The sequence below is a fragment of the Lolium perenne genome, chromosome 6 (assembly GCF_019359855.2).
Source record: "Lolium perenne isolate Kyuss_39 chromosome 6, Kyuss_2.0, whole genome shotgun sequence".
NCBI lineage: Eukaryota > Viridiplantae > Streptophyta > Magnoliopsida > Poales > Poaceae > Lolium > Lolium perenne.
The window spans coordinates 262,543,284-262,615,372 of record NC_067249.2 but is presented as its reverse complement, the minus strand read 5'-3'; the positions used below and the strand labels follow the sequence as shown (position 1 = coordinate 262,615,372).

Sequence of the window (72,089 nt, the reverse complement as noted above, 5' to 3'; positions counted from 1 at the left end):
CTACATCTGAGATCCAATTCGAATCACTATATCCTTCAAGCACAGCTGGGTGGCAAGACTAGTGAATCCCATAACTCATTGTACCACATAGGTAGCGCATGACCCTATCAAGTGCATGCCAATGATCAGTACCCGGGTTTGACATGAACCTACTCAACTTGCTAACAGCAAAAGAGATGTCGGGTCTAGTCGCGCTCGCTAAGTACATGAGTGAGCCAACGATCTGAGAATATCTCAATTGATCTATGGCAATCCTCCGGTTCTTGCGTAGTGTCACACTGGGATCATAAGGTGTTGAAGAAGGCTTGCTATCAATATAGCCGAACCGGCTCAAGATCTTCTCAACATAATGGGATTGCGTTAGAGTAATCCCACTCTCGTTCTTAATCAGCTTGATGTTCAGAATCACATCAGCTTCTCCCAGATCTTTCATATCAAAGCTCTTTGACAAGAAAGACTTGACCTCGTGTATTACTTTCATGTTTGTACCAAAGATCAGAATATCATCCACATACAAACATAGTATAACACCTTCGCCCCCACCATGGCGATAGTAAACGCACTTGTCAGCCTCATTGACAACAAAGCCTACAGAAGTTAAAGTTCTGTCAAACTTCTCATGCCATTGCTTAGGTGCTTGTTTCAGGCCATATAAAGATTTCAGCAACTTGCACACCTTTCTTTCTTCACCTTTTACTACAAACCCATCAGGCTGATCCATATAGATTTCCTCTTCCAACTCTCCATTAAGGAAAGCTGTCTTTACGTCCATTTGATGAACGATAAGACCATAGGAGGCAGCCATGGATAGTAGTACTCGAATGGTGGTAAGTCTAGCGACAGGTGAATAGGTGTCGAAGTAATCTTCGCCTTCTCTCTGTGTGTAGCCTTTCGCTACAAGCCGCGCCTTGTACTTTTCAATAGTACCATCAGGTCTTAGCTTCTTCTTGAACACCCATTTGCAGCCCACAGGCTTGCATCCATGGGGTCGTTCTGATAGCTCCCAAGTTCCATTAGAAAGAATCGAGTCCATCTCGTTATGGACAGCTTCTTTCCAGTCATCTGCATCTGGAGATGCATATGCCTCTGCAATGGATGTGGGAGTATCATCCACAAGGTACACAATGAAATCATCACCAAAGGATTTTTCAATCCTTCGTCTCTTGCTCCGTTTAGGAGCTTCATTGTCATCCTTCTCAGTAACATTCTCATGTGATTGTTCAAAATACTCATTAGATGTCTTGGACTCAGGGAATTATCTCGGTAGAAATTCGAGCAATGCTATGCATATCTTTCATAGGAAACATATTCTCAAAAAATGTTGCATCACGAGATTCCATAATAGTATCAACATGCATATCAGGTACCTCGGATTGAACTACTAAAAATCTATATCCTACACTCCGAGGAGCATAACCTAGAAAGTTACAATCCACTGTCTTTGGTCCAAGTTTGCGCTTCTTAGTAATTGGAATATTGACTTTCGCCAAACATCCCCATGTGCACAAATACGAAAGTGTTGGTTTTCTCCCAGTCCACTCCTCGTAAGGGGTTTTATCTTTATTCTTGTTAGGAACTCTATTCAGGACATGACATGAAGTCAACAAAGCCTCCCCCCACCATGCCTTTGATAAACCAGCAGTGGCTAACATGGAATTCACCAAGTCAGTCAGCGTGCGGTTTTTCCTCTCGGCAACCCCGTTTGATTGGGGTGAATAGGGAGGCGTCCTCTCATGAATAATACCATGTTCCTCACAGAATTCATCAAAGATTTTAGGAAAATATTCGCCACCACGATCCGACCTAAGACGCTTGATCTTTCTCTCTAGTTGATTTTCAACTTCAGCCTTATAAATTTTAAAGTAGTCTAAAGCTTCATCTTTAGTTCGCAACAAAGAAACATAGCAAAATCTAGTCGCATCATTAATCAATGTCATGAAATATCTCTTTCCACCTTTTGTCAACACACCATTCATCTCGCATAGATCAGAATGTATGAGTTCTAGAGTTGCCAGGTTTCTCTCCTCGGCCGCCTTGTGAGGCTTCCGAGGTTGCTTTGATTGCACACAACTATGGCACTTAGAACCTTTGGCAATGGTGAAATTCGGAATTAAACTTAAACTGGATAGCCGAGACATTAAACCAAAATTAATGTGACATAAACGAGAATGCCAAACACTGGTATCATCACTAACATTGCCACATATATGGTTCACAGACTTATTACTGAAATCGAGAAGCGAAAAGCGGAACAAGCCTCCGCACTCATAGCCTTTACCAATAAATTGTCCAAACTTGGAAACAACTACTTTATTCGACTCTAAAACAACCTTAAACCCATCTCTGCATAGAAGGGAGCCGCTAACGAGATTCTTGTTCATAGTAGGGACATGCTGCACGTTCCTCAGCTGCACGATCTTCCCCGAAGTGAACTTCAGATCTACCGTGCCAACACCACGAACAGAAGCATGTGACCCATTCCCCATCAAGACGGAAGAATCCCGGGCGACCTGGTAAGAAGTGAACATGGATATGTCAGCACACACATGAACATTAGCACCTGTATCAATCCACCAACATGGAGATTGAAATACCGAAATAACAGTAAAGAGATTACCGTACCCATCAGCATTGCTAGCGGTCACCGTGTTGACTTGCCTCGCCTTTTTCTTGCGGTCTGCCCTCTCTGGACAGTCCTTAGAAAAGTGGCCAGTCTCTCCACATGTAAAGCAGCTCAGATCTGCTTTGTTTATCATCTTCTTCTTCTTCTTGAAGGTTGTAGTCTTCATAGGCTTATTGAAGGAGGGCTTGTTATTCCCTTTGTTCTTGCTGTAGGGTCTCTTCTGCACCATGTTGGCGCTAGACTGACCCTCTCCTTTCTCAGTATTATCCTTAGCCCGAGCTTTCTCCTCAACATCAAGAGATGCTATCAGATTTTCAACTGATATCTCCTGTCTCTTGTGTTTGAGAGTTGTGGCAAAGTTCCTCCATGAAGGGGGCAACTTAGCGATGATGCATCCAGCCACAAACTTGTCAGGTAAGGCACACTTAAGGAGTTCAAGCTCTTTCGCAATGCACTGTATCTCATGAGCTTGTTCGACTACAGAACGGTTGTTAACCATCCTGATGTCATGGAAGTTCTCCATGATGTACAGTTCACTGCCTGCATCGGTTGCACCGAACTTAGCATTCAGTGCCTCCCAGAGCTCTTTACCGTCTGTTATGTGCATGTACACATCACACAGACGATCAGCAAGAATACTCAGAACGCATCCGACGAAGAGAGTATTGTTTTCCTTGAACTTGTTCTGATCTTGGTCAGATATAGTTCCTTCAGGTAAACCATCAGTAACTTCGAACACTTTCAGATGAGTAAGCCAGAGCATGGCCTTATACTGCCACCTCTTAAAGTGCACACCGGTAAACTTATCCGGCCTCAGTGCATCGGAAAAACCAGCCATTGTTAACTCAGGAAATTGCCTACAATTAGGTTTTTGGATTGTTGGATAATTAGGCATAATTTCCATGATTAATTCCAGAATATTAAGCATGACGACAGTAACTACTAACATGTGAAACTCGAACATACTAGATGTAGTGATCAACATGAACAGTAGCATAGCAAACAGTACAACATCCATCGCTAAACAGATCGAGATATGTCGCACGTACCGATCTGGTGGAGGTGGCGGTGGAGGTGTAGCAGATGATGTCGCAGCAGTAACATTGTTGATGACAACGTTGTTGACGACAGGGACGACGGGTCGAAGTAGATGGCGTTGAAGACGATGGTAGGCAGCACCGCCCGACTTGGACGGAAGGCGACCCGTGATGAAGAGCTTGAGCAGTCGCGCAGAGCGCTTCCCAAAAACCTAATTCGCCCTCTCCCGTACAGGATCGCAAGGACGAGCGGTTCCGGAGACCTGCTCTCCCGTTCGCCGATGCACGTCGGCGCGCGGGATGGAGTAGGCTACGATGGCGGCGCAAGCAGAGAGAGGTGGAAACCCTAACTCGTGTATTGGATGTGTTTCTGCGGTAGCCGGGCAGGAGATTATATAGGCTCGGGAAACCCTAGGCAACGTGAGCCACGCCCACGTCGCACGAACGTTTCGAGTCGGTTACAGATAGCCCACGATCCGGGAGCGACCCAAACCAACTAACTGCGACGCGTCCGTCTAGGACTCTGTTCGTTTTCCTGAGCTGCAAAAAGTAAGGAAAGTCTCGGCTCGAGGCTCAATCCACTCACCACGAGCGCGGCGCGTGTCGTGTCGTGTCGTGTCGAGACGAGCGAGCGAGGAGGAGGAGGAGTGCGCGTGTAGCACTCCTATTCTCACTCACTTACTAGTGGTGGAACAACCCACCTTATAAGGTGGTCTAACTTCCTCCCAACTTTCCATGTGGGACTAAACTTCCCACCTCTTGCCACTCCCTAGTGAGCTGCCACCAACTTGGGCTCAAACTCACAAGGCTGCCACTAAGTGGGCTTTGAGATTTATAGGGAAAATCTGAAATCTAGTATGGGCCACCAAATGTGGGCCCAATATTTCAACAGGTTCTTCTTCTTAGAAGCCGTTTGGTTCTTCCGTGTTGGTACCCTAGAGATCCGGGCCAATATATAGAGAAACATGATGTCACAGGATGCAACCTACGCAGTGTACACGGTGTTCAAGCTAAACGTTCCATTTTACCCTCATGGGTTTCCAATCTAGGAGGTGTCGATTGGCGTTGCCGGGAGGGAGGTCCACCAGCCGTGTGTGCCTCCAAGGCTGCGTTGAAGATGCTCAGAAACATATCCTACGGGGAGATCATAGTCTTAATAGTCATGTGAATTCTCCTCTTGGAGGAAACTATCGTTTCCCTCGTAAAAGGGCTGACGGTTGGATGGAGGTAGAGTTGGGTGAGTTTCACAACACCGGAGGTGACGGTGATGATAATGTATTCATTAACTTAACCGAGGAACCGCAAAACACCATGGTTATTGTTTGGCTCGTTGAGCTTAGAAATAAGACACCACCAACAAGATTGGAGGATTAAATAACACCTCGGATGCACTAGCGGATCTAGCCCAATTTTTTAGGGTGGGATCCGCGCCTAATACTGGCAGGTTTTTCCTAGTTTTTTATTCTTATTTTTGATACTCCGTATGATATATAGGCTGGGCCCTACCCTTACATCCTATTGCCTAGGCAGCTCGGGTGTATGTATTAATAGTATTTATTGTGAATGTTTTTTTTACATTCAAGAATGGAAGTGGCTTTGTTTAGGTATCCACTTCTTTTGGCTCATGTGATTCTCGATACGTGCCTTTTCATGGTTAGCTTATGGATATTCTGTCTTTAAGATTAAAATGAAACCATAATAAAATCATGTCTTTTTTGCATACTAAGATTAATAGTAAGTTGGCTGAATTATAACTGAAATCATCCAAATAAGCGTGGAACCTATGGAGAATATATTTGAAATGACAAAATTTAATTTTGATTCCAAATATGTGACATATCACTATGAAACACAATCAAATATGGCGATTGACGAGAGAATCCAGCATAAATCATGAAGAAACAATAACAATCGGTCGTTGACTAACTTGAGAATGCTGTAAGTACTAGCTAGTCAACGATTACCATTCCCTCTATGTGTAACTATAATCCTTGTTCACTGAAAAAAAATCATTGACCAAAGAGTAAATTCCAGTTTTTTACCCCTTACTTTAATTTTTTTACAATAATTACCTCATTTAGATTTTTTCATCCGAATTACCCACTTTGGTAAACAATTGCCAGTTTTGACTATCTGTTTTCTACTGTGCTCTAAGCTGGGCATGCCTGGTCTTGTGTCTTTTCATCCTTGGCAATCTTGTAATTAACCAATTTTCTTCATTAACATACCATGTAAGAGCATCTCCAGTCGCGTCGTTTGGGGGATGGCGGATAAGAAATGGAGAAAAACGCTTTCCGGTTGCGCCCCCTAAAACTAAATAGCATTTCATTTTGTGTCCGACGTCCCTGGTAGGTTCTCTAGTATAGAGTCCATCAGGGACGCCGGACACAAAAACAGCGTCCGGACGTATGCATGCAGCTCCTAATTCCCACATATAATTCTCTTTCCCACACTTTCTCTTACATATTTTTTCCGCATGGGATGGTCTCCTCTATTAAAATGCATGTATCCGGACGCTGTTTGAGAGACACGGCCGGAAAGAGCCTCTTTTTTATACAGATTTTTAGTCTCCTTTTATCCGGCGCTGTCTCCAAACATGGCTCAAATCGTTGCGCTGGACGTTTTTTTGAGAGACGCAAGTGGAGATACTCTAAGTGCTAGAGGCTTGAGCTTGTAATAATCACCACCTCTCGTGGTTCGATTTACATAGCCTGCACGGTTCCTATCCTAGCAGGATCCAAACTGCATCCGACTCGAAGGATATCACATCTTGTCCCTCTAAATATTCACTTAATTTCTTCCGAAGAGGATGCTTCTTTTCCTCGTCACAAGACAGGCGGTTGGATGGAGGTCGAGCTAGGCTAGGTGAGTTCCGCGACGACGGTGATGGGTTCGGACGCCCGACGGAAACGGTTATTCGACTCCTACTGTTCTTCCAGTTTTGGCTCCTGGTTGTTTCTAATCCGGGCACGCGCAATTCAAAACTTCACGTTGGTGTTGGTGATATACCCAAAGTTCTTCCTTACCTCCGATCTAACCAACAGATACCGACGAAACCGACGACGACGTAGAGAGGTATCCATCCATGGAGTCAGCGAGCTGCGACATCATGCGCCTGCCGCGGGAGCTCCTCGCGGTGATCGTCTCCCTCACGTCGCCGCCGGACGCCTGCCGTGCCGCCGCCGTCTCTCGCGCCTTCTGCGCCGCGGCCGACTCAGACGCCGTCTGGTCGTGCTTCCTGCCGAGCGACCTCCCACGGTTCGCCGAAGGTGAGCCCCTCCCCCCTATACCGCCTTCTGCGCCGCGGCCGACTCAGACGCCGTCTGGACGTTCCTACGCCTGTACCGTCTGTCGGTCCTCCTCCCATGCAGGCTCAGGGTACGTGCGTGCATATATACGGCTGCTTCTTCTTGTTTCTAGACTAGCTCAGAACCGATCAGAAATGCCTTATCCTTTTTTATAGCTATATATAATTAAGCTAGCTTTCTGAAAATTCTTATGTTTAAGAGAGGAGGTAGTAGTTACTAATCCCTACCCTCCACATCTATGGCAGGCCCTTCGAAGCGGCTGAACTCCTAGGGGTTGTAAGGTTGAAAATACGTGGCACGATACACAGCACCATGCTCTCCCGGAACACCACCTACGGCGTATACTTGGTGTTCAAGCTAGCATCTACCGGATTCTACGGCCTAGATTTCCCGTTTCAGCATGCATCCGTCACTGCTGGAGGGCGTGCATCAACACGGCAAGTATGCGTCCAAGGCTACGACATAACGGGTCGGGATAACGGGATGCCTCCAAGACACATCTTCGGTTCTAGGGTGGGAAACAAGGTGTATCACTACGAACTTCCTCTCACCGACGACATTATTCTCCCTCGCTATAGGAATGGCGGATGGATGGAGTTGGAGCTGGGTGAGTTCTACAACAAAGAAGGCTATGATGGGAAGGTGTCCGTCGGTCTAACAGAGACAAAAGGGGTCTTTAAGAGTGGACTTATTGTTGCTGGCATTCAGATTAGAAGTAAACGTTGATGTTGATAAGCTTTTAGGATCAGGAGCTTCGTACATTGTTTTTTTTGTAGAAGAACATGCATTGTTTGGAATAAAGATCATTGCACCCAATTTCATTTGACATGAAACCCGGTAAAACAGAATTGAGTACTACATCTGGTTTATTGCATTAATCGGTGCCTTTTTCTACCAGCGGTGGCCAGAATTACCGATTGCCGGGAAACACCGGAAAAACCGATAATGTACTGATTGAGATGGTTCAAACAAATTTTAAAATTCAAAACTATTTTTTCAAAATCTGCTGAAATTTCTGAGAAATTCTGAAACTTTGGTATACTATTATGCAATTCTTGGAAAACATGCAAAAACACTCCAGGAAATTTGAAAATAGGAATAATGCAAAACTAAACACAAAAGCAGGTTTCAAATAGGCAACTTTTACAGTACCTTTTACCACTCAGGATTAGGGAGAGGTAGTGGACGGTTCGGATTAATTGAAGAACATTAGGCCCAGCAGGTGCAGCAAGATGTAATTATTGAAAAAAAAAACTAATAGTATCAGGCCAAGGCCCATGAATTGCCGAACCATTGCCCCCCCCCCCCCCCCCACCCCAGGTAATCCCCACGATGCCTCCTGCGAGCACGCCGCCGCCTCCGCATCAACCAGCCACCACACCGCCGCCTCCAGCGAGTACGCTGTCACCTCCATCTACCGCACGGCTGCTGCCCATTCGGACGATCATGACGCCGCCGCCTCCATCTACCCCACGGGCCACGACCGCTGCCCACGCGGACGATCATGATGCCGCCTGCACGTCGCACGTGGCCACCCGCCCACACACCAGAGCACTCCGCCACCAGCTCGACAACTTGTTGGGGACTAGAGGGAAGGAGGAATAGAGCATGTTGTTGCAACCGAGGATAATTGTTGCGGGTGTGGCAGCGAGGAGGAGATGAATTCGACAGCGAGGATGCGGCACCCACAATGGTGAGCCGTTGACCAACGCCAACGGGCGGGTTAGCATAGGAAGGGAGTGGACGAGGAAGCCCGGTGTCGTGGTGGGCGAGCCCGGCGCACCCACGCTGGACTGATGGCGGGGACGTTGACGTAGACGGGAGGTGGTGGAACACGATAGGGGAGTGGAGGCGATGTAGTTGTTCTATACTATATAGAGTAAAGTTTAAAATAAACCCTGTATTCGTAGAGGGTGTTGAAATCAAACCCTATACTCTTAATCCCGGAAATCGGCACCCTCAACTTCCTTTTCCCGGTCTTTATGTCCGTGAAGCTTATTTCCAATGGGATTTGCTGACGTGCAAGAAGTCAACACATGGATTGCTCACTCAAAACTTCCGACTCGCGACTCGCGAGCCCTTTCCCTTCGTTGTCCTTGCACGCCGTAGCCTAACATCTGCTGCACTGTGGTGATCGTCGTGGTACTCGCCGTCTCCGCGGCCGAAGGCGAATCTGACCCGCGCGGTTCAAGTCACGCTGACGGCTGCGAACCTGTCAAAGCGAGGTGGAGTAAAACGGAGCGTGCTGCTGGCCACGCGTCGTCGAGCTGTAGGTCATGCGCCATGGTACAGGCCCCGCTGTCGAGCTGCAGGTCCAACGTCGGGCTGCAGGCCACGGTGCCGAGTTCCAGTTCGCGCGTCGGGCTGCAGGCCCCGGCGCCGAGAGCTCCAGGTCACGCGCCGTGATGCATGTCGCGCTGTCGAGCTCCCGGTCGAGCGTCGTGCTGCAGGTCACGTCGTCGAGCTCCCGGTCGTGCGCCGTGCTATAGGCCGCGCCGTCGAGCGCCCGGTCGCGCGTCATATACTGGAGGTCGCGCCGTCGAGATCTTGGTCGAGCGCCCGGTCGCGCGCCGTACTGGAGGCCCCACTGTTGAGCTCCACGCCTCGCACGATTTTGAGGGGCCAGGCGGGCACCGTGGTGGAGGGAACGCCGGCCGGAGAGAGGAGAGAGATCGAGATTTCAGGAAGTGATAGAAAGGCTGATAAAGACGATGCTTATTACAATTTACACATGTATGTGGGGCCTTGATGTCAACTAGAGAGGCATGAGAGAGACTGCCTGGCCGCGTCACAGCATTCCTGTTTGGAAACTAAGTAAAAGCAAAAGTAGACCGGGAACAATGAGTTCAGGGTGCTGATTACCGAGATTACAAGTATAGGGTGATGCTAGTCCAAGAGCGTGATGGCCGCTTCAAGATGATTTTAGCTTAATTTCGTACTTTCTTGCACCGTGTATTTTAGTGTGCAACTGTGCATGCACACAATGCACGTTCTGTTGAATGAGAGAGTGTACGAGTATGTATGTGTTTGGTGTTGAGTACTCCCTCCGTTCTCAAATAAGTGCACATCTAGCCCTAAACTTTTTTTTTTTTGAGAATTCGGCAGGTGAGCTGCTCGATATATTAATAGAAGAAGGGTTGGCTCAGTTAATCAGGGAAACCGGGCCCAAAAACCATACAGAGTGGCCAAGTTTATGAGGGAAACCGGCCGGAAAAACCGCACAAAAGTCGGGGCCTCATCGCCCACACGAAAGCAGACCGCCGACGACCAAACACACACCACCAAACCCGGAGCCGCCGCTCCGACGTCCCCAGCTCGGAGGCGAGCCGCAACGCCGCACGGCATGGACGTCTTGTAGCCCAAGCTACCAAGGCGACCACCCGCAGACCACGAACGCCACGCCAAAAGATCCGGGGCCGCCGCCCCGACTTGCCAGCCACACCGACCACCCCGTCGCGTAGGCCGGGCCGACGAGCTCGCTACCCACGTAGCACGAACACGCCACCCAAGCCTTGCTAGACCATGACCACACCCCATGGAGTCATCGCTGCAAGACCATCCGAGGCCGCCGCCTCGGCGCACGTCAACCGTCCGGGGCCGCCGCCCCGGCTTCCACCACCCTCGACAACAAGGCAACCGAGCACAACTACCACGCATCTACCACACCACGAGGAACACGGACTCCAAAAGCGGAGCCTTCAAGAAGGTAACGGCACAGAGTGTCGCCGCCGCCCGCTCCGAGGAGCAGAGGTTTTCACCCGGAGAACGCAAGAACTCGCGACAACGGGAGACCAAACTCCCCGATGAAGCCCTCAACAGGGAGAACGGTACCCAAGGGCACCGCCAACATCGGCACCGAGTGGTGCGAAGCTTTCGCCTGGAGTGTCAATGTTGTCGACAGGCCATCGTAGGCCCTGGCAGGAGAGGGGCCCCGCTGAGCAGGGTACCTTGATGCCGTCCACCAAACATCCACCACACGCCGGAGAAACGCAAACCGACCAGTCCGCTGCAGGAGGCATCGGATCCGGCCGCCAAACCGCCGACAGCCCAGGCCGCGACGACGTCGCCCCGGACACCGCGGGAGGCCCCGGCAAAGGCAGAAGAAAACACGGCGCACACCGGGAGAGCTGGGAGCGGCACAGCCCTCCAGGCCCAGATCGAGCCCGGGCGGGCCTAGATCGGGCCCTCCCCAGCCAGACCGCGCCAAAGTCGGGCGCCGCCGGACGGCGAGCTGCAGGAGGCTGCAGCGAAGGCCGAGACGCGCGGAGCCACGACGAGGGGCGCAGGAGGGGCGGAGGACGGCGACGACCTCCGGGGTCCGGCATGGCGTCCTCCCTCCGAGACGGGCCGTGCGGGATCCCGAGAGGCCTAGATCCTCGCCGCCCCCTTCATCGGCGGCGGACGGCTTAGCCGCCGGCGGCCTCGGGAGGCGACGAGGGAGCGGGCGGGGAGGCTAGGTGGTGGCGGCTGGGGGCTAGGGTTCGGCTCCCCCGTCGCCTGGAGGAGGCGACCGAGGGAGCGGTAGCAGAAGAAGTGCCTTAGTATATGACGGTACACCTGCTCCTAGCCCTAAACTTTGTTCATAAAAGAGTGTACTCCTATCTTTTTAATGCATTTTAATTGCTTCTTTCTTATTGCACGAAAATCAAACCCAATAATATTAATTATATATTCTTCTTGTTTTCTACATGCACTTAGCCCAAGGAAAAAAGGGTTCAAATAAAAGGAAAATTATCCGGATGATGGTATTCACAATATGACTTGATTTGCTTAGTGTAGACAAAACTTAGTTTCGAAAATTATGATACAATAAGAGCTTGTTGCCTGTGTGTTGTTCATATTTATTGATTTTTGGAAGAAAAGATAGTTGTTGTCGGCTATATTTATTATGAAAACTAGTTATATCTTCCACCAGATTTTTCGATAGAAATGTATGGATTCGTCAACCAAACTACATAAATCCTAAGGACGAGTCTATTCACAGAACATTCGATGGTGGGATTAACTTTAGAACGTTCGGACAACTTCATGGTGTATGTTGTCTCAGTATAGTCTCACATCGCCCAACGACCCTGTCTCTCAGACCTTACATGTGGTCACCGAATTCGACGTCACCTAGCCCCCCTTCCTGCCTCACGAATCCCACAACTAAATGAAGCCGCTGAGCTCTCTCTGATAAGGACCATGCCGTCGAAGAAGTTCTAATTCCAAACATCTTTCTAACGAGTTTGTTTTCGTGTATATATAGACCGAAAAAATGTTTAATATTGGCATGGAAAGAAAGAGAACATGTTTTATTGAGTTGGTGCCCGATGAAAACCTGGTTAAAAGAAAGTTACACATTGCAAGATATTCTGCAATTCATGTGTGTCGACAATAGTCTGGCGTGCTTGCAAATATATCGTCATGATATCATTGTGCTGCCTTGGATGATATCAGAGATGAAATTGTTATTGGCTCAAAATGAAGGACCATTGAAAAACACGGGACACAAATTGTTGGGCATATATAAGTACATCAAGCAAATCAAAATGGATCAAATCAAGGAACATATTTTTTTAAACTTAGAAACATATATTGGCACCAACAAATAATAGTACATATGTGTAATCACATATTGTATTATAAAAGCATGTTTCTCTCACTAAAAGGACTCTCTGTCCTCCTCTCCAAACCCTACAGGTGCGAGTTTTGGGCACACCACGCCGTGATTTTTTACATATAAATGGTGTTTGTGGCTGTAATTTTGCTTGAAAATTAGGGCCAGGTGAAAAAGTATGGTCTCATTGTATGGATCATTGAGATTAGAATTAAGTAACAACGACAAGCATCCCCCCAAAACGGATTAAAGAAATTAGGACCCGTACAACACTTCCCCCATTCACAATTATTTCGCGTTCTGGGTTTGATTAGAGGCAAAACTTGAATAAGATCAAAGAATAAACTTTCATTTGTTTAAACTTAAGGACTATACAATATTTCAGGAAAAAAAATGTTTGGTATATTAAAGTACAACAAACAATTGCGGCAGCGATTCGAACAGATAGCGATGACGATGCATTGGCTTCCTCCATCGACGCGCGCATCCATGATCTTCGATCGATCGGCTCACCTCAGCCACCGCGCGTCGTGCGGTTGTCCCGCCGACAGAACACCTCTCCCCTCCTACCTCCGGTGAGTTATCTTCCCATTGTGTGATGACTCTTTCCCATTCTCTGCCCCTCGGCCCTCTTTTCCTGACCTCCATGGCAGGGAAGAACGGCGGTCAGCGCCGTATCCATACTCCGGCAGTCCGGCAAGAATAGTGGCGCCGGCGCTATGACATGTACCATAGCAGAAGCAGTGCAGCACCATATTCCCACTCCCGCTGGCCATATCGGATTTCAAAAGTCACATAATTATATTTCAGAGTTCTAACTCTGACCGTAACCAGGGGCGCTTCTATCGCTTTTTCTTCTTATGATTTCTCCCAATTGATATTATAGGATGATGATGCTTATCAGTTAACTTATTGATTTGTAGGTCTGAAATTTGAAGAATAAGTAGGAGAAGTGTACTGCTTGAAATCGTATGTGGGATAGAGCTTCAAAGACACCGAAGATTACTTCAACCTCAACACCGACACCGATTCTTCTTGCAGGTAAAGGATGGTGACATATGTTTTCTCTTTTTTTGCATTGTAAATGAGAGGTTCTCGATACAGTGAATAATCTATAGTTTCGCTCTTGTTATTGTGAACTTATATACCTTACTCGCTCCATGTCTACACATTGATTTCCGCGAAAGTCAAACTTCACTTACTTACTGAGTTTGTTGAGAATTAACGATATCTATAATATCGAATATATATCATATTAAAATATACTTCCTGATGAATCAAATTGTGTTGATTTGATATTCTGAAGGTTAATATTTTTCTGTACAAACTTAATCAAAGTAGTTCTAGCAAAAAAAAAGTAGTAGCTCCATTTTTTTCATGGAACTTTTTTTTGAAACAAAATATATTAAGCTAGCAAGTCACCTCATTAAAAACTTTCAAGTCCCCTTAGGTACCCGGTAAGGAAAAGAGTGCGTCTGGAACTTGCTGCTACCAAATCATAATATCGTTACATCGTTTAAGAGAGGTTGAAGAATGAAGCTAGGGGGTTCATCGACCCAGTTACAATCTAACTGAATTTTAAAACACTCATGAGCTAAACTATGAGCTACCATATTAGCTTCTCTTAAACAGTGCCGAAACGAGACTTCGCCTATTGAGACAGCCAAATCAACACAGTCTGCATAAACCGCCGATGCCTCGGAGCTCCATTGGTGAACCCATGTACATGATTCGATCGTCTCCATAGAATCTGATTCCGCCACAATGACATTGCATCCCCTCTCGCGAGCCAGCCTTAGTCCTTCCTTCATAGCATAGGCCTCCGCCATCGACGCCGAGCCAATATGTGGTAAATAATACGAGCTCGCTGCAATAAAATCTCCTCTGTAATCTCGCAGAACGGCACCAACATCACCTGCATGTAAATCTTGAAAGAAAGAGGCATCTACATTTAATTTCACTTCTCTAGGTTTCGGCTTCTCCCACTTTACATCTGAGACCCTGCTCTTCTTCGTAATTACCGCGGCATTAGCCGTGATCGCCAATATAGACATTTTACATCTGTTTAGGGGAGGCATTTCTTCATCACTTACTCGCCTTCTCCGCAACCACCACATGTACCAGCATGCTACCATCACAAGCTCCTTGAGGTTTATTAAATCGAGACCCAGCACCTCATTCATATCTTGACGCAGAATATGCTCAAGGATTGCCGATCCCGATCTATCCACTATAATAGCATCATCAATAATATGTTGGATATTCAAACTATGCCAAACTTCTTTGGCCGCTGGGCATTCAAAAAGGAGGTGCTTGACATCCTCTGCATGTATAGTACAGATAGGACATGCTGATGTATCTTCGATGTGTCTGTTTGCCAAGATACATTTCAACGGTATAATACCATGTAAAGCCCGCCAAACAAAAAAATTCACTTTGCTTGGGACTTGCAATTTCCAAAGAATGCTCCAGACTGGGTTTTGAGCTGAACTGCCTAGGAGAGATAATTGACCCGCTCTCGGTCCAAATTGGTGCTTCCACTGAATATAATAACCCGATTTCACTGTATATCTTCCATGCCTTGTTCCTCTCCAAGCAATAAAATCATCAAACCCGTGATTATTGATAGGTATTTGGAGGATCCTCTCAACATCCACTGGATTGGATTAAATATATCCCGTAGCAGTTCTTCATCCCATGTGGCTGTAACTGGGCTTATAAGTTCATGTACCTTTGTGTATATCACGCCACCTCTCAACGTTGTAATTTTCCCATTTGCACTAGATGGTAACCACGGATCCTTCCAAATGTCAATCTTTTCGCCGTTTCCCACCCTCCATATGTACCCATGTTTAAAGGTGGTAAGGCCAGCCAGAAGACTTCTCCAAGTAAATGAGCAGCCGGCTTTAGGCCCTGCCATCATGATGTTCCCCTTTGGATAGTATTTGGCCCTCAGAACTTGAGCACACAAGGAGTCTGGATCATTAATAAGTCTTGAAATTTGTTTTGCCAACATTGCCAAATTAAAAGACTGGAAGTCCCTGAAGCCCATTCCCCCCTCCTTCTTTGGATAGCATAGCTTCCACGATGCATATCAATGCATTTTGTTACTATTGTCATCATCTCCCCACCAGAACTTTGCAATGGCATCCATCATTCTCTTACATACCCCTTTAGGTATCTGATGCCACTGCTTTGAGAAGAATTTCTTTTCCCCCATTTGAAAGTTGTTTCTCTTTCCAGCCATTGATTCTCTCAATAATCCTCTCCATTAGGTGCAATAAACAGTCACTCCTATCAGCACCAATAATAGCTGGAAGACCAAGATATTTATCTGACAGTGCCTCTGTATCAATATGTATAGCCTCACACATTTCTGCCCTAACCATCACATTGGTATTAGGTGAGAAGAAGATACTTGATTCTGATAAACTCACCATTTGTCCTGAGTTTGCACAATACGTATCTAGAACTTGTTGTAATGAAGTTGCATTAGTCATATCTGCTCTCATGAGAATCAGGGAGTCGTCAGCAAATAAAAGAAGTGAAACTGACGGTGCATTTCTGCACACCCTTACCCCATCGATGCCACCAACTTCTTCCTCGTACAACAAAAGACTTGATAGGCCCTCTGCACACCAAAGAAACAAATAAGGAGATAAAGGGTCCCCCTGCCGCAGACCCCTTGTAGGAACAAACCTCTCAGTATCTTCAGAATTAAACCTTACTTGGTATCTCACAGATCTCACACAAGCCATCATAAGGGAAATCCATCTTTCCCCAAAGCCCATCCTTCTCATCATGTTCTCCAAAAAGATCCACTCAACCCGATCATAAGATTTATGCATGTCCAACTTTACAGCACAATTACCAGCCTTTCGAGCTCTCTTATTCTTAGTAGCATGCACACACTCATAAGCCACCAGAATATTATGTCTCCCAGGGACGAAGGCACTTTGTGTAGGAGATGTCACTTCAGGCAAAACTGCTTTAAGTCTTAGCGCAAGCATCTTAGAGACAATCTTATATATAACATTACACAAACTGATTGGACGAAATTGAGTAACCAATTCTGGTAACTCTACTTTCGGAATTAGAACCACTGTTGTATCATTCCAGCCCTCTGGGATCACCCCTGTAGCTAGAGCTTGTAAAACTTCTCTTGTTATTTCATCCCCACAAATATCCCAGAATTTCTTATAGAAAATCGCATGCAGGCCATCCGGGCCAGGAGCTTTTAGATCTCCAATACCGAAAACTGCATTTTTTACATCCTCAGCCGTGAATGGTGCCAGTAGCCTCTCATTCATCTCATCATCCACCTTTGGTTGGATTTTTTGTAGGACAGCAGGATCCATATTCTGTACCTCCGAGGTGAACAAATGTGTAAAGTATCCAATGATCAGCGGTTTCAGGTTTTCCGTCCCTTCCACCCAGTTTTTTAATAAAATTCCGCTTCCTTCTTGCACTTGCAAATCTGTGAAAAAAGGAAGAATTCCTATCACCAAACTGCAACCAGTTCACTCGAGAACGTTGGGGCCCAGTAGACCTCATCCTGTTCCAACAGTAGTTCAATCAGATTTGCTTGTTCTTTTGCTATAACCTCATTCTCATCAGTCATAGGTCCATCCATAGCTTTCTGTGATTCTCTTTGTGCTTTCCGTAATCTCCGTTTTGGCCTTTTCAACACTCTATTATCCCATGCGTGAAGGGATCGTGTGCATCATGCAAAGCTCCTTGTATTTTTCAGGAGGTCCGATTTTTCAGAACGAAACTGGATAGCACTAGGACGCCACGATGGAGCGCGTAGTACATGAGCTGGCGGATCGGGAGAAGCAGAGATAACGGACGCCTGCATCAAATCCGCTGATTTGGCTCCGCTAATTACATGCCTACCATACATACTCAGATCAACCGCGTCCTTTTATACAGTATATATATGATCCTCCCCAAAACCCATCTCCCTCCATCTCTCTCTCTCTTCCCTCTTTGTACAAAAAATCCAATCAGAGATTGACAGAGATGCTTGGGAAGCGGCAGATGACCAGCGAGGCGCCGCTGCCGTCGGCGGCGAAGCAGGCGCGCCAGGAAAGCCCCGGCAACAAGCCACACGCGACTTCGCCGGGAGTGAAGGCGGCGGCGTTCCTGACGTCCTGCGCCTTCTGCGGCAAAGGCCTCGGCCCCGGCATGGACACCTACATATACAGGTATATATACATCAGCGCTGCTGGATCTCGCGTCGATATTTCTCTCTTCAGTACCTATCTATCTATGTTCATGTCGAGTTCTCTTAGAATCCGATCAGTCCGATCTGCTGCTTTCGTTTTCCACACCAACAGAATGAACTATTTTTCCGTGTGTTGCGACTAGCTTGCTATAAGCAGTCAATGAGTCAAGTAGTGTTGATGAGTTTTCACTGCATGAATCTTACTCTCTCCTATATATACTTTTTCCTCTGACTCCTGCAGGGGCGAGGTGGCATTCTGCAGCCACGAGTGCAGGGAGCGGCACATCCAGCTCATGGACCACGAATGCTCCCTCAGCAACATAGGAACAGCACCAGAACAATCAGCTCATATCTCCTAGCTACAGCCTTCGTCTGCCGTCTATGCAAAAAACAAAATTGTCAATCAGTGTTTAAAGCGTCCCTATGTGTATATAAATACAAGAACCGATCGATCCAACTGTTTTAACTTTGCACAACACCCTTGTGATTTTATCTCTGCCAATTTGTTTAGTTTTCCTTCGTGCTACCTCTACCTCTTGACGAAACCAAGTGCGATCCGTGATCATATATCATCAATCTTGGGGCAATCAACCAAGCTCGAGACAACGCTACACCACCGATTGATCAATTATTATTAGCTAGATTCATAACAAAGTGCCTTTAAGAAAACTAAAAATACCTCCAAAAATCTTCGAAGGACATAGCAAAAGTGCCCTATCAATTAGGGCAGGAAAAAATCAGTCAAAAAAGTTTTGAGAAATGATTTTTTGAGGTACTTAAAATTTTGTCTTAGATTGCAAGTTGTGCCACTATTGAGCAACGCTTCTAACTGTAATTTCAAAATGTCTTAAAAACAATCAAATGACCTTTTGTAGGCACTCACAAACATTGGCCGCATCGTCAATCTTAGAATGAAATACATTTGCCATGTCTTATGAAAACCTTAAGTCTGTCCCATCGACGCGCGCTCTGGCCCCAATCTGGTTGGCGGTTGGGACCTGGCCCCGTCTCCCTCGTGTGATAGGTGCCAGTTCACCCGTTGTGGCAGCGATGGACATCCAACATGGCGAAATGGTGACCGACGAGTTCCAGTAGGCCATGGCAATGACTTCACGGTCGTTAGGAAAGATCAACTTTTAGACATTTTTTTCAAAGTTATACACGATGTTGTGATTTGTTACATGTGTACATAGTTTTTGGTGTATTAGTATGGATAAAGTGGTACAATGATTTTGGGACATACTATTGCACCAATGCTACATACTTGTTTGTTGTTTCTATAATGTTGACGAATTTAGGCAAAAATGTTTGATATACAGCTAAAAAAATTGTAAAACAATGTAACATTTTCAAAAGTGTTATATACACGGAGAAAAATGATACATTCGGAATTTTTTTGTACCATTAGCAAAAAAATTGTACCATCATTACACGACTAAACAAAAAATGTTGAAGACCCATGTTATATACTTAAAAAAATTGTTACATAAGAACCATTATTATACCACGATCGAATGAGCGAAATTCGGTCGGTTAAGTTGATCTGACGGTTTAGAAGGTGGCTGATGGTGGTTTTTTTACACCCAGCCTAATAAAATCTTCAAATGCAGCGTGGCGGACGTGTCTGCCTGCCATCTGTTGCTTCGTCACACAAATTAAATCTCGGATCAAATCGGTTGAAGCTGCTTCGTCGCTAAGCCTCTGCGTCGCGCTGTCCACCCCGAATATAAAACGAACTTGGGAGGATCCATTCGAACCAATTAATCCTCGCTCCTACTGATTTCCTCCAAATCGAATCGAATCCAATAAACCAAGCAACCAGCGGAGTAAACGATGGAGCCGGCGACCTGCGAGATCGCGCGCCTGCCGGAGGAGCTCCTCTCGGCGGCGCTGGCCCGCACCTCCCCGCGCGACGCCTGCCGCGCCGCCGCGGTCTCCCCGGCCTTCCGCGACGCGGCCGACTCCGACGCCGTCTGGGCCTGCTTCCTGCCCCGCGACCTCCCGCCGCTCGCCGACGGGGAGCTGCTGCACCCCGCGACGCCGCCCAGCAAGAAGGACCTCTTCCTCCGCCTCTCCGACCATGACAACCCCCTCCTCCTCCCGGACAAACTCGTGGTACGCAATATCCGGTGGATCCCCAACCCGTACTACTCCATGTACGTTTGGTCCCTCGCTAATGAATTGGAATTGATCGGTGGTTTTGTGCGCGCAGAGTATGTGGCTGGACAGGGAGACCGGGGCCAAGTGCTACATGCTGTCCGCGAGGGATCTGACCATCATATGGGGCGACACGCCGCAGTACTGGACCTGGATCCCTCTCCCAGACTCTAGGTTCGTTCCCTCACTCTCCTAGCTATTCCGATGCAGATTGTCTGAATTATAGTACTCCTTTCTAGCTTGTGTTCATGCAGATTGTACCAATTCTAGTATAGTATAGCTTGTGTGGCTGAATGCTGCTGCGTTCTGATCTCATTGGGGCCTTGGTCACTGTTGCAATTCGTTTGATTGTGCTATTGCGCTGTGGTCAGTTATCACATTGCGGTTGAACTGAAGGCTAATAGTCAACAGGGGCTTTGGCATGGTTCCGACTAGCCTTTTTTTTTCATTCAACACATTTTTCCGAGTTACATGTGTCTGTTGGCACCACGAGGTACTAGCCAAATCTTAGGATTACAACATGCTTGCTATCAGTTCTGGTGATAGTGAAAGCGGCCAAGTTGAAGCCGATTTGGATATCGCACTACTCACTGTACATGCAAAGTCCCGTGTTGCTTGCCACATATGCAGAACTAGGTGCTACTTTTCTTTTCCTTCCTTTCAAGAGAAAAGTGCATTCCCTTTACAACTCTAAACTGTAGGCATCAGTTCAATTACACTGACACTATGATATACCTTGTTCGCTGTAGATTTTTGGAGTATTTTGTTCACTTGTTCCAGCCAACTACAGGGGGCTATGCTAGATGGTTTTCAGCAACTCATGCTAGTGATTTTCGTCTCCGATACAAATTCTAACCCTATGTTTGCAACAGGTTCTCTGAATGTGCTCAACTCTTGCACGTTTGCTGGTTCGACATCAGTGGAAAGATACCTTGCAAGATGCTGTCGCAAGACACTGTCTACGCCGCTTACATAGTGTTCAAGGTGAACGAAAATTCCCTCGGGCTGGATTATCCTGTCCAGGAGGCATCCATCAGCGTCGGGGTAACCAGCTTAACCCGCAAGGTTTGCCTCGAACACAATGATGAGGATGAGGGTGAGGCTGGTGCGGTGCCTGGGCACTATTGGCCAGTGAGGCCACATCCGCCACAAAGAACCAGGAGAAGAAACCGCCGTGCAGTTCGTCATGGCGAGAACGTAGGGCGCCCTCAGAAAAGAGCCGACGGCTGGATGGAGCTGGAGCTGGGGGAGTTCTTCAACGAGGGGGGCGAAGACGGCGAGGTGTCCTTCAGCCTGATGGAGACGAAAGGCGGGAACTGGAAGAGTGGCCTCATCGTGCAGGGCATCGAGATCAGGCGCAAGAAATCAGGTTGATGTGATTCTAGACGGACATCCCCGGTGAAGTAGATAAATAAGGGAATCATACTTGGAAATGTAGTGTTTCGAAATGCTTGCATTTTGCTGCAAATGCTGTGCAGATCTACAAGCGTGTTGCTTCGTTCTTGGTGGGAACTTTTTTGTGCTACCTAGATGTATACTGCTTGGTGAGCGACAACATTTGGTTTAGAATGTGTAATTAGAGGCAGTGTCTGCAATTCTAGTTCTTGGTTCAGATGGAAATGTAGTTAGAGGTGGCAGCTTTGCATCTGGCTGGGCTGAGATCCTTGTGGACCTGTGGCTACTTTGCATCTGTTTCCATCTTTCGCACTGCACTAAGAGAATATTTTTGAACCTACCAATATGTTGAGAATGTCCCATACTTTCCACTCGCATCCGGCTTCCATTATTCTTCCTGTACTCTGAAGTAAGTGTCGAAATACGAGAATATGAAAAAACAAATTGTGTATCTCTTAGGATTAGATTGCATGATGCACTCCTTTTCTCGAAAAGAAAAGGCCGCACACTTTCACTACCAAAACGAATTAGCCATGAATAACGGCTTCGGGTGCGCCTCGACCAGGAGAGCATGGGGTTTGGGATGATTAATATGAACCAAAATTTTATTTGATTCCACCAGAAAAATACAAATAATTTTGAAAATAATATATGATTGGATGTTAAATTTTCTACTATAAAATCTAGAGCAAAGGATTATTTAGGAAAAAGTTCTATGAAAATCAATCCTATAAATGAAACAATCATTATAGAAGATTTGTCTACTCCCCCGTTCATGAAATGATGTAGAAAATTTGTTGAAATTTAGATGTATATCCAAACAAGTGTATAGATATAATCTAAATTTAGACGAACTTAGGACATACTTTTATAAACAAAGGTAGTAGTACAAAATGTTCGTCACTGAACTAAACCAAATTGCTTGAAGGTGCTTCGTGGCTAAGAGCATCTCCACTCGTCCCCCCGAACAGGCCCCCGGCGAGCGTTTTTTCCATCCGGACGGCGAAATTCGGCCCAGTCGCGCCCCCGGTTCCTCGTTTTCGTCCGGATTTGGGCCTAAATCCATCCGGCGATCCCACGACATCCCCGCCCCCCCGGGGAGCGCTCGGGGACTCCGGACGAAACGAAAGCGCGCGAAACGGCGAGGAAACTTCCCGCGCGTCTGGTGGCCCCAACTTGTCGGCGAGAGAAACCGATCGTCGTCCTCATCGCATCGTCTTCCGCGAACAGCCTTCCGCGCCGCAGAGCGGCCGGAAGAAGACGAAGAAAGAGGCCGCCGCCGCAAGCCAGCTCGCCGAGGAGGAGGCGAAGCGCGCGGAGGAGGCCGCGATGGCGGAGGCGATCGCCAGGTCGCTTGCCGACATGGAGGAGGAGAAGCGCGCGGACGACGCCGCACCGGATCGGGCCAGCGCGATCGGCAGCGCCAGAGGCGGAGCAGCGACGGCGGCTGCCGGACACTGGCCGCCGCACGCCAACTCGCCGCCCGCGCCGCTCCAACCGCCAACGACGATGTCGCGCGGTACCGCCGTCTGCGACACCTCCATCCGGCGTCGCGTCCCCGTCGTCGACCTCGAGTCCTCCGACGACGATCGGTACAAGCCATCCCCGGGTGGGAGACGCCGGCCAGGGCAGCAGCAGCCAGGCCGCGCAGCCGAAGGCCAACGACGACGGCTCCGACGACGACGGCGACGGCGACTACACGGTGTTCTACCGCCATTTGGGCATGTAGAGCGCCGTGTTTTAAAATTAGCGTTTGAATTCACCTTGCCGAATTCGAAATATAGTCGAATTCGGCCTCTATGTATGAACTCCGCCCGTTTTAGTCTAAATATCATTAAATTTAGTCTATATTCACCCGAATTTAGCCGAAGTTTGTCAAGTTTCCGTTTTTTAAAGAGTAAAGTCTGAAATAAACCTCGGACTTGTAGAGGGTGTTGAGATCAAACCTTGAATTCTAAATCCCGGAAATCAGCACCTTGAACTCCTCTTTCCCGGCCTAAAGTGGCATTTTGATCGTTCCCAAACGGTGGGATCTCTCCTTGGTCTCATCTCTCTCCATGACATCCTTGGCCCACATGTCATATCTATCTTCTTCATCTCCTTTCTTTCCGAATCATCTTTCTTTTCCTCTCTGCTTTTCTCTTTAATCCCAAGCAGCATTCGTGCACCCTTCTGCCACCATGTCTCCATCCCCTCCCTCTCTCCATGACAGCTCACCCGCGAGGGCACGCGCACCAATTCGGAGTAGCAGCATGGCAGCCCGTGTAGAACAGCGGCGAGGCTTCCGATCTGAGCAGTAGTTTAGGCAGCGGTCCATACCGCGCAACAGCAACGGCGCCCGCGTCGAGACCAGTGGCTGCGGTGGCTGTGTCTCCCATCCAGAGTAGAGATGCACACATACTGAAATACTGAATCAAGCACTAGAGATCTCGCTGGCTTGCTTCAGGCGAGTCCTTTTTTTACTTGTTCTTGATGCGATTCGTTATGTGCAATCTTCTCACTAAGAATGAATTGGTTAAATACTGGATGTGAATCAACTACGGAGTAGTTAGCTTCTTGTCCTTCCAGCAGTTTGCTGCGCGTACGTGTTTCTCGGCCTGGGTTCGCACAGCACGTCCGAGCACAGATGCAGGGCCCTCCGCCTCCGCTGGCGTCGTAGTGCACCTCGTCAGCAGCTCCAGGATTCGAAGTTTCTGAGTAGGCACGAGTACCACTGGCAGACTTTGCTTCCAACGCCGGCGGCGTTGAACTGCGAGGAGAACGCGGTGACATCGGCCGCGAGCTCCCCCGACTGTTGGCCTGGATGTGGAGGCAGCGCCCATTTGAGCAGCGAGCTGCGCACGCGGTAGCTGTCCTCCTGTCAGTCACCGAGCTCGCCGAGCACGTCGTCGTTGCCGGGCTCACCGAGCATATCGTCGTCGCCGAGCTCGCCGAGCACGTCGTCGTCGCCGAGCAGCCTCCTGCCGCCCTTGATGGAGCTGCTACCGTTGAACTGGAAAGCAGCGAGCTAGTACAACACCTCCTAGTGACCACCAACCGCCATCGTTGAGCCTGTGTTGTGTTTGCTAAAATGCTCGGCCGATGGAGAGAACGGCCGGAGAGTTTCCTCTCAGATTTGTCAAGTCATTAATACTCAGTACCAGCGTTTACCTTGCCACGTCAGCAAATCCCGATGGATACAGCGGTCTCACAAATAATGACCGGGAAAGACAAGTTCGGGGTGTTGATTTCCGGGATTTGAAGTTCAGGGTTTAATTTGCACACCCCCTACAAGTTTAAGGTTTATTACAAACTTTACTCTTTTTTAAATTCGCATCGTCGACTTCGCCTGGGCACGCGGCTGGGAAACTACTGCCCCCCACGCCAAACCTTCCTCCAATCCGGACGAAAATTTCTCCGGATTTGGGCGTGGGGAGCGCCAACGAGTGGGGATGCTCTAAGCCTCTGCTCGCGCTCTCTACCCCGAATATAAAACACGGGGGATTCATTCGTGTTCTCCAACCCCCGCTCCTACCCATTCCCCAAATCGAACCGAATCGAGTCAACCGACCAGCGGCGGCGGAGCAACCGATGGACGCCGAGGCCTGCGAGATCGCGCGGCTGCCGGAGGAGCTCCTCTCGGCGGCGCTGGCCCGCACCTCCACCCGCGACGCCTGCCGCGCCGCCGCGGCCTCCCCGGCCTTCCGCGCCGCGGCCGACTCCGACGCCGTCTGGGCCTGCTTCCTGCCCCGCGCCCTCCCGCCGCTCGCCGACGGGGAGCTGCCCGACGCGCTGCCGCGCAAGAAGGACCTCTTCCTCCGCCTCTCCGACCGCCCCGTCCTCCTCCCGGACAAGCGCGTGGTACGTACATACACGCCGATCCCCCAACACAACAACCCGTGTCTCCGTAGGACATGCCTTGTTTCTCTGTTGATCGCTCGCGGTTTCTCCTGTTAATCGCTAAATGGTCGGTGGTCGTGTGCCATGCGATTTGCAGAGCATGTGGCTGGACAGGGAGACCGGGGCCAAGTGCTACATGCTGTCCGCGAGGGGCCTCACCATCATTTGGGGCGACACGCCGCAGTACTGGAGCTGGATCCCTCTCACCGACTCCAGGTTCGTTCGCTCGATCTCTCCTAGCTACACTCCCATGCTGGTTGTCCGGATCATTATTATCTAGCCTGTGTCGATGCAGATCGTACCGATAATTGTACTATACAGCTTGTCTGGCTGAATGCTCTCGCGTTGTGGTCTTATTCGCGTCCAACTGCGGATACAGTTGGTTTGTTTGTGCTGTTGCGCTGTGATCTGCTCACCCCGTCCGATTGCAATCGAATTTCAGGCTAATAGTTGCAAGTTACAGGTGCAAGTGGTAGATTGGTAGGTAGATGAAACTCCGCTCTGAACCAAAACCCAGAATAGGGGTTTTCCCGACTAGCAAATCTTAGGATAAGAACAGTCTCAAAATCAGTTTTAGTTATGCTGGAAGAGGCCAATTCGAAGTCAGTTCCATTTGGAAACCGGAATACCTGCTGTGCATACTAAGGCCCTGTTGCTTATGCAGAACAAAGTGCTACTTTTATTTTCCTTAGTTTTTATAAGCTATATAGGCAGCACATAAATGTCACTTCGCATAGAGAATGTGACTCTACGATCTACCTTCTTTTTGTTTTTGAATTTCTCTCTGATCTACCTTGTTTACAGTAGAGTTCTTTGAGTGTCGTGTACCTTTATTCTAGCCAACTACACTGAGCCATGTGAAAACTTGTCATGCAAAAATGTGGTTAATACCCTGTTTCGAAATTTTGCTGCAATGCTAGATGATTTTCAGCAGCTCATGCTATTGATTGCTTTTCTTCCACATTACAAAATTTTGCTGCAAGTACTATTTTTATTTTCCTTACTTTCAGGAGCAAAGTGCATGCCCTTTACAACTCTGTTTCTATAATCTATATGCAGCACATAAATGCCACTTCGCATATGTAATGTGTCTCTATGATCTAAGGGTTCATTGAGTATTTTGTGCCTTTGTTCCAGCCAACTACACCTGAGCTATGGAAAAAGTAATCAAATTATGCTAGATGGTATTCGGCAATCCATGCTATTGATTGGTTTTCGTCTTCTTCGCAAAATCTAACAGTATGTTTGTGACAGGTTCTCCGAAGCTGCCCAACTGCGGGACGTTTGCTGGTTCGAAATCCGTGGAAAGATACAAAGCAAGATGCTGTCGGAAGACACTATTTATGCCGCTTACATAGTGTTCAAGCTGGACGAACATTCCATTGGGCTGGATTATCCGACCCAGGAGGCAACGGTCAGTGTCGGAGAAACCAGCTTAGCCCGCAAGGTGTGCTTCCATGGCTACGATGACGATGGTGACGATGGTGGGGTTCCCGAGAACTATCGGCCGATAATGTTTCCCCCACAGCAAAGGATCAGGAGAAGGAACGGCCGTCCAGTTCCTCATGGAGAGAATGTGGGGCAGCCTCAGAAGAGAGCCGACGGCTGGATGGAACTGGAGCTGGGCGAGTTCTTCAACGAGGGGGGCGAAGACGGCGAGGTGTCCTTCAGCCTGATGGAGGTTAAAGGCGGGCACTGGAAGAGTGGGCTCATCGTGCAGGGCATCGAGATCAGACGCAAGAAATCGGGCTGAGGATCGTGCTTCTAGGATGATCAAGCAGGCATCCGGGTTGAAGTAAATAAATAACGGGATCCGTTCTGTGGTGCGTGTTTTGGAAACGCCTGGCTGTTTCTGGTAATGCTGTGTGGAACTACAATGCTGTGTGTCTTGGTTAGAGTGAGTCATCCTGTGCACCTGTGGCAACTTCGCGTCTTGTTTCCCTTTTTCGGCAACGCGCCAAAGTTTTTCTGGAGGAGCCAGGAGGTATGGTGAAATTTTAAAAAAAAGCCAGGAGTATGGTAGGTTTAAGTTCATGTAAAATTCAGAATCTCCATCGGCCTAATATTTTGCTGGACGGAAAGCATCAGTGTTTCATTCCGGCTTCAGGATGCAGAAAGCAATAGCAAAGGAGTCAACAAAAAGAGTTGGGGGTGAGAGAGGCTCGAACTCTCGACCTCAGGATGACTCACTCTAAAGAAGCTTGCGAGGCCTGGCAGCGGCGGCTCGAACTCTTTCGACCCCGCCCCACGGTCACTCACATTTAGCTATGAGACCTACGCGCTAGCCAACTGCGCCACCACCCCTAGTTGCCAACAGCTAGAATCTACTCCAATTTATTTACTAGTTACCGTACAGCACGTTTCTCCATTGCAATTGTAAAGAACTCGTGCAAAAAATCAGTGGTTTTTGTACAGGTAAAGCAGTTGGTTAGTGGGATGTCTGACAAGTAACATTGAGAGCAAGTGAGTTTCTAGCCTTCTACTGAATACATGACCCAACAGCTAGCCGGCTGGCTTGGTGCTTCCATTAGGGCATCTCTCGCGGCCCGATATGAATAGACCGCGGTTATTCATTTCTGTCCAGTATGAAAGGAAAATTTAGCCTAGCAACGGATCGGCGTGTTCACAGCAATCTATTTTGGTATGTAAATAGGTCGAGACGGACATGGTTCATGCATCCATCTGTCCTCGTCCAGTCGAAACAACCCCATTGGTGCTTGCCCTCGCCGCCGGCCACATGATACGTTGGGAAACTCCCGACCCAAACAGACAAAGGTGGTGAGACGATCAATTTCGTATTCATGGCCCGACCAAAAAGAACACTTTTGGTAACCAAAATGGACCGGTCAACGAGAGAGTGGCACATAGCCGCTCTTGTTCTGCCATGGCGTCGGCGTTGTGGCCCATTTTTTCTTTGACTAGATTTGTATAGGGATACTCGCTTTGTCCGGAAAAGATGTTGCAAATTCATCTATATTTAGGGTATTAAGTTTGGCATAATAGTGTCAACAGAAATTGGATAATCTATTTGAATTTGTGGATGATGTTGTGTGGATGAAAATTGTGTAAATGAGTTGGAATTGTATGATATAATTTGCATGTCGATTTCTAAATTTGAATTATTTTAGAATTTATACGTGTTTAATATTTATGTTAATTTATATGTTTCGTCCAATGTGTTGCGTGGTAGAATACAAAATGACGAGGAAATGATGGATAAAAAGATAAATTAACAAAGTGGACAAAATGGGGACGTCCCTAAGTAAGAGCTCTCCACCATCGCCCGAATAGGGTGTCCAAAAATCTCAAAAGATCACCACTATTGGGTGTACAAACACATGTTTGGCGTGATTGAGGGTGGCTACCTCCGGCGGCACCCCAAAAAGAGCAGCCCTATTTTCTAACATGTAGGGTTGAAGATTGTCTTCACGAATAGATTTTGAACAAATATCACCGGCTACTAGTACTCCTTGTGTATTGGTGTCCATTAATCTTCATAGTTGCACTTCGAAACATGGCCTTCAACAAGTCTCACAAATACCTCATAGCAACGTCACATTTATGATTTCCTGCACAAAAAAAAACGTCACATTTGTAAAAAGATGAGAAACTAACCATTCGGGTGCAATCGGTCTTTAGTTTCAAGTAGTCACTGGACTTCCTCAAACGATACACAAAACACACGAACACGTCTTTCTTCATCCTGAAGTGCCGCCGAAAATCACTCGAGCCATGTGTTATGTCGTTTGCAAAATAGTCGACGTATAGGATCACAGGACCGTAGTGAGAATTCACCCGCTCTTGCAAATCTAAAATACAAGCGGTGATCTTTAGGTGCTCCTCATCATCGGCATAGCTATTTGGCTTCCGCTTGCACCATTTGATGGACACACAAACTCATCCTTGTTGCAGATAGTGTTTGAATCAAACAATGTAGTTATCAAACAATAAAACGAGAACCAACAGATAGCTCCCAAGCTACTTGTAGCTCATTTTTGAAAAAAAATCTAAAATGGCATTTAAAGGTTTCAAATAATTGGAACACAAATTCTAGATGTAGATATAATGAAATCAACTAGTGTGCCAAAAAAATCCAAATTTCATTATAACCTGGGCTCAACAAAAGTGACAAATGTGTGTATCTGGCTGCTATATATATGAATGGTACATATTTTCAAAACTTCAAAAAAAATCAGATTTTTTATTTTTGTGAATTTTGAATTGAGATTTTGTACGGTTTTAGAGTTCGACATTATGTACACCTAGAAATGTTGTTCTACTTAAATAAAACTACAAATATCAGTTTTGAATTTTTGAAGAAAAGGGTTACTATGGAGCTAGGCCTCCATTTGTGGTTTTCCAGTAACGAAACACCCTATCTAATATACTTTAGATAAAAAAATCTTGAAGACGCGTACCTATTCAAGCCAACTGCTGAACACCTGGAATACAACTACATCGGCCTATGGTAGGGCTCAGAAATTCTACTTTACAAAAGTCGTACACTGAGTACATTACTTTTTCTCGAATAGAAAAGGTATGCACACATTTACTAATTAACAAAGCATACTTGGTTGAACACCATGACAGACCGCGAATACAACTACATGGATGAAATCTGTACCTGCCCTGTTTTAATGATGCAACGTTTGAGGGACCCTCTCCCTGTTCAAAAATAAATTATTTCACTCATCTAACCCTTTTTTGTGGTGCCCCTCTCATGGGCGAGCCCGCCCCAGCCCGACCCAGCCATTCTCTTCTCTGTTTCTTCCTCCCTCAGCTCCAAGGCGGGCGGCTCTCCCCCCCCCCCCCCCCCCTCAAATCCCTACTCAAATATGTTGAATTTCGTCAGATCTCCCGTGGAGATCGTTCCCACTCCGTTCCTTGAGGTAATCTCCTCTGTTCCCCTTCTTTTCATCCATTGATTTTGTGTATTTGGTTGAATCTACATGTGAAACCCTAGATGTGGATTTGGTTGATTTGAGGGTGGATGTGGATTTGGTTGGATGTTAGGGTTGTTGAAGTTGGAGAAATGATAGTGTGCTAGTTTGTATGGGTAGATTATGTTGATTATGGTAACTAATGAACACATGTATATATGTGTTGTTCACATTATGCTAGGGGGATGGATAGAATTGTCCATGTTCATCATGTGGACAAGGATGCTTTCTTGAAGGGAAACATAGAGCCGGACCCGCAAGAGGTTGACTTGGTGTTTGACCTTAGCCCTAGCTTTGCGGAGGTGGCAGCACAAGTGAGGGTTGAGTTGAATTGGAATGAGCCAAATGATGGTGTTGAGCTAAGAGGGAAGACATAATGTGGGGTTTAGAATGCACACCCGTTGGAAGACAATGTGTATCAACTCCGAGCAACGTTGGTCCGTTTACAAGGAGAGGGTGGCCGGGTCATAAGACAAGGCTTTGGAGTTGTTTGCAACCAAGACGGTTGATGCTCATATTGAGCTTGACCTTAACCGGCGCTCCTCCCCCGTTCAAGCTAGGACTCCACCACCCGTGAGCCAAGAAGAAGGCACTCAATCTCCCACTGTCCAATCTCCCATTGCCCAACAACCTTTGTGGGAGGAGGAGTATGACGAGCATGACGATGATGATGATGGTTTTGAGATGAATGACAACAATGTCGGTGATTTGGATAAATATTGGACGCAAGAGGAGATGGACTACTCCATTCCTTATTCCCGATGCTATGCGTCGGACTCAGATGATGATGGACCCGATGAGGAACTCGATGAGGATGGCTTGACGGCTAAGGAAGCCGAAAGAGCCGAGATATTCAAGAAGGTAACTGGACGGGATATCCGGATACCATTGTTCCGTGATGTTAGTCTTGCGGATGGAGCCGTGGTTGATGGTTGGAAAAGTTTACTTCTTGGAGCTAGGCCAATTTCCAAGAGAGATGTGGATGGTAGGACGTCTATGATCTCTAAAGGGCTCATGTTTGATACCTTCTTGGAATTGAAGATATGGTTGAATGAGTTCTCAATTAAGCATCATCGTCCTTACATCGTTGTGCAGTCGGACTTGAAGAAGCGGTACACGCTAAAATGTGCAGATAAAAGGTGTCCATGGGTTGTCCGTGCAAGATCTTTCAAAAAAGGGCCCGCTTGGCACATAACAAGTTGTGTAGCCACTCACATGTGACGGGGGCCGAAGCTTGATGGCAAGGATGCGCAGCCGGACCACCGTCAACTCACATCTGTGTTCATTGCATACAAGCTCTCGGCGGAGATATCATCACTTCCAACCATGAGCATTAGGTCCGTGCAAGATACGGTGAAATCCCGGTTTGACTACGACGACAAGTATGGGAAGGCATGGAAGGGCAAACAAACCGCATTCAAGATGTTGTACGGTGATTGGGAGGAAGCATACAACTGAATCCCTAGGTTGTTGTTAGCGATGGCCGCTACTAACCCGGGCATGGTGCATGTGGTGGAGCCTTCTAGTACCAAAATGACATTGCGTGATGGTAAAAGAGTGAGGGTATTTTGATACAACTCCAACGTATCGATAATTTCTTATGTTCTATGTTTGTTTTATGACAATACCTACATGTTTTGTTCACACTTTATATCGTTTTGATGCATTTTCCGGAACTAACCTATTAACAAGATGCCGAAGTTCCAGTTCCTGTTTTCTGCTGTTTTTGGTTTCAGAAATCCTAGTAAGGAAATATTCTCGGAATTGGACGAAATCAACGCCCAGTATCTTATATTTCAAGGAAGCTTCCAGAGCACCGAAGAGGGGCCAGAGGAGAGGCCCAGGGCCACCACACATGGTGGCGGCGCGGCCCAGGGGGGGCGCCCCCTGTTGTGTGGCTGCCACGTAGCCCCTCCGACTCTGACTCTCCGCCTATAAAAGCCTTCCTGACCTAAAAACTTCGGAGGAATAAGCCACGGTACGAGAAACCTTCCCGAGCCGCCGCCATTGCGAAGCCAAGATCTGGGGGATAGAAGTCTCTGTTCCGGCACGCCGCTGGGATGGGGAATTGCCCCCGGAAGGCATCTCCATCGACACCACCGTCATCTTCATCACCGCTGCTGTCTCCCATGAGGAGGGAGTAGTTCTCCATCGAGGCTAAAAGCTGTACCGGTAGCTATGTGGTTAATCTCTCTTCCATGTACTTCAATACAATGATCTCATGAGCTGCCTTACATGATTGAGATTCATATGAGCTTTGTATCACTATTAATCTATATGCTACTCTAGTGATGTTATTAAAGTACTCTATTCCTCCTCCATGATGTAATGGTGACAGTGTGTGCATCATGTAGTACTTGGTGTAGTTTATGATTGTAATCTCTTGTAGATTATGGAGTTAACTATTACTATGATAGTATTGATGTGATCTATTCCCCCTTTCATAGTCTGTCGGTGACAGTGTGCATGCTATGTTAGTACTCGGTATAATTGCGTTGGTCTATCATGCACTCTAAGGTTATTTAAATATGAACATCGAATGTTGTGGAGCTTGTTAACTCCGGCATTGAGGTGCTCTTGTAGCCCTACACAATTAATGGTGTTTGTCATCCAACAAGAGAGTGTAGAGTGGTTTTATTATGTGATCAATGTTGAGAGTGTCCACTAGTGAAAGTATGATCCCTAGGCCTTGTTTCCAAACATCGAATCTCCGTTTATTTACTGTTCCACTGCATATTTACTCGCTGCCATATTTATTTCAGATTGCTATTACCACTCATATTCATTCATACCACTTGTATTTCACTATCTCTTCGGCGAACTAGTGCACCTATACATCTGACAAGTGTATTAGGTGTGTTGGGGACATGATACGTCTCCGACGTATCGATAATTTCTTATGTTCCATGCCACATTATTGATGTTATCTACATGTTTTATGCACACTTTATGTCATATTCGTGCATTTTCTGGAACTAACCTATTAACAAGATGCCGAAGTGCCAGTTGCTGTTTTCTGCTGTTTTTGGTTTCAGAAATCCTAGTAAGGAAATATTCTCGGAATTGGACAAAATCAAAGCCCAGGGGCCTATTTTTCCACGAAGCTTCCAGAAGTCCGAAGACGAAACGAAGAGGGGCCACGGGGTGGCCAAACCCTAGGGCGGCGCGGCCCCACCCCTGGCCGCGCCGGCCTGTGGTTTGGGCCCCCCGTGCCGCCTCTTGACCTGCCCTTCCGCCTACTTAAAGCCTCCGTCGCGAAACCCCCAGTACCGAGAGCCACGATACGGAAAACCTTCCAGAGACGCCGCCAACGCCGATCCCATCTCGGGGGATCCAGGAGATCGCCTCCGGCACCCTGCCGGAGAGGGGAATCATCTCCCGGAGGACTCTACGCCGCCATGGTCGCCTCCGGTGTGATGTGTGAGTAGTCTACCCCTGGACTATGGGTCCATAGCAGTAGCTAGATGGTTGTCTTCTCCCCATTGTGCTATCATTGTCGGATCTTGTGAGCTGCCTAACATGATCAAGATCATCTATCTGTAATTCTATATGTTGCGTTTGTTGGGATCCGATGAATAGAGAATACTTGTTATGTTGATTATCAAAGCTATGTCTATGTGTTGTTTATGATCTTGCATGCTCTCCGTTATTAGTAGATGCTCTGGCCAAGTTGATGCTAGTAACTCCAAGAGGGAGTATTTATGCTCGATAGTGGGTTCATGTCTCCGTGAATCTGGAGGGGTGACAAGAACCTCTAAGGTTATGGATGTGCTGTTGCCACTAGGGATAAAACATTGGTGCTATGTTCAAGGATGTAGTCACTAGTTACATTACGCGCAATACTTAATGCAATTGTCTGTTGTTAGCAACTTAATACTGGAGGGGGTTCGGATGATAACCTGAAGGTGGACTTTTTAGGCATAGATGCATGCTGGATGGCGGTCTATGTACTTTGTCGTAATGCCCAATTAAATCTCACTATACTCATCATGATATGTATGTGCATGGTCATGCCCTCTTTAATTGTCAATTGCCCAACTGTAATTTGTTCACCCAACATGCTGTTTATCTTATGGGAGAGACACCTCTAGTGAACTGTGGACCCCGGTCCAATTCTCTTTACTGAAATACAATCTACTGCAATACTTGTTCTACTGTTTTCTGCAAACAATCATCTTCCACACAATACGGTTAACCCTTTGTTACAGCAAGCCGGTGAGATTGACAACCTCACTGTTTCGTTGGGGCAAAGTACTTTGGTTGTGTTGTGCAGGTTCCACGTTGGCGCCGGAATCCCTGGTGTTGCGCCGCACTACATCCCGCCGCCATCAACCTTCAACGTGCTTCTTGGCTCCTCCTGGTTCGATAAACCTTGGTTTCCTTCTGAGGGAAAACTTGCTGCTGTGCGCATCATACCTTCCTCTTGGGGTTCCCAACGAACGTGTGAGTTACACGCCATCAAGCTCTTTTTCTGGCGCCGTTGCCGGGGAACTGAAGAAAAGCTACACCACAGAGAATTGCCTCCCACGGCAACAGCTCTTTTTCTGGCGCCGTTGCCTGGGAGATCAAGACACGCTGCAAGGGGAGTCTCCACTTCTCAATCTCTTTACTTTGTTTTTGTCTTGCTTAGTTTTATTTACTACTTTGTTTGCTGCACTAAATCAAAATACAAAAAAATTAGTTGCTAGCTTTACTTTATTTGCTATCTTGTTTGCTATATCAAAAACACAAAAAAATTAGTTACTTACATTTACTTTATCTAGTTTGCTTTATTTACTGTTGCTAAAATGGCCAACGCTGAAAATACTAAGTTGTGTGACTTCACAACCACAAATAATAATGATTTCTTATGCACACCTATTGCTCCACCTGCTACTACAGCAGAATTCTTTGAAATTAAACCTGCTTTACTGAATCTTGTTATGCGAGAGCAATTTTCTGGTGTTAGTTCTGATGATGCTGCTGCCCATCTTAATAATTTTGTTGAATTATGTGAAATGCAAAAGTATAAAGATGTAGATGGTGACATTATAAAATTAAAATTGTTCCCTTTCTCATTAAGAGGAAGAGCTAAAGATTGGTTGCTATCTCTGCCTAAGAATAGTATTGATTCATGGACTAAATGCAAGGATGCTTTTATTGGTAGATATTATCCCCCTGCTAAAATTATATCTTTGAGGAGTAGCATAATGAATTTTAAACAATTAGATACTGAACATGTTGCACAAGCATAGGAAAGAATGAAATCTCTGGTTAAAAATTGCCCAACCCATGGACTGACTACTTGGATGATCATCCAAACCTTTTATGCAGGACTGAATTTTTCTTCGCGGAACCTATTGGATTCAGCTGCTGGAGGTACCTTTATGTCCATCACTCTTGGTGAAGCAACAAAGCTTCTTGATAATATGATGATCAACTACTCTGAATGGCACACGGAAAGAGCTCCACAAGGTAAGAAGGTAAATTCTGTCGAAGAAACCTCTTCCTTGAGTGATAAGATTGATGCTATTATGTCTATGCTTGTGAATGATAGGACTAATATTGATCCTAATAATGTTCCATTAGCTTCATTGGTTGCACAAGAAGAACATGTTGATGTAAACTTCATTAAAAATAATAATTTCAACAACAATGCTTACCGGAACAATTCTAGTAACAACTATAGGCCATATCCTTATAATAATGGCAACGGCTATGGTAATTCTTATAGGAATTCTTACAATAATAATAGGAACACACCCCCTGGACTTGAAGCCATGCTTAAAGAATTTATTAGTACACAAACTGCTTTTAACAAATCTGTTGAAGAAAAGCTTGGGAAAATTGATATACTTGCTTCTAAAGTCGATAGTCTTGCTGCTGATGTTGATCTTTTGAAATCAAAAGTTTTGCCTAATGAGAATCATCATAATAAAATTGTTACTACAGCAAATGCCATTCAAGTTAGAATTAATGAGAATATAAGATTAATGGTTGAACTGCGTGCTAGGTGGGATAGAGAAGAAAATGAAAAACTAGCTAAAGAGAAGAATGTAGCTAAAGTTTGGACTATTACCACCCCTAGTAATACTAATGCTACACATGTTGCTGCACCTCCTACTAATACTAATAAAAGAATTGGTGTTAGCAATGTTTCCACTTCTAATGCAAAGCGCGAAAAACTGCCTGAAACTGCTAAAACTGCTGAAATTGCCCGTGATAAAGCTGCTGAAATTTTTTCCAACATTGGGGATGATGATCCCATTGCTTTAGATTATAATGGTTTGAATTTTGATGATTGCCATATCTCTGAAGTTACAAAGTTCTTGCAAAAACTTGCTAAAAGTCCTAATGCTAGTGCTATAAATTTGGCTTTCACGCATCATATTACAAATGCTCTCATAAAAGCTAGAGAAGAGAAACTAGAGCGCGAAGCCTCTATTCCTAAAAAGCTAGAGGATGGTTGGGAGCCCATCATTAAGATGAAGGTTAAAGATTTTGATTGTAATGCTTTATGTGATCTTGGTGCAAGTATTTCTGTTATGCCTAAGAAAATTTATAATATGCTTGACTTGCCACCGCTGAAAAATTGTTATTTGGATGTTAATCTTGCTGATCATTCTACAAAGAAACCTTTGGGTAAAGTTGATAATGTTCGCATTACCGTTAACAATAACCTTGTCCCCGTTGATTTTGTTGTCTTGGATATTGAATGCAATGCATCTTGTCCCATTATATTGGGAAGACCTTTTCTTCGAACTGTTGGTGCTATCATTGATATGAAGGAAGGTAATATAAAATACCAATTTCCTCTCAAGAAAGGTATGGAACACTTCCCTAGAAAGAGAATGAAGTTACCTTTTGATTCTATTATGAGAACAAATTATGATGTTGACACTTCGTCTCTTGATAATACTTGATACACACTTTCCGCGCCTAGCTGAAAGGCGTTAAAGAAAAGCGCTTATGGGAGACAACCCATGTTTTTACCTACAGTACTTTGTTTTTATTTTGTGTCTTGGAAGTTGTTTACTACTGTAGCAACCTCTCCTTATCTTAGTTTTGTGTTTTGTTGTGCCAAGTTAAGCCGTTGATAGAAAAGTAAGTACTAGATTTGGATTACTGCGCAGTTCCAGATTTCTTTGCTGTCACGAATCTGGGTCCACCTCCCTGTAGGTAGCTCAGAAAATTAAGCCAATTTACGTCCATGATCCTCAGATATGTACGCAACTTTCATTCAATTTGAGAATTTTCATTTGAGCAAGTATGGTGCCATTTTAAAATTCGTCAATACGAACTGTTCTGTTTTGACAGATTCTGCCTTTTATTTCGCATTGCCTCTTTTGCTATGTCGGATGAATTTCTTTGATCCACTAATGTCCAGTAGCATTATGCAATGTCCAGAAATGTTAAGAATGATTGTGTCACCTCTGAATATGTTAATTTTTATTGTGCACTAACCCTCTAATGAGTTGTTTCGAGTTTGGTGTGGAGGAAGTTTTCAAGGATCAAGAGAGGAGTATGATGCAACATGATCAAGGAGAGTGAAAGCTCTAAGCTTGGGGATGCCCCGGTGGTTCACCCCTGCATATATCAAGAAGACTCAAGCGTCTAAGCTTGGGGATGCCCAAGGCATCCCCTTCTTCATCGACAACATTATCAGGTTCCTCCCCTGAAACTATATTTTTATTCCATCACATCTTATGTGCTTTTTCTTGGAGCGTCGGTTTGTTTTTGTTTTTTGTTTTGTTTGAATAAAATGGATCCTAGCATTCACTTTATGGGAGAGAGACACGCTCCGCTGTAGCATATGGACAAGTATGTCCTTGGTTTCTACTCATAGTATTCATGGCGAAGTTTCTTCTTCGTTAAATTGTTATATGGTTGGAATTGGAAAATGATACATGTAGTAATTGCTATTAATGTCTTGGGTAATGTGATACTTGGCAATTGTTGTGCCCTAGTTGTGCTCATGATTAAGCTCTTGCATCATATGCTTTGCACCCATTAATGAAGAAATACATAGAGCATGCTAAAATTTGGTTTGCATATTTGGTTTCTCTAAAGTCTAGATAATTTCTAGTATTGAGTTTGAACAACAAGGAAGATGGTGTAGAGTCTTATAATGTTTTCAATATGTCTTTTATGTGAGTTTTGCTGCACCGGTTCATCCTTGTGTTTGTTTCAAATAAGCCTTGCTAGCCTAAACCTTGTATCGAGAGGGAATACTTCTCATGCATCCAAAATACTTGAGCCAACCACTATGCCATTTGTGTCCACCATACCTACCTACTACATGGTATTTTCCGCCATTCCAAAGTAAATTGCTTGAGTGCTACCTTTAAAATTCCATCATTCACCTTTGCAATATATAGCTCATGGGACAAATAGCTTAAAAACTATTGTGGTATTGAATATGTAATTATGCACTTTATCTCTTATTAAGTTGCTTGTTGTGCGATAACCATGTTCACTGGGGACGCCATCAACTACTCTTTGTTGAATTTCATGTGAGTTGCTATGCATGTCCGTCTTGTCTGAAGTAAGAGAGATCTACCACCTTATGGTTAAGCATGCATATTGTTAGAGAAGAACATTGGGCCGCTAACTAAAGCCATGATCCAAGGTGGAAGTTTCAGTTTTGGACATATATCCTCAAATCTAAATGAGAAAATTATTAATTGTTGCTACATGCTTATGCATAAAAGAGGAGTCCATTATCTGTTGTCTATGTTGTCCCGGTATGGATGTCTAAGTTGAAGAATAATCAATAGCGAGAAATCCAATGCGAGCTTTCTCCTTAGACCTTTGTACAGGCGGCATAGAGGTACCCCTTTGTGACACTTGGTAAAAACATGTGCATTGTGATGATCCGGTAGTCCAAGCTAATTAGGACAAGGTGCGGGCACTATTAGTATACTATGCATGAGGCTTGCAACTTATAAGATATAATTTACATGATGCATATGCTTTATTACTACCGTTGACAAAATTGTTTCATGTTTTCAAAATCAAAGCTCTAGCACAAATATAGCAATCGATGCTTTTCCTCTATGGAGGACAATTCTTTTACTTTCAATGTTGAGTCAGTTCACCTATTTCTCTCCACCTCAAGAAGCAAACACTTGTGTGAACTGTGCATTGATTCCTACATATTTGCCTATTGCACTTATTATATTACTCTATGTTGACAATATCCATGAGATATACATGTTACAAGTTGAAAGCAACCGCTGAAACTTAATCTTCTTTTGTGTTGCTTCAATGCTTTTACTTTGAATTATTGCTTTATGAGTTAACTCTTATGCAAGACTTTATTGATGCTTGTCTTGAAGTGCTATTCATGAAAAGTCTTTGCTTTATGATTCACTTGTTTACTCATGTCATATACATTGTTTTGATCGCTGCATTCACTACATATGCTTTACAAATAGTATGATCAAGATTATGATGGCATGTCACTCCAGAAATTATCTGTGTTATCGTTTTACCTGCTCGGGACGAGCAGAACTAAGCTTGGGGATGCTGATACGTCTCCGACGTATCGATAATTTCTTATGTTCCATGCCACATTATTGATGTTATCTACATGTTTTATGCACACTTTATGTCATATTCGTGCATTTTCTAGAACTAACCTATTAACAAGATGCCGAAGTGCCGATTCTTTGTTTTCTGCTGTTTTTGGTTTCAGAAATCCTAGTAAGGAAATATTCTCGGAATTGGACAAAATCAAAGCCCAGGGGCCTATTTTTCCACGAAGCTTCCAGAAGTCCGAAGACGAAACGAAGAGGGGCCACGGGGTGGCCAAACCCTAGGGCGGCGCGGCCCCACCCCTGGCCACGCCGGCCTGTGGTTTGGGCCCCCCGTGCCGCCTCTTGACCTGCCCTTCCGCCTACTTAAAGCCTCCATCGTGAAACCCCCAGTACCGAGAGCCACGATACGGAAAACCTTCCAGAGACGCCGCCAACGCCGATCCCATCTCGGGGGATCCAGGAGATCGCCTCCGGCACCCTGCCGGAGAGGGGAATCATCTCCCGGAGGACTCTACGCCGCCATGGTCGCCTCCGGTGTGATGTGTGAGTAGTCTACCCCTGGACTATGGGTCCATAGCAGTAGCTAGATGGTTGTGTTCTCCCCATTGTGCTATCATTGTCGGATCTTGTGAGCTGCCTAACATGATCAAGATCATCTATCTGTAATTCTATATGTTGCGTTTGTTGGGATCCGATGAATAGAGAATACTTGTTATGTTGATTATCAAAGCTATGTCTATGTGTTGTTTATGATCTTGCATGCTCTCCGTTATTAGTAGATGCTCTGGCCAAGTTGATGCTAGTAACTCCAAGAGGGAGTATTTATGCTCGATAGTGGGTTCATGTCTCCGTGAATCTGGAGGGGTGACAAGAACCTCTAAGGTTATGGATGTGTTGTTGCCACTAGGGATAAAACATTGGTGCTATGTTCAAGGATGTAGTCACTAGTTACATTACGCGCAATACTTAATGCAATTGTCTGTTGTTAGCAACTTAATACTGGAGGGGGTTCGGATGATAACCTGAAGGTGGACTTTTTAGGCACAGATGCATGCTGGATGGCGGTCTATGTACTTTGTCGTAATGCCCAATTAAATCTCACTATACTCATCATGATATGTATGTGCATGGTCATGCCCTCTTTATTTGTCAATTGCCCAACTGTAATTTGTTCACCCAACATGCTGTTTATCTTATGGGAGAGACACCTCTAGTGAACTGTGGACCCCGGTCCAATTCTCTTTACTGAAATACAATCTACTGCAATACTTGTTTTACTGTTTTCTGCAAACAATCATCTTCCACACAATATGGTTAACCCTTTGTTACAGCAAGCCGGTGAGATTGACAACCTCACTGTTTCGTTGGGGCAAAGTACTTTGGTTGTGTTGTGCAGGTTCCACGTTGGCGCCGGAATCCCTGGTGTTGCGCCGCACTACATCCCGCCGCCATCAACCTTCAACGTGCTTCTTGGCTCCTCCTGGTTCGATAAACCTTGGTTTCTTTCTGAGGGAAAACTTGCTGCTGTGCGCATCATACCTTCCTCTTGGGGTTCCCAACGAACGTGTGAGTTACACGCCATCAGGACACAAGAGACTTCTTATATCGTGATTGCAGGGTTGCTTGAGAGGGATATCTTTGACCACTTCCTCCCTGAGTTCGATAAAACCTTGGGTGATCCACTTAAGGGAAAACTTGCTGCTGTTCTACAAACCTCTGCTCTTGGAGGCCCAACACTGTCTACAGGAAAAGAAGCCAACAGTAGACAGCAAGCTATTTTCTGGCGCCGTTGCCGGGGAAGAAAGGTAAAAGGCACTCACACTCTGGTCCCAGGCAACTAAGCTATTTTCTGGCGCCGTTGTAAGTGCTCGAAGCTATTTCCTTTAGATCCTGCAATTGCATCTTTTTGTTTCTTGTTTTTCACTAGTTAGGCATAATGGAACGCAACTATGAGCTTTTTAATCTATTTCCTGAGTTAAGACATGGATTGTTTGATGCGAATTTAAAAAACCTATGGAACCTTATTTGCATGCTAGTAGCAATGATATTAGTATGAACGCTTTGAACACCATTGTTGCTAATGATATGGAAAATTCTAAGCTTGGGGAAGCTGGTTTTGATGAGCATGATATTTTTAGTCCCCCAAGCATTGAGGAGAAAATTTTCTTTGATGATACTTTGCCTCCTATTTATGATGATTATAATGATAGTGGTCTTTTGGTGCCGCCTACTATGGAGAGTAAATTTTATTATGATTATACTATGCCTCTTACACTTGATGAGAATAATAGTGATAGCTACTTTGTTGAATTTGCTCCTACTACAATTAATAAGAATGACTACGCTTATGTTGGGAGTAGTAATAATTTTATGCATGTAGCTCATGATAAGAATGTTTCATGTGATGATTATATTGTTGAATTTTTTCATGATACCACTGAAAGTTATTATGAGAGAGGAAAATATGGTTGTAGAAATTTTCATGTTACTAAAACACCTCTCTATATGCTGAAATTTTTGAAGTTGCACTTGTGTTGCTTTTCTATGCTTATTGCATTATGCCTACATGACTTGTTCATTTAGAAGATTCCTTTTCATAGGAAGTGGGTTAGGCTTAAATGTGTTTTGAATTTGCTTCTTGATGCTCTCTTTTGCTTCAACTCTTATTTCTTGGGAGTGCATCATTAAAATTGCTGAGCCCATCTTAATGACTATAAAGAAAGCACTTTTTGGGAGATAACCCATGTTTTTATTTTGCTACTGTTTTGTTGTGTCTTGGAAGTTGTTACTACTGTAGCAACCTCTCCTTATCTTACTTTATTGCATTGTTTCGCCAAGTAAAGTCTTTGATAGTAGGGTTGATACTAGATTTGGATTACTGCGCAGAAACAGATTTCTTGCTGTCACGAATTTGGGCAGGGTTCTCTGTAGGTAACTCAGAAAAATCTGCCAATTTACGTGCGTGATCCTCAGATATGTATGCAACTTTCATTCAATTTGAGCATTTTCATCTGAGCAAGTTAAGTGCCTCTAAAAAATTCGTCTTTACGGATTGTTCTGTTTTGATAGATTCTGCCTTTTATTTCGCATTGCCTCTTTTGCTGTGTTGGATGGATTTCTTTGTTCCATTGACTTTCAGTAGCTTTGGGAAATATCCAGAAGTGTTAAGAAAGATTGTGTCACCTCTGAACATGTGAATTTTTGATTATGCACTAACCCTCTAATGAGTTTGTTTTGAGTTTGGTGTGGAGGAAGTTTTCAAGGGTCAAGAGAGGAGGATGATATATGATTAAGAAGAGTGAAAAAAGTCTAAGCTTGGGGATGCCCCCGTGGTTCATCCCTGCATATTTCGAGAAGACTCAAGCGTCTAAGCTTGGGGATGCCCAAGGCATCCCCTTCTTCATCAACAATTTATCAGGTTTCTTCTATTGAAACTATATTTTTATTCCGTCACATCTTATGTACTTTACTTGGAGCGTCTGTTTGTTTTTATTTTGTTTGAATAAATTCATGCTTGTGTGGGAGAGAGACATGCTCCGCTTGTTCATATGAACACTAGTGTTCTTAGCTTTACTTTTAATGTTCATGGCGAAGGTTGGAAACAGAAAATGTTGCATGTGGTAGTGGTATAATGAAAGACTTGCATAATCTTGTAGATCATTGAGCTTTGATAACTTGATTCTTTGCAAACGTTTTGAGGTATTTAGATGGTAAGGCTTGCTGGATAAATAAGTTAAAATTAGTAGTGGATTGTTGTCTTTAAACTTGTGCCGTACTACAAACTCTATTTAAATAGTTGAAGGTGTAGTTGGGCTTGATAGCTTTCCATGTCTAAGAGTTCATCGTAATAACTAAGTTGTGCTGAAGGTCGAGGGAGCTAGCGGGGTACTTGTGCCACCGTGAACGGCCCTCCTTGGAGTAAATTTTAATCATGCTCTTAATGATGAACCTGCTAGTTGTTTGCAATAAGCTTGTGAGTTCTTTTTGACTAATGTTAAGCTACGGTTTTTGGCACTTTCACCATCCAAATTTGCTAGCCTCTTCGGTATTGTGCATTGCCTTTTGCTCACATTGAGAATTGTGCATACTTCGCCGGTACATCCAAACCCGTGGGAGGACTTTCTCTTGTTCTCCTACACATAAGCCCATACATCTCCTCAAAACAGCCACCATACCTACCTACCACAGCATTTCCATAGCTGTTCTGAGATATATTGCCATGCAACTTCCATTTTACATTACATGTTGTCATTTATTATTTATATATTGCTTTGCATGATTCTATACAACTGATGTGTGGTTTACCCATGTTACGCTAGATCATTGCACATCCTGCTACACTGGCAGAGGCATACAGTTTCATACATCATGTTTTATTCATTATGAGTTATTTGTACCTAAAAGTGTGTTGTCACATTAGGATGTTGCCCCTAAAAGTGAAAAGAGCCATGGAGGCCATCAAAAAGAGAAAAAGGAAAAAAAGAAAAAAATAGAAAAGAAAAAGAAAAAGAAAGAAAAAAAGGAATAAAGAAAAAGGGGGCAACATTACTATCTTTTATCCACACTTGTGCTCGTGTTTTAGCACCTTCATATTCATAGTCATCATTTGTGCTCATGTTTAGCACCTACACTCCATATGAGAGAGTTTTCATGTTTTACTAGTATAACTATGTGGGGAATTTACACTATAGAACTTGGGTTGTATATTCCAATGATGAGCTTCCTCAAAAGTGCTCTAGGTCTTTGTGAGCAACCAAGTTGGATGCACCCCCACTAGTTCCATTGGAGAGCTTTCATACACATATAGCTCTATGTGCATCCGTTGCATGGCAATCACTACTCCTTGCATAGCTTCGATCATAAGACTTCCTCTTGTCTAATGATCACTTATAGCTTTGTAAGACTTTCTTCCATTTGGCCTTCCAAACCCCCATTAACGTTCTTTATGCCATAACATCCTGGTGCTAATACAAAATGCTTGCGCTCACCGGTTGAGTAGACTTCGAAACAGTTGATTCATGACGTTCATGTTTATGTTTACTTGACTGAATCCTTCTTATGTTGTGAAAATTTACTTGATTCTTGGAATGAAGGATAGAACTTCTACGCTGGATACTTAACACATCTTTAATGAACTTTGTACAGTTTCATGTCTTTAAAGCAATAGTTCATGAAAACTTCTAGCTTGTCTAACTCTTGCATTATCATCTCTTATATCAATATAGACATTTGCTTTGAATGATTTGATCTCAGTTCACATGCTTTACATTATTATTGGATCAAGATTATGTTGGTAGCATGTCACTACAGAAATTATCTTTGTTATCGTTTACCTACTCAGGGACGAGTAGGAACTAAGCTTGGGGATGCTGATACGTCTCCAACGTATCGATAATTTCTTATGTTCCATGTTTGTTTTATGACAATACCTACATGTTTTGTTCACACTTTATATCGTTTTGATGCATTTTCCGGAACTAACCTATTAACAAGATGCCGAAGTGCTAGTTCCTGTTTTCTGCTGTTTTTGGTTTCAGAAATCCTAGTAAGGAAATATTCTCGGAATTGGACAAAATCAACGCCCAGTATCTTATATTTCAAGGAAGCTTCCAGAGCATCGAAGAGGGGCTAGAGGAGAGGCCCAGGGCCACCACACATGGTGGCGGCGCGGCCCAGGGGGGCGCCCCCCTGTTGTGTGGCTGCCCCGTAGCCCCTCCGACTCTGACTCTCCGCCAATAAAAGCCTTCCTGACCTAAAAACTTCGGAGGAATAAGCCACGGTACGAGAAACCTTCCAGAGCCACCGCCATCGCGAAGCCAAGATCTGGGGGACAGAAGTCTCTATTCCGGCACGCCGTCGGGACGGGGAATTGCCCCGGAAGGCATCTCCATCGACACCACCGCCATCTTCATCACCGCTATTGTCTCCCATAAGGAGGGAGTAGTTCTCCATCGAGGCTAAGGGATGTACCGGTAGCTATGTGGTTAATCTCTCTTCCATGTACTTCAATACAATGATCTCATGAGCTGCCTTACATGATTGAGATTCATATGAGCTTTGTATCACTATTAATCTATGTGCTACTCTAGTGATGTTATTATAGTACTCTATTCCTCCTCCATGATGTAATGGTGACAGTGTGTGCATCATGTAGTACTTGGCGTAGTTTATGATTGTAATCTCTTGTAGATTATGGAGTTAACTATTACTATGATAGTATTGATGTGATCTATTCCCCCTTTCATAGTCTGTCGGTGACAGTGTGCATGCTATGTTAGTACTCGGTATAATTGTGTTGGTCTATCATGCACTCTAAGGTTATTTAAATATGAATATCGAATGTTGTGGAGCTTGTTAACTCCGGCATTGAGGTGCTCTTGTAGCCCTACACAATTAATGGTGTTTGTCATCCAACAAGAGAGTGTAGAGTGGTTTTATTATGTGATCAATGTTGAGAGTGTCCACTAGTGAAAGTATGATCCCTAGGCCTTGTTTCCAAACATCGAATCTCCGTTTATTTACTGTTCCACTGCATGTTTACTCGCTGTCATATTTATTTCAGATTGCTATTACCACTCATATTCATTCATACCACTTGTATTTCACTATCTCTTCGCCGAACTAGTGCACCTATACATCTGACAAATGTATTAGGTGTGTTGGGAACACAAGAGACTTCTTGTATCGTGATTGCAGGGTTGCTTGAGAGGGATATCTTTGACCTCTTCCTCCCTAAGTTCGATAAAACCTTGGGTGATCCACTTAAGGGAAAACTTGCTGCTGTTCTACAAACCTCTGCTCTTGGAGGCCCAACACTGTCTACAGGAAAAGAAGCCAATGGTAGACAGCATATTTCACCGTGCATTTTGGTCATTTGAGCAATGCACGAGGGCATTCGAACATTGTAGGCCAGTCATCGCCGTCGATGGTACCTTCTTGACCGGGCAGTACTGAAAGGACACAGATGTCGCCTAGAGGGGGGCGAATAGGCGGTTTAAAACTTTTACGAGATGGGCTTAACAAATGCGGAATAAAACTAGCGTTTACTTTGTCAAGCCCAAAGCCTATATACTATGGTTCACCTATGTGCACCAACAACTTATTCTAAGCAAAGGTTCACCTATGTGCACCAACAACTTATGCTAAGCAATACAAGCAAGTATGTGATAGCAAGATATATATATAACTTCAAGCACGATGGCTATCACAAGGTAAAGTGCATAAGTAAAGAGCTCGGGTATAGAGATAATCGAGGCATGCGGGAGACGAAGTTTTATCCTGAAGTTCACACTCTTGCGAGTGCTAATCTCCGTTGGAGAGGTGCGGTGGCTTAGTGCTCCCGAACGCCACAAGAGGCTCACCTTGAGGTGTGGTTGCTCGATGCACACCAACGCCACAAAGGCCTCACCCCAAGATGCGGTACTCACACCATACACCGAACGCCACGAAGGCGCCTCACCTAAATCTCCGGTGACCCTCGCCACAAAGGCCTAGGTCACGGTTCCACTAAGGGATTTCCTTCGAGGCGGAAACCGGGCCTTACACAAAGATTGGGGCACACATCCACAACTTAATTGGAGGCTCCCAACAAATCGCCACAAAGGCCTAGAATCCGTCTAGGGTCCCAAGAACCCAAGAGTAACAACCTTCTTGCTTTCACCACCACGAATCACCGTGGAGAACTCAAACCGATGCACCAAATGCAATGGCAAGAACACCACAAAGATGCTCAAGTCCTTCTCTCTCAAATTCCAACAAAGCTACAAAAGCTATTGGGGGAATAAGAGAGGAAGAACAAAGGAATTAACAAAGAACACCAAGATCAAGATCTAGAGAGTTCCACTCACAAAGAGATGGATTTGATTGGTAGAAATGTAGATCTAGATCTCCTCTCTCTTTTCCCTCAAATGGGGGCAAGAATCATGGAGGGATTGAGAGATAGTGCAAGCTTCTCTAGTTCAACAATGGAGGAGAGAGAGAGTGAGAGAAGCCACAACCCAAGGAGGAAGAAGGGGGGTATTTATACCCCCCAAGAAAATCGAGCCGTTGGGCAAAACCAGGGCCGGATAATCCGGCCTAAGTAAGGACCGGATTATCCGGGGGGGCGGATTATCCGGCCTCAGGGACAAAACCTGGTAAAAATCCGGCCAAAAGTCCGGCCCCTGTCCAGAGCTGCTTTTCTTCTGGTCCTTAGCCGATTTCGAGGGGGCCGGATATTTCCGAAATATCCGGCCCGGATAATCCGGCCCGGAAAATCCGGCCTGGCAAACTGCAGAAACACCAAAACTAAAACGGGCATAACTTTAGCATCCGAACTCCGATTTTGATGATCTTGGGCTTGTTTTGAAGCTAGGAACAAGCTCTACAAGATCATGCAGGAAACCATCATAGTCCAACAAGGGAGGATAGAAACAAATGATGAAAGGTTTGACCTATCTAAAAAAGACATACCGGTAAAACCTCCATTCTCGAAAATGCAACAAGTTGCCCGTGCAAAAACCATTCTTTATGAACTAGAGCTTGTCATGAGAATAAGAACAAGCTCTGAATCATCACATGGATAAGATCCAAATAACAACCAAGAAAGATGATGAATCAAACTCGAAAACGCAACAAGTGATCTATGCGAAATCTGTTTTCGATGAACTAGAACTTGACATGAGAATAAGCACAAGCTCTAAAACATCACATGGATAAGGTCCAAATAACAACCAAGAAAGATGATGCAAGGATGCAAAGGTTTGAGCTCTCTCCGAACGATACGATCGAGTTACTCACTCGAGAGCCCTCTTGATATATAGTACGGCAACTAAACTATAAACCGGTCTCCAACTACACTATGAGACCGGTGAGAAAGAAACCCTATCAAGAGCAAACCTTATACTTGCGCATTCCACTTGAGCTCGATGACGACGATCTTGACCTCAACAAGATGGAACGCCTTTCTTGCTTGTGCTTGCTTGACGAAGTCTTGTGGATTGCTCCCCCATAATCCACCATGGGAGAGCTTCTTCTTCGGCGCATCTTCACATATCCATGATCACCATATGGATGGCAAGACTCAAGCAAAGGATCTCTTCGAGATGGCTCATCTTGAACTTGCACTTTATTTCTCCATGGCAAGCTTCAAGCTTATGAACTCTTCGAGTTGGCTCATCTTGAACTTGCACTTCATTCTTCATTCTTCATCATATTGATGTATCGAAGTAACTTGAGGGCTCACTTCATCTTCATCTTCAAGACATACTTGATATCCTTCATCAAATTCTTCTTATTGCAACCTTGAAGCCAACATATGGTTCAAGAATTGCCTATGGACAACTCCTACAAATATAACTCAATGCAAACATTAGTCCATAGGGATTGTCATTAATTACCAAAACCACACATGGGGGCTCCATGCACTTTCAATCTCCCCCATTTTGGTAATTGATGACAATCTCTTTGAGAGGGTTTATATAAGGAATTGAAGTAGCAAGCAAGTTGAATATATAGAGCAAACTCCCCCATAATATATGCGTGTGTGAATGATCTTGACTTTCATTGCCACTACAAAGGAAAACATTTTTTTGACAAATCACTTTCGTCATTTTAAGGCCAGTTTTCGTCAAGCATTACTTCGCGGTGACGAAATTTGATCGTCAAGGGGTTCGTCAAGGAAGCTCCGTCATAAAATATCGGGGGTGACGGTATGCATTTTTCATCAACGTAAAATGTTTGATGGTGACGACCTGCAAATTCGTCAACATCGAAGGTTTATTGTTGACAGAAAGGTTTGTCACGAAAAATTGCAAGTTTCGTCAATATCTAAATCTTGGGAAGTTTCTGATTGGTCCAAAAAAAGCATACGTGGCCTTACATGTGGGTCCCATTTGGCTTCTGACAACATGGTCCGACGGCGCTGACATGGTGGGACCCACAAAATATTATGACAAGCTGGACCCTCAATATTCTGACCGGTGGGATCCACAAAATTCAGACAAGTGGGACCAGGTAGTTGCCGACATATGGGTCCCAATAATGCTGACTGGTGGGACCCACAAATTCTGACAAGTGGGACCAGAAATTGGTGCCACGTGGTTTCATTTAATAGTGACGTTGTGACATTTTCCGTCACCTTTTGAATTTGACAAAATTTGAGAGTATTTGAATTATTTGCGAAATTTGGGAAACAAAAAAATGGCGAAATATGAAAAAATAGACAATAAATATCATGCATAAATGGTGGCACAAGAAGTATATATGTCTCTCACAGACCGAAAGATTCATAAGAAAAATTACAATTGGAACACAAAGAAATTAAAAGACCTATGATTAATAATGTTGTAGGACGGTGGTGCAATAGATCAGTTGCCCAGGGATTCAGACATGGATGGTGGCTGGGATGTCCTCAAGAGCAAATTAAGCACGGCATCCGTTTCTCTCTGCCTCTTTTCAAAAGCCAGAGTCTTTTCTTCTTGGGCTTTCTTCAGAGCTTCAAGTTCTTCCTGCTGCTTCTTCCTGATCTCTTCAAATTTGTGATCTTGTTCTTGCAGTCTTGCCTGCATCTCACTGTGGTACCTTTCAGCTGCCTGTATGGAGTTCTGCTCTTGTTCTGCCAGTCTTTGTTGTAGCTCTCGGATGCGTGTAGCTGAGACAGAAGACTTCCTGGAGCTTGTTGCGACGCCCAATTTTGGTAGGAATGTGCTGTTGCAGGTGGTGGATGGGCTTTTCTCGCTCAGAACTAGCTGAACAATTTGCAAATCAGTCAACTCAGGTTCATCTTCATTGCGTGGCGCCGTTTTTTTTGCCACCATTTTATCCTGCATAAAGATTAAAATCATTGCATGGACAACATACAAAACTGGATTATATTATATTGTGCTAATATGAAATATTTCTTACATATGCACTTTTTGCTTCAGCACTCATAATGTTATCCTTGTTAGTGTGTGTGATTCTAAAAAATTCAATTGGAGAGGTTTCTTCTTCCTGCTGCTTAGCCTTCTGCTTGAAAAAATGTAGAATGCACATTACCATTGTACACTGTGTATGACAGAAGTATGAACTGTATGGGGAAATTCAGAACACTTACTATAAGTTCCCAGTGAGCAACATAGCTTCGAGATCCAGTGGTATGGAACTGTTTCACAGCTTCTCTGTTCTTTCCATTTTTTACACACACTACCTATGTTCAGTACATGCATTTTATTTATCCAGATCAGAGAAATGTAAGAATTCAGTAGCTGTTATTGAAAGGAATAACGTTTATGTACCTGGTACTTCTCATCAAACCATCTCTTCACCAGTTCTTTCCAGCTATTCTCTTCTACATGATCTGGCTTCTTCAGATATGCTTGCTCCAGTGTGAGATTTTTAATTTTCGGCCAATACTCCTTTTTAAGCCTATATCGGAACTGCCGAATACTAACTTGCAGCATATCAGTGCACACATCTTGAGCCACCTCTTCATTTTTGTCCATACTGAACTTTCCCTGCAAAATAGTGATGCATTAATCAGTAGATTCTTAGATAGTTGATCATGTAGCATACTAATTAGGTTAAACCAAGATTGTACAGGACTCACCGCTACTGTACTTATAGCATGAGGAATGACATGCTTGAGAGTTTCATCTTTCTTGTACTGTGTCCAGTGTGTTGCAAGCGGCATTTTGGCACGGATGTGAATACCAACCTCACTGCTCAGCTTTGCTGACTGGATATAATCCTTGGGTCTCCTGACACCAGCAGAGAATTCAATTGGCATCTTATTGCCACCACGTCTTCTTGTGTACTCATGTAGTCCATGGCCCATGGTAGGTCTGCGTCCACCTCTCTTTCTCTTACTACCGCCAGATGTTGTCAATGTCTCTGAAATAAGAGATATGAAATGATTCTCTTTTATATGAAAATAAGTGGTACAGTGTTTAGTTTTTACAAACTTTCATACCTTGCAGCTGAAAGTTTACAATTTGATTGTCCTCAGGAGATGAGTTGCTACCTCCAGATGTCATGATCTGGTTAGGTGACGGTGCTCATTCAGTGTTCTGACCAGCAGTGGTCGTCGGCTCATCAGATGACCCAGCTTCAGGTTCAGTTGTTGCCATTGATCTTGTTGCAATGTTGGATGGTGCAACTTCAGGTCTGGATCGCTTCTTCTGTGCAACTGTTGCAGAAGAAGCAACTATCTGCAAGCAAAGTAGAGGCTACATTAGTAGGAAACATTTAGCATCTACGTATTTGCTATCATAGTTCGGACATAGTTCCACAGACCTGAGCTGAAGTTTTGCCGACAGTGCGCTGATCCTCTTCTGAATGAAGATCATCTTCAGCAGTAGCTATCTCTTCTGGATTCGGTTCGTACGAAGGGTCCTCTTCGACCTCCTTCTCTTCGCAGTCTGTGTCCTTTAGATTGTTACTAGTTCCTATTTGTATCCCACCATACACTAATGAACGTGCAAAACTAGAGAATTCCTGCTGATTTTTGTGGCCAGCTCCAAATCTGTCAGCCAAAACTTTTTCCATTCGTTGTACATTTTCTTGCATTTGTTTCTCCTTGACAAGCTCATATGCCGGCTTGACGGGGTTTTCTGTCTGCGCTGAAATAATCGGAAGAGCAGAGCGTGAACAAAACATAAGAGGGGGCCAATTCCATAGAAAACACCAAATAATTGTCTTTGCAAAATATTGTACAACAGCAAATGATTGAAAACATAAGAGTCTACGTAAGATGTGGACGAACAAAACATAAGAGGGGGCATATGCCAGGCTAAGGGACATCATGTGCTTTTAGATATCTACTCGTAACAAATAATTTTCAGTGGGATGCAGCCAAGTCCCTCTACTTTTGTTTGAAGTCGTAATTAGGATGCACCATTTCTACCTGATTAATCCCTTGTCTCAGTTACTAACGCACATGCGCACCAAAAGCATCATTGAGGTTACAATATTAGAATCAGAAAAGAATTTAAAAGGAAGTATGTTTTGTGATCACCTAGATATGGGTCAATTGTTTTGTAGTTTGGTTGATAGCCTTTGGACCTGATCAACCTCCTAGATGTAGAGTTAATTGACACATTAATTTGGGAAACACGTGCAAACTAACTAGATCCATAGAAAACAGCAAACAATTGTTCTAGATCAAACTCTGCTTCCCTCTGAAACTGAGGAATAAAAGTCTGAAGCAATGTCGTTGTTCACTGTAGCTCGTCAGGCTGTTTTCGGCAACGGCTGGAATTAGTTCAGTTAAGTGTTTCGGCAAACAATTGTCTACGCAAAAGATTGTACAGCAGCGGGATGGCAAAGATTGCATAGCATGGCATGATTGTCTCTGCAATAAAAACGATAAACCCTAGACGTATGATGTCGGGATTGGATCTATCAAATATGCAAGATCTAGATATAGGTCTAACGGGCGAGGTAGACATGTAAAACCGATCTCTCGATCTAACCATCCGAAAAACACAACAACAAGCCGATCACCGACAGATTTACCTCGGGGTTTCTTCGAGCTGGGCGTCTTCTTCGGCGTGTGTGCGCGATTTTCCTTCCCCCCGACGTTTCAACGACTGCCGACCATGGCGACCACCGGCCGGGGAGATAGATGCGAGATGGAAGAACGTCCGGCGAAGACACCGGATCGGGGTGAGCACGAGAGGATGAGGTCAGGGGGGTGGGGAGTTAAGATGCTCGTAAATCATGCGGGAGAGGCACGACGTATATAAGGGAGGGTGAAATATTTGATAGGTGGGGTGCGCGGGAGGAGTGGAGGGAACAAAAAATTTGGGCGTTTTGGCAGCCGGCGTACTACAATTTGGAGGGAACAAGTTTTGCCGTGAAAGAAAAATTATTACTCTGAAAATGGAACTGTACATGTATATTTTAATTAAAAAATGACAGAAAATGAGTAAAACTCATAATAAATGCTAAATTCAATGTAAAATCATCAGTAACTAGTGGGACTGAGTAAATGTTCTGACATTCATGTGGAAAATTCAAATTTAAATTTTTCATGAGGTTTGGTGTAGTTTGATGTGAATTTACACAAGTGAGGGCATTTTCGGCATAACGGTCGAATCGTCGACCCCGGAAGTTGTAAAACCTTTTGCATGTGAGGTATATGTGAGAACACATCCCACATATACATGTTATTGTTCACACATGTGAGATTTTGTCTGAAAACACTTGTGGAACCTCATGTTGGTTGGGTCGATCCATGTGTGGACCCACATCGATCATGTCGGTGAAGGGCTCTTTTTCAAGCAAGCTGCACTTCAAAGATTCAGATTGAGCTGCAAATTTTTGTGAGTGGTCATGAAGGGTAGGTATGTGTGCCTGAGGAGTTTCAGATTTTTCTGACAATTTTAGGTGTTTGCTGATTTTTTTATTAAAAAATGACAGAAAACGAGTAAAACTCATAATAAATGCTAAATTCAATGTAAAATCATCAGTAACTAGTGGGACTGAGTAAATGTTGTGACATTCATGTGGAAAATTCAAATTTAAATTTTTCATGAGGTTTGGTGTAGTTTGATGTGAATTTACACAAGTGAGGGCATTTTCGGCATTGGGAAAATTGGGAGCACGTGCTGGTCTCATTTGGCGTCACCACATTACCCTACAACAGAAGTTTCAGTTGGAAAAAGGTTTGACAACCTCTTAGTGCAATTAGGTCAACCTAGGTTTCACCAAACACTCAAACTTTCATATAAAATTGAAAATTTGTTGAAATCTTTCCAAACCTTGTGTATTGGCCAATGTGTGGCTAACACTTTCCATGGAAAATAACAAACTAGAAAAAATTTGTTTCCCTACCAAAGCACTCACAAAAGTGAGGTGCGTAGTGAAAGATTATGCCCGTCTACCTCGAACGGGCAGTTCTTGACCATTTTTTGAGGTAGCTAACTTGAAATGGACTGAAATTTGGCATAAGGGTGCATCAACATGTGGGTAATGACGCTAGCATGCTATCTTGGCAGTTTGGTTTGAAAATTTTCAAAAATTCATCCCCTAAACTCAAGAAGAGGCTATGTGTGATCACTAATTCGTATTTCAAATATTTTAGAGTTTTTAATACCCATACTGAAAATTCTGTGCCAGCCCATCCGTCATGCGTGGGACCCATGTCAAAGTAATGGGAAAGTGGACTGACTACATGCAGGAATCCACGTGTTCACACGCACGCGTCAGACAGAGGAACCCAAACGGCAGCACCTACTGTATATCCATCGGCCCCATCGTCTCTCCCACCCGCAACTTCTATTCCCCAATCTCTGGCGAAAAACCCTGCTTGCACCTCCACCAGCGCACCACCGACCTCCCCTTCCACCGAAGATCCCGAAGATGAAGCGTGTTCGCGGAGACGAGCCGAAGGCGAGTGCGGTCGTCAACGTCGACAGAGGCGACGGCGATGGTCCGGTAGTAGTCGACGTCGCGGAGGCAGGATCTTCTTCCGGAACTGGAGCCGCTCTTCGCCGCGCCGTGACCGTGGAGGGCTCCGCCCAACCGGCCGTGGTCGCCGTCGCTGATGAGGCCAGATGACCAGGGCTTCGATCCGAATGACCCGTTCTACCGCCACTCCAGGCAGTACCGCGAGCTATATGGCCCCAGAGAGTGCGACGAGTTCGAAGAGGAGGCCTCCGAAAACTGCAGCGAGGTACTCTACTATTCCGATCGATCCCCTGTTTTTCTTGATCTTACTGTTCACCATAGGGTTTGCTCATAGGGTAGATTGATTTGCCCTGTCTGCGACTTCTTGTACAAATTGATGATTCTGGGGTTCTTGCTCATCTGATTTATGGTTTGTAGTTACTAGATCTGTAATATTTGATGCACATCTTGATTCAACTGTAATGATTCCTTTTGTGTGATGAATCATACCTGCTTAGTGTAATGCTCACTGCATTTCAAACTTAAATTCATCCGAATATGAATCATACCAGAGTGATTATGATTACAAGAATTATATTATAGGTACTATTAATTGATCTGATACATGGATTTTATAATCACCATTTGTCTTAAACTGGTGCTTATTTATACGATGAAACCATAGTGTGTACATCATTTTTATTTGGGGAACAAATGAATTATCAGTTGCATGTAATTTATGACCAACATTTTTGTTGAATTCCTGCTTATTGACGTCATGAATCCATATTGTTTTATGAATCAGTACATCTTCAGGGAACAAATGATTGATCCCTGATCCATGAAATTTATAATCACCATTTTCTCTTAAATTGGTGCTTAGTTATAATACTGAAATAATGATTGGACTACCCATGAACAAGTTGTGACAATAGTTTAAATTGGTGCTTATTTATATTAGTGAAGTAATTATGTATGGTTGGATCTGGATCATAAATGTTGATTCTACATGATTAATTCTTAATAATGTTCATACAAAAATATTTAATGCTTCAATTGTATTTCAGTTAATTTCCTTCTCTCACTTCTTCTTTACTTTCAAAATCGCAGGAAGACTCTGAGGACGTTGATAGCGACAAGGAGGACCGGGACCGGAAGAGCCGCTTCGTTCTGAAGAAGCTGAAGACTGGCCAGATCCCTTTCCGTCGGAATGGAAAGCCACATTGCCCATTCTGCGGCAGGGTTTTCCCGAACGATCTCGAGTGTCTGATCCAGCACGCGACGGGAGTTGGAAAAGCTAGCAAGCAGAAGCACAAGCCTGCTAGCAAGGCGAAGCACGCTGCCTTTGGCAAGTTCCTCAGGGACTACGTCAGGACTGGCCTCATCCCGCTCGTCGGTCCAGCTGTTGGCCCTCATGTTCTCCACTAAATTTAGTTTCTGTTTAGTTGTTCCCCTGGAGGTTCATGGTTAAACTATGTCATGTTTCAAAGACTATGTTCTACTTTTGTTATTTGGAACCTGGGCAATCATACCCAGTTGTTTAAGACTATGTCATGTTTATATGTTGTTTGCTGTGGCAGAAGCATTAGTGCTGCACATGTTATCTCTTATTTCATGTTGATGCACGCTGCATTTGTGTAGATGATTTATTCTGTAGCTAAGCAAGTTTCGAGTTAATTTCGACTACCAATGTTTGGCTACACCAGAGTTGTGTAGATTACATATCCCTTTGTCCCACAAGGGTGCCAAATCTTGCCCCAAATCCATGGTGGTTTGGTGAGTTTTTGGCGATTTCCCCCTCTTTTCGTCCGAAAACCCCTCTTTCGACACATGTCCACCATGGGGACACCATGTCACCAACTCCAAAAAATCAAAACCAATTAGCAACCAAGGTGTCATATCACAATGTGCACAAGGGTGCCAAATCATGCCCCAAATCCATGGTGGTTTGGTGAGTTTTTGGCGATTTCCCCCTCTTTTCGTCCGAAAACCCCTCTTTCGACACATGTCCACCATGGGGACACCATGCCACCAACTCAAAAAAATCAAAACCCAAAGCAACCAAGGTGTCATATCACAATGTGCACAAGGGTTCCAAATCATGCCCCAAATCCATGGTGGTTTGGTGAGTTTTTGGCGATTTCCCCCTCTTTTCGTCCGAAAACCCCTCTTTCGACACATGTCCACCATGGGGACACAATGCCACCAAATAAAAAAATCAAAACCCATAGAAACCAAGGTGTCATATCACAATGTGCACAAGGGTGCCAAATCATGCCCCAAATCCATGGTGGTTTGGTCAGTTTTTGGCGATTTCCCCCTCTTTTCGTCCGAAAACCCTTCTTTCGACACATGTCCACCATGGGGACACCATGCCACCAACTTCAAAAAATCAAAACCCATAGCAACCAAGGTGTCATATCACAATGTGCACAATGGTGCCAAATCATGCCCCAAATCCATGGTGGTTTGGTCAGTTTTTGGCGATTTGCCCTCTTTTCGTCCGAAAACCCCTCGTTCGACACATGTCCACCATGGGGACACCATGCCACCAACTCCAAAAAATCAAAACCCATAGCAACCAAGGTGTCATATCACGATGTGCACAAGGGTGCCAAATCATTCCCCGAATCCATGGTGGTTTGGTGAGTTTTTGGCGATTTCCCCCTCTTTTCGTCTGAAAACCCCTCTTTCGACACATGTCCACCATGGGGACACCATGCCACCAACTCAAAAAATTCAAAACCCATAGCAACCAAGGTGTCATATCACAATGTGCACAAGGGTGCCAAATCATGCCCCAAATCCATGGTGGTTTGGTGAGTTTTTGGCGATTTCCCCCTCTTTTCGTCCGAAAACCCCTCTTTCGACACATGTCCACCATGGGGACACCATGCCACCAACTCAAAAAAATCAAAACCCATAGAAACCAAGGTGTCATATCACAATGTGCACAAGGGTGCCAAATCATGCCCCAAATCCATGGTGGTTTTGTCAGTTTTTGGCGATTTCCCCCTCTTTTCGTCCGAAAACCCTTCTTTCGACACATGTCCACCATGGGGACACCATGCCACCAACTTCAAAAAATCAAAACCCATAGCAACCAAGGTGTCATATCACAATGTGCACAAGGGTGCCAAATCATGCCCCAAATCCATGGTGGTTTGGTCAGTTTTTGGCGATTTCCCCCTCTTTTCGTCCAAAAGCCCCTCGTTCGACACATGTCCACCATGGGGACACCATGCCACCAACTCCAAAAAATCAAAACCCATAGCAACCAAGGTGTCATATCACAATGTGCACAAGGGTGCCAAATCATGCCCCAAATCCATGGTGGTTTGGTCAGTTTTTGGCGATTTCCCCCTCTTTTCGTCCGAAAACCCCTCGTTCGACACATGTCCACCATGGGGACACCATGCCACCAACTCAAAAAAATCAAAACCCATAGCAACCAAGGTGTCATATCACAATGTGCACAAGGGTGCCAAATCATGCCCCAAATCCATGGTGGTTTGGTGAGTTTTTGGCGATTTCCCCCTCTTTTCGTCCGAAAACCCCTCTTTCGACACATGTCCACCATGGGGACACCATGCCACCAACTCAAAAAATCAAAACCCATAGCAACCAAGGTGTCATATCACAATGTGCACAAGGGTGCCAAATCATGCCCCAAATCCATGGTGGTTTGGTCAGTTTTTGGCGATTTCCCCCTCTTTTCGTCCGAAAACCCTTCTTTCGACACATGTCCACCATGGGGACACCATGCCACCAACTTCAAAAAATCAAAACCCATAGCAACCAAGGTGTCATATCACAATGTGCACAACTGTGCCAAATCATGCCCCAAATCCATGGTGGTTTGGTCAGTTTTTGGCGATTTCCCCCTCTTTTCGTCCGAAAACCCCTCGTTCGACAAATGTCCACCATGGGGACACCATGCCACCAACTCCAAAAAATCAAAACCCATAGCAACCAAGGTGTCATATCACAATGTGCACAAGGGTGCCAAATCATGCCCAAATCCATGGTGGTTTGGTGAGTTTTTGGCCATTCCCCCCTCTTTTCGTCCGAAAACCCCTCGTTCGACATATCTCCACCATGGGGCCACCATATTATGTTATTGTTCACCACTTTGAGATTTTTTCGATGAAAAATTTCAGAAAAATGAGTAAAAGTCATAAAGAAAATTTGAATCACAATTTTTGGTGATTTTTACGTCTGGTATGTTTTGATTTTGAAGAACTCTCTACGAACATTTAGTTTACTAGCACTTTGAAGTACTAGGATGTACACAACATAAAATTGAAACCTCCCAAGACAATTGTTAACATATCATGGCAAAATATTTACAGTTTCAAAAGAACGGACTACTAGCCAAAAGCACCTCACGCAGGAGGGAGACCAAACCAAAAGATCAGGGCGTCATGCAGCAGAAGAGATGATCAATCCACCATCAGCAGGACTCTGTCGACCACGATCTTGCGGTAGAGCTCGTACGAGACCCAAGCATCAATGGCTGCATACTCGATGTTCATATTTGGAAGTGGGAAGTCCCCCCACAGTCTGTGCCGATAGTGGTGGAACTTCTTCTTCATATCACCGTACCATGAATCAATGAGTCTTACTGCCATGGTAGCCATGCCAGCCCTCGCATGACCAGTGTACTTGAAGTACTCGTCCTGGAGATCGACGTAGTACTCACAAGGAATCTCCATGTGCCATGTCCTCCACAGAACTCTCTTGTCACCACGGATGTCAACACTCGCAAACGTAGCGCCTTCTCGAAAGAAATCGCAGATAGCCGGAGACTCCCACCAGTTAGCACTGCAGTAAACAAAGTAATGTACTAGTCACAGATCAGTTACAAATATGCAAGAACCTACAGAGGAGAGGAAGATGAAACAAATTAATAAATCGGGAACAATGTGTAGCAGATTTAGATCGGGAATGTACTGCTTTTCTGGAACAATGTCTAGCAGATTTAGATCGGGAATGTACTGATTTTCGGGAACAATGTCTAACGAAAGTCAAAGAGAGACAGAACGGCGGCAAGTAAAAAACCCCAATCGAAAGATTAAAAAAGGGGGATTAGTTCTTACGCTGCGTAGTGGAACTCCAGCACATGTCGACGCATGCAGAGTTGAACCACGGCGATCTTCTTCTCATCCTCGGCTCGATGGTTGGTGTACTCGAAGTCGAGGCCGACGAACTTGTGCTCGTCCTCCTTGAGCCACTCCGTGTACATGTCGAGGACGTGGCGCACTTCCCAGGGGTCGTTGGTGTAGACCACCTCCAGGTCCTGGTCGTCGTGGATGTGGACTGCGCGCGTGCTAGTCCAGTAGTACATTTGCTGCTCATCCATGTCCATGGCGACGCGGCGGCGGGAGACGAAGATAATGAGGGAGAGGAGACGACGAGAAGTGTGGAAACCAGGATGTGGTGCGAATATTGAGACGGTAGGGGAGGGGGAAGGGGATAAATATCATCCCCATTAATTACTCCGCGCGAATATTGAGACGGTAGACGAAGAGAATATTGACGCGGGTCTAGTCCAACTGACGTGCAGTCCAACTGACGCGCATTCGATCGTGTTGTCACGTCAAAACCCAGCACCGCCCATTTGCACTCCTCTTGACCTACCGAAATTTACTCCACGATATAACTGGCCATCATATCACGACCTCCTTCAGCCGCCGCCAGATCTCGCCACGTCTCTCGCCGCCACAGCTCGCCACTCGCCGGCGAGACTTGTAAGACTCTCGCTCCGCGTCGAGACCAAGGATGGCACCTACTAGTGGAGTACGTAAATAACATGTACATCTCGCGATCGATCGTTGTTTCTGATTTGTAATCTTTCTTCATATTTTTTGCAGTGTCCAGTTTGCTTTGACAAGAAGGGGATGTGCAGCGGAGGGGGAGTCGCGTTAGGTTTTTTCGTGCAAACACTACAAGAGGGTTTTGAGGAGAAGACGGTACATGCACTTATAAGTTTAAAATTCATTCAGATGTTTTATTAATTCACCGCCACATCAAAGTTTAACACGTGATCCTAGTAGTTATTGCTAGTTTAGTACTATTATTCAGATGTGTGTAATAATTGTTGGTCACCATATGTATTAACCACTTATTTATGGTTGAGTATTAGGATAGTTGTGATAACTTTTACGTTCATATGAGTTTTACGATAGTTGTAGCTGTTAGAGATAGAGGTATCGGTAGTTCAGTCCTATACCGATAGAAGTTCAGATATGTGCTGATAGAAGTTCAGATATGTGCTGATAGAAGTCCAAGATCTGAGACTCGGTGATTATCCGAGTAGACGCATAATTCTACCTGATCATTAGATTTTACAGTAGCTACATGCAATTCGTGATTCTTCAAGGTCCTAATATGACACGATGTGTAACATTCACATGTTTCTTATTGAATTTTCAGAATAGTTAACTTACTTTTGTATTAACTCTACTGAATTTAGGTCATCCCTTGCTACTATAGACCGTATTTCCTTAAGAAGTATGGTGTCCAGACCTCCCACAGGACAACTTTTGAAGCTGCACTCAAAACCAAAGATGGCCATGCATTTGTTGTTAATGTTACCAACAGAGCTGGCAGAACCTATATCAACGGAAGATTTTGGAACGAATTTGCTAGAGTGTACAATTTTAAGGTTGGCATGGAGTTAATTTTCAGAGTTAACTCATCTGGTCAGGATACTCTTGTAATAACTGGAACTGAACCACTAATCCATCCAGGTAATTTTCCACCTTTGGACAGAATGATTGATCATATTAATTATTCCATCTTATGTCAGTTATTTTAATTATGCAGCTTACTACCAGTTGTCCCGTACGAAGCGTGACATTGTTGACTCGCTCAGTAGTACTGATGGAACAATGATAAATTGGAGGATGATGCATACCGTCATTCTTCGGGGTGGACAACTTGGACTACCTTGTTGAGTAACACAATGCTGGAGATTATGATCAAGGAGCACTAGTTGTCCCAATGCCGCATACTACGAATTGGACAAACAGCGAAAATTACAACAAACACGTGGTAAGCGGTAGATCATATCATTTCATTAACTTTGCGAGCTACATTACGTACAAGTGTTAACTAAACTATGTCTCTACTGTTGGAGCAGAGAAAATCCCTAGCCGTTTGGTTCCTACAGAAATGGCACAATATGGTGCAATCAGTATTGTGTGCCATCCCAGTACTTTGGTGCGTGCGTCCTACGCAATTTCTTCTGACGATGGTCGTCTCTGCGTCAGTGGGTGGAAGGAGTTCATGGACAAGGAAAAGCACCTTCAGATGGGTGACAAGATGCTGTTCTTGCTTTACCTGGGAAATGCAGGGGTTTACTTGTTTGCTACCCATGTGCCTGAAATCGATCTGGAGTAGCTAGTCAGTGATTCATGGTGCCCGTGTGTCCAACTATGTAGCCCCTTTAGGTTTAAATTAAGTTGTAAGACTCTTTATGCGATTGTCGATTTTGCTTCTGTTAAAACAATATTTAGTCATATCGTGCTGCTGGTTGTAATCGTGTCAAGTGTCGATTAATTAAAACCATTGTCAAAGTTATGTTACCGACATGTTGGCTTTTCTTATATCTGTCCATATTTTAGCTTATATTAATTTGCTCTTAAACCCTTCTGGATAATTGAATGACAAGTTCGAGATCGTAAACATCTAAATAAGAACATTTCAAATGTTTGGAACAAAACATATAGTTGTATGCATAACATGTTTCTATCAATCTACATCACTATCTTCGTCTGAAGTTTTTTTCCCTCGTCATCATGTATGTTCTCTTCCAATATGAGACTATCTTCCTCATTCTCTAGTTCATCTTCGCTCATATCCATGTCAACATTGGGACTATCTTCCTCATTCTCTAGTTCACGAATTGTACGAGCATCATGAATATGTACAACTTCATCAGCACGATGATCATCCTCCTCTGCCTCCACCTCTGCTTCCTCCTAGTCTAGGTCGACAACATCATGAAATGTATGGTCGACTGAACCTTCATCCTCCTGGTATGCGTCTTCATTCCGTACAAATGCATCATCGTTACCATCTTCTAATTCTGGAACGTCGTACACGTGTCTATGGCTGAACTTCTGCACCACATTCCACAGATCACCAAACTTTGTATCCTCCAAATAGAAGCATGTTTCAGCTTGACTGGCCAATATGAATGGTGAATTCTTGAACCATAGGACAGAAGTGTTAACGCTTTTAAAATAACCATCATCTTTTATCTTGGAACCCCTGCCCGCAAGGTCGAACCAGTCGCAACGAAACAAGTACACGGACCTGTCACCGTGCTTGTTAGTCCCGTACTGCAGTTCAAGAACTTCTTGCAGAACACCATAGAACTCGGTCTCATCTGCATCACCAAAAGATCCCTTAGTCGCTACGCCCAAATTTTGAGTCTTCAGATCTTTATCCCGAGTAAGCATGCGAAACCTCGCACCCTTTACGTTGCAACCAGCGTATACTACTACACGCCGGTCTGGCCCAGCAGCCAGAGACTTCAAATCTTCTGATGCATTGTCCAACTGTCTCACATGGTTTGCAAACCAACCTGCAAACTCTCTCTGAACCGTCTCCTCGATGTCACGCACACCCCTACCTCCCAATTCTTGTCGGAATTCACTGAAACATAGAAAAAAACACATATGAAATACAGGACAATTATGTCTGCAACATTGAGAAGTAGTTATTAAAGTGAAACTAACTACTTACTTGATATAACGTTCTACATCGTCACAGTTGTTCAGCACATACCAAACCATTTTTTCAAATTCCTTGTCAAAATGTTTCAAAATGGATTTCCCAAGACCTTTAGCTCCAACTGAAAATACTTCCATCTCGTCACGATCAGGTTTTCTCCGTATGTCTTGGTTCCTATCATCTTTATTAAATCTTGTTTCTGTGCCATCCTTGAAAAATCTTGAGCAAAAAATCAAACACTCATCAACAATGTAGCCCTCTGCGATAGAACCTTCTGGCCTTGCTTTGTTACGGACCGTAGACTTTAGATAACCTAATCTTCTCTCAACTGGATACATCCAACCATAATGAACAGGACCCCTCAAAAGAGCCTCCTCGGGAAGATGAATAGCTAAGTGCACCATTACATCAAAAAAAGCTGGGGGGAACAGCTTCTCAAGTTTGCATAGGATCACAACAATTTCAACCTTCAATCGATTCAGCACATCAACTTTCAGGGTTTTGGCACACAGCTCCCTAAAAAATCTTCCTAGCTCTGCAATAGCCACATACATTTCCTTAGATGCAATTCCCTTGAGCCCAGCCGGCAACACTCGCTACAGAAGTATGTGGCAATCATGCGTCTTCATACCGGTAACCTTACAACCATCAATATTCACACATCTTCCCCAGTTTGCGCAATAACCATCTGGGAACCTAGTGTTTGCCAAATACCTACACAAATGTCTCTTCTGTTCCTTCGAAAGCGTCCACAGTGCAGGGGGCTTCGCATAAGTTACTGCTACATCATCATCATCCTTAACAATTTTCTTCAACCAATACTTCTCCCGGATTTTGAATTTCTTCAAATCAATTCTAGCACTAACAGTGTCCTTATTGCTGCCCTCAAGTTCAAGTAGTGTACCAACAATATTGTCACATATGTTCTTCTCAATATGCATCACATCTAAGTTGTGAGCTAACTTAAGTTACGCCGCACGGTAGATGATGTAAGCTGACTTTCAGGTGCCATGTTGGTTCACCCGGTACAGTTGCACGCTTTCGCTTTCTACTAATTATTGGATTTTTCCCATGTACAAAATCCTTAACCCTTTCTACCTTCTCAGCTACCTCTTTGGGTGTGTACTTCCTTGGTGGATCTCCAGTCTCAGTTTTACCATTGAAAAGTTTGCTTCTCCTGTATGGGTGACTTTTATCAAGAAATCGCCCGTATGTCTGTAATTCTATATGTTGCGTTTGTTGGGATCCGATGAATAGAGAATACTTGTTATGTTGATTATCAAAGTTATGTCTATGTGTTGTTTATGATCTTGCATGCTCTCCGTTACTAGTAGATGCTCTGGCCAAGTAGATGCTTGTAACTCCAAGAGGGAGTATTTATGCTCGATAGTGGGTTCATGTCTCTGTGAATCTGGGGAAGTGACAGAAATCTCTAAGATTATGGATGTGTTGTTGCCACTAGGTTGGTTTTTTTTACTGTCTTGCACTCTACATTAAAAATACAAAAAATTAGTTACTTTTGTTACCATGTCTAGCTCTGAACCTGTTACTTCTTCGCCTGAAGAATTAGTCTTCACTTTTAAACAAGGGGATGAGGAGAGTTTTAAGGATGCTTGGTCTAGAATTTTTACTTCTTATCGTAAAACTGAACCTCAAATGACTCTAAGTTTGCTCCTTAGTAATTTTTATTTTGGTCTTATGATTCGCTATAGATATGCTTTGGATGCTTTAGTGGGAGGAGATTTCCTTCATTGCAATGGGGATCAAGCTTTTAATGCCATAAAGAAGTTGGTTGCATCACATGATTCAGCTAATAACTTTGATTCAGCCCTCACTAGCATTTATAATAGATTAAACAATCTCGAGATAAGTACATCTCGCTTGGATGACAACTATTGCCATGTTCGTAATCGTCTTGAACAAGTTTTAGTGAACTCTAAACTTTCATTATGGGATCCTACTGTTAAAATTGTTATCGGTGATCGAACTCTTCGTGCCAACTGTGATATTATGTCTGAATTTTGCCTTATACCTGAGAGCATTTATAAATCTTTGAAACTTTGGGGAGTCGATGAAGGAGGAGAAGAAATAACTCTCATTGATAACTCTGTTATAATTCCTAAGGGAATAGCCGCAGGTGTGCATACAACCATTCTTGGAAGAACAATATCCATTGATTATCTTGTTATTGAATGTGTAGGGACAGGAAAAATCACACTCGGAAGATCCCTGCTGAAACTATTGGGAGCAGTCATTGATGTGGGAGAAGGCACCCTGGAATTCACCTCTACACCGGGGGGAAATCATATATTTTCTAAATCAAAGGGAAAGAAAAACAATAAGAAAGGTAAGGGTAAAGCCCAAGGTAAGGTTGACACACCATCTCTTGATAATACTTGATACACACTTTCTGCGCCTAGCTGAAAGGCGTTAAAGAAAAGCGCTTATGGGAGACAACCCATGGTTTTTACTACAGTACTTCATTTTTATTTTGTGTCTTGGAAGTTGTTTACTACTGTAGCAACATCTCCTTATCTTAGTTTAGTGTTTTGTTGTGCCAAGTAAAGTCGTTGATAGTAAAGTTCATACTAGATTTGGATTACTGCGTAGAAACAGATTTCTTTGCTGTCACGAATCTGGGCTGTTTTCTCTGTAGGTAACTCAGAAAATTATGCCAATTTACGTGAGTGATCCTCAGATATGTACGCAACTTTCATTCAATTTGAGCATTTTCATTTGAGCAAGTCTGGTGCCTCGATAAAATTCGTTAATACGAACTGTTCTGTTTTGACAGATTCTGCCTTTTATTTCGCATTGCCTCTTTTGCTATGTTGGATGAATTTCTTTGATCCATGAATGTCCAGTAGCTTTATGCAATGTCCATAAGTGTTAAGAATGATTATGTCACCTCTGAACATGTTAATTTTTATTGTCCACTAACCCTCTAATGAGTTGTTCTAAGTTTGGTGTGGAGGAAGTTTTCAAGGATCAAGAGAGGAGTATGATGCAACATGATCAAGGAGAGTGAAAGCTCTAAGCTTGGGGATGCCCCGGTGGTTCACCCCTGCATATTCTAAGAAGACTCAAGCGTCTAAGCTTGGGGATGCCCAAGGCATCCCCTTCTTCATCGACAACATTATCAGGTTCCTCCCCTGAAATTATATTTTTATTTCATCACATCTTATGTGCTTTTCTTGGAGCGTCGGTTTGTTTTTGTTTTTGTTTTGTTTGAATAAATGGATCCTAGCATTCACTTTGTGGGAGAGAGACACGCTCCGCTGTAGCATATGGACAAGTATGTCCTTAGGCTCTACTCATAGTATTCATGGCGAAGTTTCTTCTTCGTTAAATTGTTATATGGTTGGAATTGGAAAATGATACATGTAGTAATTGCTATAAATGTCTTGGGTAATGTGATACTTGGCAATTGTTGTGCTCATGTTTAAGCTCTTGCATCATATACTTTGCACCCATTAATGAAGAAATACATAGAGCATGCTAAAATTTGGTTTGCATATTTGGTCTCTCTAAGGTCTAGATAATTTCTAGTATTGAGTTTGAACAACAAGGAAGACGGTGTGGAGTCTTATAATGTTTACAATATGTCTTTTATGTGAGTTTTGCTGCACCGGTTCATCCTTGTGTTTGTTTCAAATAGCCTTGCTAGCCTAAACCTTGTATCGAGAGGGATTACTTCTCATGCATCCAAAATCCTTGAGCCAACCACTATGCCATTTGTGTCTACCATACCTACCTACTACATGGTATTTCTCCGCCATTCCAAAGTAAATTGCTTGAGTGCTACCTTTAAAATTCCATCATTCACCTTTGCAATATATAGCTCATGGGACAAATAGCTTAAAAACTATTGTGGTATTGAATATGTACTTCTGCACTTTATCTCTTATTAAGTTGCTTGTTGTGCGATAACCATGTTCACTGGGGACGCCATCAACTATTCTTTGTTGAATTTCATGTGAGTTGCTATGCATGTTCGTCTTGTCTGAAGTAAGAGAGATCTACCACCTTATGGTTAAGCATGCATATTGTTAGAGAAGAACATTGGGCCGCTAACTAAAGCCATGATCCATGGTGGAAGTTTCAGTTTTGGACATATATCCTCAATCTCATATGAGAAAATTATTAATTGTTGTTACATGCTTATGCATAAAAGAGGAGTCCATTATCTGTTGTCTATGTTGTCCCGGTATGGATGTCTAAGTTGAGAATAATCAATAGCGAGAAATCCAATGCGAGCTTTCTCCTTAGACCTTTGTACAGGCGGCATGGAGGTACCCTTTTGTGACACTTGGTTAAAACATGTGCATTGCGATGATCCGGTAGTCCAAGCTAATTAGGACAAGGTGCGGGCACTATTAGTATACTATGCATGAGGCTTGCAACTTGTAAGATATAATTTACATGATACATATGCTTTATTACTACCGTTGAAAAAATTGTTTCATGTTTTCAAAATCAAAGCTCTAGCACAAATATAGCAATCGATGCTTTTCCTCTATGGAGGACCATTCTTTTACTTTCATTGTTGAGTCAGTTCACCTATTTCTCTCCACCTCAAGAAGCAAACACTTGTGTGAACTGTGCATTGATTCCTACATACTTGCATATTGCACTTATTATATTACTCTATGTTGACAATATCCATGAGATATACATGTTACAAGTTGACGGATGAAGCCTGGTGACCGGGTGTATACGTGAGCACGCGGTGAGAGTCTGACACGTGTCCGACGGTGTTAGCTTGTTCTGCCGTTACCGTGCGAATAAAGCGATTCGTTTTTTATTCCCTCTACTCTTCCAAGACAGATGTAGTGGTCCAACTTGAGAGCATGGTCGCCGCCCACGCCACCATCCACTCCGCCGCTGCCCATCCTGCTCAAATTAATTGGGGTGATATCGATGAAGGCTACTCCTAATGGGCGCCATCCTGCTCGACCTCTCCCACATCTTGCTCAAGAACAGTTCGATTCAAGGTAGAGGCCGGGGTCGTGGTCAGTCGAGGCTGCTCGAGCTGAGATGGATAGGGCCAAGACGCGAGGGGGCACTGGAAGTTGCTGGGCGGCGGACTGTGTAGTGCCTCGTGCGGCTGCCGGCGGCGCAGCAGCGAGGAAATTGGGAGGCTCGAGGCTCCGCGCGATTCCATTGATGCATCTCGCAGCATCAACGAGCAGTATCAACAGTAGCGCCGTGCGAGATAGCTTGCCCAGCAGCGTCCCGCGCCTCCCATGTTCGTGCGCCCCAGCCCGCCTCCCGCGCTGTCCCCGACTTGGAGGTAGAGACGAGGGTGTCGATGTGCCGTGGAGGGCGACCAGACGGAGGACTTGGAGGTCGAGACGGAGGATTCTGGGGGGATTTCCGCCGCCGGTGCTGGAGAGACAGGAGTAGATGGACGTTCTGGCCGTGATTCATCAAATCAGACTCAAGGCTCTGCTCCAAGCGATTGCTCCGCTGCTCGCAGCACTCGCTGGAATTCTCCCAGACCGTAGATGTGTTGGACAGAAGCATTTTAATCTTAGTTTGTATACCTACATCAATCGAGAAAGGAGATTTAATTCTATAGAAGAAAGAGAGCATGGAGATTGGAGAGAGATTTTGCGGGGATATTTTGGTCGCTGAGGAGATCCTGGCCGGAATAAGCAGGGTGCGGGCCGCCGCCGTGCCCCTCGTCGCCAACCTCGCGCTGCGGCCTGATGCCCCACGCGAGGGCGCCGCCGGATCTGGGGCAACCTTGCCGACGAGCAGCTGGACGGGGATGCGAGCGGACACACGTATCACCGACGAGCTCGACCCGGGCTCCCTGGCGCCGCCACCAGGCGGGAGCGGGACATGATCCTCGCTGGGGGCAAGATGATGGCGGCGGAGGCAGTGCGGCAGGGCGTGGTGGATTCGGCGGCGGAGGCAGTGCGGCAGGGCGTGGTCGGCCGCGGACGGCATCGTCAAGGACGTGGTGCCCGCAGCCGTCGCGGCAAGGGGCTGGGACGGGGAGGTCGTGAGCTCCGGCCGGACGAGGGGAGTTGCGAGGACGCTGTACAGGCAAGGTCAATGCTCTCCAACAGCCTGCCTTGCCCCGTTCCACTGTATAGATTTTTTGTTTTAAGTGTGGTGGTGTGGGCTGTGGAGGAGGACGAGCAAACAGCACAAACGGACGTTTAGCGGATGTTAGTTCATCCAACGGTGTTGATATGCATCCAACGGTAACGAACGCGTGCTCACGTATACACCCGGTCACAGAATCCACTCTCTACAAGTTGAAAGCAACCGCTGAAACTTAATCTTCCTTTGTGTTGCTTCAATGCTTTTACTATGAATTATTGCTTTATGAGTTAACTCTTATGCAAGACTTATTGATGCTTGTCTTGAAGTACCATTCATGAAAAGTCTTTGCTATATGATTCACTTGTTTACTCATGTCATATACATTGTTTTGATCGCTGCATTCACTACATATGCTTTACAAATAGTATGATCAAGGTTATGATGGCATGTCACTCCAGAAATTATCTTTGTTATCGTTTTACCTGCTCGGGACGAGCAGAACTAAGCTTGGGGATGCTGATACGTCTCCGACGTATCGATAATTTCTTGTGTTCCATGCCACATTATTGATGTTATCTACATGTTTTATGCACACTTTATGTCATATTCGTGCATTTTCTGGAACTAACCTATTAACAAGATGCCGAAGTGCCAGTTACTGTTTTCCGCTGTTTTTGGTTTCAGAAATCCTAGTAACGAAATATTCTCGGAATTGGACGAAATCAACGCCCAGGGTCCTATTTTGCCACGAAGCTTCCAGAAGACCGAAGAGGAGACGAAGTGGGGCCACGAGGCGCCCAAACCCTAGGGCGGCGCGGCCTGCCCCTTGGCCGCGCCGACCTGTGGTGTGGGGCCCTCGTGTGGCCCCCTGACCTGCCCTTCCGCCTACTTAAAGCCTCCGTCGCGAAACCCCCAGTACCGAGAGCCACGATACGGAAAACCTTCCAGAGACGCCGCCGCCGCCAATCCCATCTCGGGGATTCGGAGATCGCCTCTGGCACCCTGCCGGAGAGGGGAATCATCTCCCGGAGGACTCTACGCCGCCATGGTCGCCTCCGGAGTGATGTGTGAGTAGTCTACCCCTGGACTATGGGTCCATAGCAGTAGCTAGATGGTTGTCTTCTCCCCATTGTGCTTAATTGTCGGATCTTGTGAGCTGCCTAACATGATCAAGATCATCTATCTGTAATTCTATATGTTGCGTTTGTTGGGATCCGATGAATAGAGAATACTTGTTATGTTGATTATCAAAGTTATGTCTATGTGTTGTTTATGATCTTGCATGCTCTCCGTTACTAGTAGATGCTCTGGCCAAGTAGATGCTTGTAACTCCAAGAGGGAGTATTTATGCTCGATAGTGGGTTCATGTCTCTGTGAATCTGGGGAAGTGACAGAAATCTCTAAGATTATGGATGTGTTGTTGCCACTAGGGATAAAACATTGGTGCTATGTTCAAGGATGTAGTTACTGATTACATTACGCGCAATACTTAATGCAATTGTCTATTGTTAGCAACTTAATACTGGAGGGGGTTCGGATGATAACCTGAAGGTGGACTTTTTAGGCATAGATACATGCTGGATAGCGGTCTATGTACTTTGTCGTAATGCCCAATTAAATCTCACTATACACATCATAATATGTATGTGCATGGTCATGCCCTCTTTATTTGTCAATTGCCCAACTGTAATTTGTTCACCTAACATGTTGTTTATCTTATGGGAGAGACACCTCTAGTGAACTATGGACCCCGGTCCAATTCTCTATACTGAAATACAATCTACTGCAATACTGTTCTACTGTTCTCTGCAAACAATCATCATCCACACTATACATCTAATCCTTTGTTACAGCAAGCCGGTGAGATTGACAACCTCGCTGTTTCGTTGGGGCAAAGTACTTTGGTTGTGTTGTGCAGGTTCCACGTTGGCGCCGGAATCTCTGGTGTTGTGCGCACTACATCCCGCCGCCATCAACCTTCAACGTGCTTCTTGGCTCCTACTGGTTCGAAAAACCTTGGTTTCATACTGAGGGAAAACTTGCCGCTGTACGCATCACACCTTCCTCTTGGGGTTCCCAACGGACGCGTGTTGTACGCGTATCAATGCACATCTTAGCCAAATTAGGATTTGATGGAGTTTACCCTATATATTGGATCAAAGAAAGTGACACATGCCATAAGATATACATATATTAAATATGCATGCACAATACTTTCAAGAACCAAAGGAAGATACAATTTGGACAAAACACCAAATA

At 44.6% G+C, this 72,089-nt stretch overlaps 3 protein-coding genes and 1 non-coding gene across 4 annotated transcripts; 3 read left to right on the top strand and 1 right to left on the bottom strand.

Moving 5' to 3' along the window:
- The first annotated feature begins 17,327 nt into the window (after nucleotides 1–17,327).
- LOC127305409 (FCS-Like Zinc finger 17-like) lies at nucleotides 17,328–18,282 on the top strand. The gene is made up of 2 exons (XM_051335826.2): nucleotides 17,328–17,774; nucleotides 18,036–18,282. The coding sequence occupies exons 1-2, from the start codon at nucleotides 17,590–17,592 to the stop codon at nucleotides 18,151–18,153; spliced, it is 303 nt and encodes a 100-aa protein (XP_051191786.1). The 5' UTR covers nucleotides 17,328–17,589; the 3' UTR covers nucleotides 18,154–18,282.
- A 1,216-nt stretch (nucleotides 18,283–19,498) lies between these two features.
- On the top strand, nucleotides 19,499–21,690 carry LOC139829900 (putative F-box protein PP2-B12). Its single transcript, XM_071821250.1, has 3 exons — nucleotides 19,499–19,909; nucleotides 20,007–20,125; nucleotides 20,824–21,690. The coding sequence occupies exons 1-3, from the start codon at nucleotides 19,628–19,630 to the stop codon at nucleotides 21,323–21,325; spliced, it is 903 nt and encodes a 300-aa protein (XP_071677351.1). The 5' UTR covers nucleotides 19,499–19,627; the 3' UTR covers nucleotides 21,326–21,690.
- Nucleotides 21,691–24,831: 3,141 nt separating this feature from the next.
- On the top strand, nucleotides 24,832–27,149 carry LOC127305407 (putative F-box protein PP2-B12). The gene is made up of 3 exons (XM_051335824.2): nucleotides 24,832–25,186; nucleotides 25,323–25,441; nucleotides 26,480–27,149. The coding sequence occupies exons 1-3, from the start codon at nucleotides 24,917–24,919 to the stop codon at nucleotides 26,976–26,978; spliced, it is 888 nt and encodes a 295-aa protein (XP_051191784.1). The 5' UTR covers nucleotides 24,832–24,916; the 3' UTR covers nucleotides 26,979–27,149.
- Nucleotides 27,150–27,372: 223 nt separating this feature from the next.
- Nucleotides 27,373–27,529, bottom strand: TRNAM-CAU (transfer RNA methionine (anticodon CAU)). Its single transcript has 2 exons — nucleotides 27,492–27,529; nucleotides 27,373–27,408 (listed from the first exon to the last, which is right to left on the bottom strand). It is a non-coding gene; the product is annotated as a tRNA-Met (tRNA).
- Between the last annotated feature and the right edge of the window lie 44,560 nt (nucleotides 27,530–72,089).

What these genes read in the sequence shown, in the direction of transcription:
- LOC127305409 (XM_051335826.2), top strand. Translation starts at nt 17,590, where the DNA reads ATGCTTGGGAAGCGGCAGATGACCAGCGAGGCGCCGCTGCCGTCGGCG. An exon ending in ATGGACACCTACATATACAG is followed by an intron (nt 17,775 to 18,035) that starts GTATATATACAT and finishes TGACTCCTGCAG; the next exon opens with GGGCGAGGTGGCATTCTGCA.
- LOC139829900 (XM_071821250.1), top strand. Translation starts at nt 19,628, where the DNA reads ATGGAGCCGGCGACCTGCGAGATCGCGCGCCTGCCGGAGGAGCTCCTC. An exon ending in TCCTCCCGGACAAACTCGTG is followed by an intron (nt 19,910 to 20,006) that starts GTACGCAATATC and finishes TTGTGCGCGCAG; the next exon opens with AGTATGTGGCTGGACAGGGA. An exon ending in ATCCCTCTCCCAGACTCTAG is followed by an intron (nt 20,126 to 20,823) that starts GTTCGTTCCCTC and finishes TGTTTGCAACAG; the next exon opens with GTTCTCTGAATGTGCTCAAC.
- LOC127305407 (XM_051335824.2), top strand. Translation starts at nt 24,917, where the DNA reads ATGGACGCCGAGGCCTGCGAGATCGCGCGGCTGCCGGAGGAGCTCCTC. An exon ending in TCCTCCCGGACAAGCGCGTG is followed by an intron (nt 25,187 to 25,322) that starts GTACGTACATAC and finishes TGCGATTTGCAG; the next exon opens with AGCATGTGGCTGGACAGGGA. An exon ending in ATCCCTCTCACCGACTCCAG is followed by an intron (nt 25,442 to 26,479) that starts GTTCGTTCGCTC and finishes TGTTTGTGACAG; the next exon opens with GTTCTCCGAAGCTGCCCAAC.